Source organism: Triticum urartu, chromosome 2A (genome assembly GCF_056163025.1).
Source record: "Triticum urartu cultivar PI428250 chromosome 2A, HENAU_Tu73, whole genome shotgun sequence".
NCBI lineage: Eukaryota > Viridiplantae > Streptophyta > Magnoliopsida > Poales > Poaceae > Triticum > Triticum urartu.
This window is the reverse complement of record NC_141874.1, coordinates 736,771,228-736,843,316: the sequence shown is the minus strand read 5'-3', so window position 1 is coordinate 736,843,316 and position 72,089 is coordinate 736,771,228. Positions and strand designations below refer to the sequence as shown.

General features: G+C 43.5%; 1 protein-coding gene across 1 annotated transcript; it reads right to left on the bottom strand.

The window, feature by feature from the left end:
- Positions 1-35,753: 35,753 nt before the first annotated feature.
- On the bottom strand, positions 35,754-56,625 carry LOC147987421 (uncharacterized). Its single transcript, XM_087540336.1, has 3 exons — positions 56,363-56,625; positions 36,720-37,076; positions 35,754-35,784 (listed from the first exon to the last, which is right to left on the bottom strand). Exons 1-3 carry the CDS (start codon positions 56,623-56,625, stop codon positions 35,754-35,756), a joined length of 651 nt encoding a protein of 216 aa, XP_087396462.1.
- Positions 56,626-72,089: the final 15,464 nt, after the last annotated feature.

Sequence of the window (72,089 nt, the reverse complement as noted above, 5' to 3'; positions counted from 1 at the left end):
CAATGCCCGACCACTGCAGAATATACAGAGAAAATGAAAGATGTTCCCTATGTTTCAGCCATAGGCTCTATCATGTATGCAATGCGGTGTACCAGACCTGATGTGTGCCTTGCTATAAGTTTAGCAGGGAGGTACCAAAGTAATCCAGGAATGGATCACTGGACAGCGGTCAAGAACATCCTGAAATACCTGAAAAGGACTAAGGATATGTTTCTCGTATATGGAGGTGACAAAGAGCTCACCGTAAAAGGTTACGTTGATGCAAGCTTTGACACTGATCTGGACGATTCTAAATCGCAAACCGGATACGTGTTTACATTAAACGGTGGAGCTGTCAGTTGGTGCAGTTCTAAACAAAGCATCGTAGCGGGATCTACATGTGAAGCAGAGTACATAGCTGCTTCGGAAGCAGCGAACGAAGGAGTCTGGATGAAGGAGTTCATATCCGATCTAGGTGTCATACCTAGTGCATCGGGTCCAATGAAAATCTTTTGTGACAATACTGGTGCAATTGCCTTGGCAAAGGAATCCAGATTTCACAAGAGGACCAAGAACATCAAGAGACACTTCAATTCCATCCGGGATCTAGTCCAGGTGGGAGACATAGAGATTTGCAAGATACATACGGATCTGAATGTTGCAGACCCGTTGACTAAGCCTCTTCCACGAGCAAAACATGATCAGCACCAAGGCTCCATGGGTGTTAGAATCATTACTGTGTAATCTAGATTATTGACTCTAGTGCAAGTGGGAGACTGAAGGAAATATGCCCTAGAGGCAATAATAAAGTTATTATTTATTTCCTTATATCATGATAAATGTTTATTATTCATGCTAGAATTGTATTAACCGGAAACATAATACATGTGTGAATACATAGACAAACTTAGTGTCACTAGTATGCCTCTACTTGACTAGCTCGTTAATCAAAGATGGTTATGTTTCCTAACCATGAACAAGGTGTTGTTATTTCATTAACAAGGTCACATCATTAGTTGAATGATCTGATTGACATGACCCATTTCATTATCTTAGCACCCGGTCGTTTAGTATGTTGCTATTGCTTTCTTCATAACTTATACATGTTCCTATGACTATGAGATTATGCAACTCCCGTTTACCGGAGGAACACTTTGTGTGCTACCAAACATCACAACGTAACTGGGTGATTATAAAGGAGCTCTACCGGTGTCTCCAAAGGTAGATGTTGGGTTGGCGTATTTCGAGATTAGGATTTGTCACTCCGATTGTCGGAGAGGTATCTCTGGGCCCTCTCGGTAATGCACATCACATAAGCCATGCAAGCATTGCAGCCAATGAGTTAGTTGCGAGATGATGTATTACGGAACGAGTAAAGAGACTTGCCGGTAACGAGATTGAACTAGGTATTGGATACCGACGATCGAATCTTGGGCAAGTAACATACCGATGACAAAGGGAACAACGTATGTTGTTATGCGGTCTGACCGATAAAGATCTTCGTAGAATATGTAGGAGCCAATATGGGCATCCAGGTCCCGCTATTGGTTATTGACCGGAGATGTGGCTCAGTCATGTCTGCATTATTCTCGAACCGTAGGGTCCGCACGCTTAACGTTACGATGACAGTTATTATGAGTTTATGCATTTTTGATGTACCGAAGTTAGTTTGGAGTCCCGGATGTGATCACGGACATGACGAGGAGTCGCGAAATGGTCGAGACATAAAGATTGATATATTGGAAGCCTATGTTTGGATATCGGAAGTGTTCCAGGTGAAATCGGGATTCTACCGGAGTACCGGGAGGTTACCGGAACCCCCCGGGAGCCATATGGGCCTTAGTGGGCTTTAGTGTAAAGGAGAAAGGGGGAGCCCAAGGTGGGCCGCGCGCCTCCCCCCTCCCCTAGTCCTATTAGGACAAGGAGAGGTGGCCGGCCCCCTCTCTCTCTTGCCCCTCGGGGAATCCTATTCCAACTAGGATTGGGGGGGGGGGTCCTACTCCCGGTAGGAGTAGGATTCCTCCTGCGCCCTCCTCCTGGCCGGCCGCCCCCTCCCCCTTGGCTCCTTTATATACGGGGGCAGGGGGGCACCTGCCCTGCCACCATATTCCACCTTGATTATATTGTAGTAGTGCTTAGGGGAAGCCCTGCGACGGTAGTACATCAAGATCGTCCCCACGCCGTCGTGCTGACGGAACTCCTCCCCGACGCTTTGCTGGATCGGAGCCCGGGGATCGTCATCGAGCTGTACGTGTGCTAAGAACTCGGAGGTGCCAGAGTAACGGTGCTTGGATCGGTCGGATCGGGAAGACGTACGACTACTTCCTCTACGTTGTGTCAACGCTTCCGCAGTCGGTCTGCGTGGGTACGTAGACAACACTCTCCCCTCTCGTTGCTGTGCATCACCATGATCTTGCATGTGCATAGGAATTTTTTTGAAATTACTTTGTTCCCCAACAACAAGATGGTTTTTTATCATATTGCATGAATTTATCCCTCTACATCATGTCATGTTTCTTAAAGCGTTACTCTGTTTTCTTGAACTTAATACTCTAGATGCATGCTGGATAGCAGTCGATGAGTGGAGTAATAGTAGTAGATGCAGGCAGGAGTCGGTCTACTTGTCTCGGATGTGATGCCTATATACATGATGATACCTAGATACTCTCATAACTACGCTCAATTCTGTCAATTGCTCAACAGTGTCGTTCCTCCCTCCTGGGTTCGCTGTCGAGCCTGGCCCGGCGGACCGGGTGGTGCGCAGCGGGATGATCGTCGGCCCAATACCTTCACTCAGCCACGATTTCTAGGCCATCGCCGAAGCCAGTGAGTATGTCCCTCTGCATCGCCGTGCTACAGTTTGCAATGCAATCGTAGGTCAGCTTCAAGCCTCTTAGCTCTTTCCTACTGAAGTTAGTGACCATCCGCTTGGCATTGGGATTTTGGGGTTTGCGGATTCTTTCCTGCGTGACACTGCTGTCAATACACCCATTGAGCTTGAAGATGAGGATCTCCTTATCACTTTTGTTTCGCACAATGAGGCTCTGAATCGTCGCACCACTACATTTGGTCCAGAAGTTTGGTTAATGTTCTTTGGTTTTCCATATGATTATCAGACCGACTATTACATTACCAAGGCTCTGGGTGGTTACGGATCTCTTGTGTCCTGGTACAATCCAAGGCAGGACCGGCGCCAAATGCTGATAAAAGCCCGAGTCCTCCGTTTGCCTCTGATTCTGAAGAGTTTTGTTGTTTGGCAGCTTGGGGGGGCCAGAGACTGCTGGACAGTGCAAGTAACCATCCTTCGCAGCAATGACTGGAACGGTTTGCTTCCGGAAGTTCTACCTGCAGGTGAAGAACCGCCGCCGCCCGATGGCAACCCGCATCCCCAGTTTGGCCCTGAGCTCACTGCAGAACAATTGTATCAACAGCAGGTTCACAACTGGCTTGTGCAGAATGGTGCTCCTGCGGGCCCTGAAGATGCTGCTCACAATGACAACCATGTCGGTGCCAATGCTGCCTAGGGGCTTGGCCTCAGCCACCTGCCCCTCCTCTACCACCGCTGCCTCCGCATTTGGTCAACTACTAAGCATGGCTGGCAGCTCAAGGCCTTACAGTTCAAGATGGCTTCGTCCCTGACAACAATCTTACTGACAGCCCAACACAGGCCTGGAATGTCTCCTTTCCACTTCGGATGAAGGAAGCGGCTCTGATAATACTGATATGATCATTATGCCACAACAGCCTCTGTAGTCTCTGGATGCCCCGATGCCCACTGACTCCTTTTCTGTTTCTGTGGTTCTACATGATCATGGCATCCAATTTGGCCTCTCGGCCCAAGGTTCAGACCTCCTGTCCTTACTGATTGAAGACCCAATCCCCAGGCAGCGGCTCACCACATTCCTATTTGATGCTCTCAGGCCCATGATTGCCACTATTGGGCCCTGGCGTAATGCCTTTGGTATGAGAAATGCAAGTGCTGAAGTTTCAGTTTTGGTTTCTTCTGATCACACTGGAATTCACTTTGAGCAGATGCCTGCATCCTCTGTGGTCATTCAGGAACTGCAACCTGAAGCTACTATTACCTCTAATGCACTACCTGCTCTACTTTCTGATCAGCTTCAGCTGCCTGCATTTGAAGATATGGCACAGCCACCTGCAGATCATCAGTCTGCAGTTCCTGAGCACCTTCCTGACACACAACTGCCTGACATCGATCTGCCTGACACCCAAATGGTGGCTGCCTTTGAGGTCTCTGAACATCTGCCTGCCACTCAACTGCTGATAGAGACACACCCCCTGGATCCTGGTTCTTCCATTTCTCACCCGACAAAGCTCTCTCATGATGGCCTGGGGCTTGCCACTGTCAACATTGAGATACCTTCTGGACATTTAGTGACCCGTGGCCGTCGCTCCAAAACTGTTGTGACACCAATTTCCACTGTGGAAGTTCGACGCAGCACCCGAGCTAACAAGTACAACGGTTTCAAGGTCAACATGCCCACTGATACCTGCCCTACCACGTCCAAGGTTAAGCCAAGGATCGTACCTGTGGTGGATTCCTCTTCATCCATCAACCCAGAGCAGGTTTCTGAGGACATCCCTCCCCCAACTCCCATTGCTACGCTACAAGATGTAGGCATCAACAGGTGCGCCATCCCAGCTACAGAACTAACTGAAGAAGATCTCTTGGCGGGGCCATCTAATGTGCTGCCTGAAGAAGATCCAGAAGCTGCTCTTGATGCTCACGCTCCTGGAGGCAGTGGTAATCCTACCTCTGCTTAATCCACCTGCGTTTTTATGTCCCTTTTGCGCTCTTGGAATGTTCTTTCCTGGAATATTCGTGGTCTGAACTCTGAACCTAAGCAGTTAGCGCTTCATAATGCTATCCTTACCAGTAGTTGTGCGATCGTTTGTTTACAAGAAACAAAAAAAACCTTGTTTGATCTGGCTTTTATCAAAACCTGCTGTCCCCGACAATTTGATCGCTTTGCGTACGTGCCTTCTCGTGGCGCTTCTGGTGGTATTATTACGATTTGGAAGAGCTCAATGTTTACGGGCTCAGTTTTATTCTCAGATCACTTTGCGTTCGTTGTTAATCTCACCAGCACACAGTCTCAGCAAACTTGGACGCTAGCTAATATTTATGGGCCATGTACTGGGGATGATCGGGTGACGTACACAAACTGGTTGTATGATTTAGACATACCAGCTTCTCAGGACTGGCTTTTACTGGGTGATTTCAACTATATTCGTGCACCTGATAATCGTAATAAACCTGGCGGTAGTATTATTGACATGGTCACTTTCAATGATATTATCCGTGCGCAAAACCTTCTTGAACTTCCTGTCAAAGGCCGAGCATACACATGGAGTAATATGCAACTTGATCCCTTACTCGAGCAGTTAGATTGGTTTTTCACATCTCTACATTGGACCAATGTATACCCCAACACACTGGTTAAACCGCTTGGTAAGCCTGTCTCTGACCATATACCCTGCGTCATTTCAATCCAAACTTGCATACCACGCAGTAAGGTATTTAGATTTGAGTCGTACTGGCTACTTCACGCTGGATTCATGGAAGTTGTAAATGCCTCTTGGAGCAAACCAGTCAATTCGTCCAATGCAGCCACTGTGCTTTGTGCTAAATTTAAAAGGCTCCGACATGCTCTCAAGATCTGGAGCAAAAACAACTCTCGTTTGACGATCGCCATTGGCAACTGCAACCAAACTTTGGCTCATTTTGATGAACTGGAGAATAAAAGGCCCCTTACCGCCCCTGAAAACAACTTATGTAACATCCTCAAGAAACATATACTTTGACTTTTACAGTATCAGAAACTCTATTGGAAAAAGCGCTACACAATCCGCTGGATTAAATTCGGTGATGAGAACACGAAGTTCTTTCAGTCCGTGGCCACAGAGCGCTATCGTAATAATAACATCGCATGCTTTCTGGATAATGAGGGCAACCAGGTGGAGGATGACACCAGTAAAGAGGCTCTTCTTTTTCAAACATACAAAAATCGCCTGGGGTCTATGTCACCTGCAGAGATGAAATTTGACTTACCCTCGTTAATAAAACGCTCCAATAATCTTGATCACCTAACTGAACCTTTCACACATGAAGAGATCGATGTTGTGGTTAAAGAGATGCCTGCCGACCGAGCACCTGGCCCGGACGGGTTCAGTGGAGCGTTCCTTAAAGCTTGCTGGCCTTTGATCAAGTCTGATTTTTATGCCCTATGCTCTCAATTCCACGCTGGTGACCTTGATCTTTCAAGCATCAATGATGGCCTCATCACTCTGATCCCAAAGGTTCGCTCGCCAGAGACAGTTAACGATTACAGACCGATAACTTTACTTAACTGTTGCCTCAAGCTGCTCACCAAACTCTTGGCTAATCGATTACAAAAAATCATCTTGACCCTTGTCCACCGCAACCAATATGGGTTTCTTCAAGGCCGGACCATTCAAGATTGCCTCGCTTGGGCCTTCCAATATATCCATCAGTGCCATGCATCTAAACAGAAAATCGTACTACTCAAATTGGATTTTGAAAAAGCCTTTGACACCATTGGCCATGATCCTATGATCAACATCATGCGGCACATGGGATTTTCTGACAAGTGGCTCAACTGGATTCAGTGCATTTTTTCTATAGGTTGATCTTCTGTTCTGCTCAATGGTGTACCGGGCCGCCAATTTCATTGTAAGAGTGGGGTACGCCAGGGTGATCCTCTCTCCCCCCTGCTCTTCGTCCTTGCGGCTGATCTCCTTCAGGCTGCCATTAACAATGCGTTTAGACAGGGGAGAATCGAGATGCCTTTTCCTTGCCCTGGTCAATCTGAATATCCTGTCATCCAATACACCGACGATACCATATTGGCTCTCCCTGCCTGCCCACGTCAAGCTGGAATTATCAAGAAGATCCTTTCGGACTATGCATTGTCCATTGGCCTCAAGATCAACTTCAACAAGTCCACTCTTATCCCTATAAATCTTCATGATGCCTTGACTGCTGAGTTAGCTAACATCTTTGGCTGTTCGGTTGGCACCATGCCTTTTACATATCTCGGGCTCCCCATGGGTACCTCGAAACCTATGGTACAAGACCTCATGCCGCTTGTTTGTAGTGCCGAACGACGTCTCACTGCCACAATCTCCATGTTGTCATACGGGGGAAGCTTCCTGGCTCAATGCGACCGTAACATCCTTACTTATCCATGCCATGTGCACGCTGAAACTACACCCTCAAATACTTGAGATGTTGGATAAGATCCGTCGCCGCTGCCTCTAGAATAAGAAGACTGAACACAGGGACAAATGTAACTCGCTGGCCGCTTGGAGCATGGTCTGCAAACCAAAAATAAATGGAGGCCTGGGTGTGATTAATCCGAAACTACAGAACGAAGCTCTGCTAATGAAATTCTTGTACAAGTTCTATAACAAGAAAGATGTCCCTTGGGTGCATCTTCTCTGGGACACCTACTACACAGACAAAATCCCGCATGCCTCGGAATTGGTGGGCTCATTTTGGTGGCGCGATGTGCTTAAACTCACACCTCAATATCGCGGGGTCTCTTGTGTCCAGGTGGTCGACGGGACAACTACTCCCATATGGAAAGATCACTGGCTAGACAACACCTTGGACGTGTCGCACCCCCGGGCCATCTCCTTTGCCTTGCATGAAGATGCATCCATCAAGGATTTCTTGGAGAGCACGTCATTGCATGACCTTTTCCACCTGCCACTTTCTCCCGAAGCCTTATTGGAAGTTCGGGACATGCAGTCCTTGTCCACCCACATGCGCCCATCCACGACTACCACTGATGTATGGCACTATACCTGGGGGCAAACGGAGTTCAAAGCGGCTGATTACTACAGGTTTTGTTTTAGACTTGCCCCAAAGCACCCAACCTTCAGGTTGCTGTGGCAATCCAAAAGCACCATGAAAATCAAAGTTTTCGGCTGGCTGCTTCTTCTCGATCGTTTGAACACAAGGAACATGCTGAAACGTCGTCATTACAACATTGGTGAAGTCTTCGACTACCTTCTTTGTGGATAACATATTGAAGAAACCGTGGACCACATGATCTTTGCCTGACCCTTCAGTAAGGATTGTTGGGAGAAGCTTGGCATTGACTGTCCAGAGTTTGACTCCAGACTTGATCTGATCACACAAACCAATGAGTCTGAGCATAGACCTCTCTTCATGGAAATTTTTCTCACAGGAGCATGGAGTTTGTGGAAAGAACACAATAACAAACACTTCAGAGAGGTCAACCCCAGTACTGATTCCTGGTTGACATGTTTCAAGGGAGATTTTGGCCTCCTCCAACACAGGGTAAAGGAGGCGCAAAAAACATTTGTAACTGCTTTTTGTGACTCTCTAGCCTAACTCCCTCCTTGTACCTTCTAGACAGTAACCACTTTCTGTTCCTCCACGACCCCCCTCCCTGGGATGGGGGTGTGGTTGAACAACCTTGTAACACTACGGTAACTCACATGTAACCTTTCCAAAAGGTAGAAATATATACAACAACAGTAGGAGCCTCTCCTACTGTCTTCCCCCTCAAAAAAAAAATTCTCAACAGTAATTCGTTCACCCACCATAAAATACTTATGCTCTTGAGAGAAGCAACTAGTGAAACCTATGGCCCCCGGGTCTATCTTCATCATATTAATCTTCCATCACTTTATTATTACCTTTGCTTTTTTACTTTGCTTTTATTTTACTTTGCATCTTTATCACAAAATACCAAAAATATTATCTATCATATCTCACTCTCGTAAGTGACCGTGAAGGGATTGACAACCCCTTATCGCGTTGGTTGCGAGGAGTTATTTGCTTTGTGCAGGTATGAGGGACTCACGCGTAGCCTCCTACTGGATTGATACCTTGGTTCTCAAAAACTGAGGGAAATACTTACGCTACTTTGCTGCATCATCCTTTCCTCTTCAAGGAAATCCAATGCAGTGCTCAAGAGGTAGCACTACCCTACTGGAAAGACATAGAGGTCCGCTCTTCGATCCACATGATGCACGTGACAAAGAACCTTTGCGTGAACCTGCTACGCTTCTTGGGCATGTATGGGAAGACAAAAGATACAGCTAAGGCACGGGAGGACCTGCAACATTTGCACGAAAAAGACGACATGCCTCCAAAACAGTATGAAGGTCCTGCCAGCTACGCTCTTACCAAAGAAGCGAAGGAAATCTTCTTTGAATGCCTACTTAGTATGAAGGTCCCGACTGTCTTCTCGTCGAATATAAAGGGAATAGTAAATATGCTAGAGAAAAAGTTCTAGAACCTAAAGTCTCATGACTGCCATGTGATTATGACGCTACTGCTTCCGGTTACATTGAGGGGGCTTCTACCGGAAAACATCCGATTAGCCATTGTGAAGTTATGGGCATTCCTCAATGCAATCTCTCAGAAGGTGATCGATCCATAAATCATACCAAGGCTAAGGAGTGATGTGGTGCAATGTCTAGTCAGTTTCGAACTGGTGTTCCCACCATCCTTCTTCAATATCATGACGCACTACAACCTCTTGAGCACTGTGTTGGTTTTCCCCGAGGAGGAAGGTATGATGCAACAAAGTAGCGTAAGTATTTCCCTCAGTTTTTGAGAACCAAGGTATCAATCCAGTAGGAGGCTACGCGCGAGTCCCTCGTACCTACACAAAACAAATATATCCTCGCAACCAACGCGGATAGGGGTTGTCAATCCTTACATGGCCACTTACGAGAGTGAGATCTAATAGATATGATAAGATAATATTTTTGGTATTTTTGTGATAAAGATGCAAAGTAAAATAAAGGCAAAGTAAAGAGCAAAGGAAATAACTAAGTAGTAGGAGATTATTATGATAAAGATAGACCCGGGGGCCATAGGTTTCACTAGTGGCTTCTCTCGAGAGCATAAGTATTCTACGGTGGGTGAACAAATTACTGTTGAGCAATTGACAGAATTGAGCATAGTTATGAGAATATCTAGGTATGATCATGTATATAGGAATCACGTCCGAGACAAGTAGACCGACTCCTGCCTGCATCTACTACTATTACTCCACTCATCGACCGCTATCCAGCATGCATCTAGAGTATTAAGTTAAAAACAGAGTAACGCCTTAAGCAAGATGACATGATGTAGAGGGATAAACTCATGCAATATGATGAAAACCCCATCTTGTTATCCTCGATGGCAACAATACAATACGTGCCCTGCTGTCCCTACTGTCACTAGGAAAGGACACCGCAAGATTGAACCCAAAGCTAAGCACTTCTCTCATTGCAAGAAAGATCAATCTAGTAGGCCAAACCAAACTGATAATTCGAAGAGACTTGCAAAGATAACCAATCATACATAAAAGAATTCAGAGAAGATTCAAATATTGTTCATAGATAGACTTGATCATAAACCCACAATTCATCGGTCTCTACAAACACACCGCAAAAAGAAGATTACATCGAATAGTTCTCCACAAGAAAGGGGGAGAACATTGTATTGAGATCCAAAAAGAGAGAAGAAGCCATCTAGCTAATAACTATGGACCCGTAGGTCTGAGGTAAACTACTCACACTTCATCGGAGAGGCTATGGTGTTGATGTAGAAGCCCTCCGTAATCGATGCCCCCTCCGGCGGAGCTCCGGAACAGGCCCCAAGATGGGATCTCGTGGATACAGAAAGTTGCGGTGGTGGAATTAGGTTTTTTGCGCCCTATCTGATCGTTTGGGGATACATATGTATATATAGGAGGGAGGAGTATGTCGGTGGAGCAACAGAGGGCCCACGAGGGTGGAGGGCGCGCCTGGGGGGGGGGGGGGGGTAGGCGCGCCCCTACCTCGCGGCCTCCTCTTTTGTGTCTTGATGTAGGGTCCAAGTCTCCTGGGTCTTGTTCGTTGAGAAAATCACGTTCCCGAAGGTTTCATTCCATTTGGACTCCGTTTGATATTCCTTTTCTTCGAAACCCTAAAACAGGCAAAAAACAACAATTCTGGGCTGGGCCTCCGGTTAATAAGTTAGTCCCAAAAATAATGTAAAAGTGGATAATAAGGCCTAATAATGTCCAAAATAGTAGATAATATAGGATGGAGCAATCAAAAATTATAGATACGTTGGAGACGTATCAAGCATCCCCAAGCTTAATTCCCGCTCATCCTCGAGTAGGTAAATGATAAAAACAGAATTTTTGATGCGCAGTGCTACTTGGCATAATTTTAATATAATTCTTCTTAATTGTGGTATGAATATTCAGATCCGAAAGGTTCAAGACAAAAGTTCATATTGACATCAAAATAATAATACTTCAAGCATACTAACTAAGCAATTATGTCTTCTCAAAATAACATGGCCAAAGAAAGTTCATCCCTACAAAATCATATAGTTTAGTCATGCTCCATTTTCGTCACACAAGAATGCTCTCATCATGCACAACCCCGATGACAAGCCAAGCAATTGTTTCATACTTTAGTAATCTCAAACCTATAAACTTTCACGCAATATATGAGCGCGAGCCATGGACATAGCACTATGGGTGGAATAGAATATAATGAGGGGGTTATGTGGAGAAGACAAAAAAGGAGAAAGTCTCACATCAACGAGGCTAATCAATGGGCTATGGAGATGCCCACCGATTGATGTTAATGCAAGGAGTAGGGATTGCCATGCAACGGTTGCACTAGAGCTATAAATGTATGAAAGCTCAACAAAAGAAACTAAGTGGGTGTGCATCCAACTTGCTTGCTCACGAAGACCTAGGGCACTTGAGGAGGCCCATTGTTGGAATATACAAGCCAAGTTCTATAATGAAAATTTCCCACTAGTATATGGAAGTGACAAAACAAGAGACTCTCTATCATGAAGATTATGGTGCTACTTTGAAGCACAAGTGTGGCAAAGGATAGTAACATTGTCCCTTCTCTCTTTTTCTCTCATTTTTTGGGCCTTCTCTTTTTTATGGCCTTTCTCTTTTTTTATATAATTCCTCACTTGGGACAATGCTCTAGAAAATGATGATCATCACACTTCTATTTATTTACAACTCAATGATTATAACTCGATACTAGAACAAAAGATGAATCTATATGAATGCCTCCGGCGGTGTACCGGGATATGCAATGGACCAAGAGTGACATGTATGAGAGAATTATGAATGGTGGCTTTGCCACAAATACTATATCAACTACATGATCATGCTAAGCAATATGACAATAATGAATGTGTCATGATAAACGGAATGGTGGAAAGTTGCATGGATATATATCTCGGAATGGCTATGGAAATGCCATAATAGGTAGGTATCGTGGCTGTTTTGAGGAAGATATAAGGAGGTTTATGTGTGAAAGAGCGTATCATATCACGGGGTCTGGATGCACCAGCGAAGTTTGTGCCAACTCTCAATGTGAGAAAGGGCAATGCATGGTACCAAAGAGGCTAGCAAGGATGGAAGGGTGAGAGTGCATATAATCCATGGACTCAACATTAGTCATAAAGAACTCACATACTTATTGCAAAAATCTACAAGTCATCTAAAACCTCGGCAGTATGCGCATGCTCCTAGGGGGATAGATTGGTAGGAAAGACCATCGCTCGTCCCCGACCGCCACTCATAAGGAGGACAATCAAATAACACCTCATGTTTCAAATTTGTTACATAACGTTTACCATATGTGCATGCTACGGGACATGCAAACTTCAACACAAGCATTTCTCAATTTCACAACTACTCAACTAGCACGACTTTGATATTATTACCTCCATATCTCAGAACAATCATCAAGCATCAAACTTCTCTTAGTATTCAAAACACTCATAAGAAAATTTTACTAATCTTGAATACCTAGCATATTAGGATTTTAAGCAAATTACCATGCTATTTAAGACTCTCAAAATAATCTAAGTGAAGCATGAGAGATCAGTAGTTTCTATAAAACAAATCCACCACCGTGCTCTAAAAGATATAAGTGAAGTACTAGAGCAAAACTATATAACTCAAAAGATATAAGCGAAGCACATAGAGTATTCCAACAAATTCCAAATCATGTATGGCTCTCTCAAAAGGTGTGTACATCAAGGATGATTGTGGTGAACTAAAAAGTAAAGAATCAAATCATACAAGACGCTCCAAGCAAAACACATATCATGTGGCGAATAAAAATATAGCTCCAAGTAAAGTTACCGATAGAAGTAGACGGAAGAGGGCATGCCTTTCGGGGCATCCCCAAACTTTGGCTTTTAGGTGTCCTTAGATTATCTTGGGGGTGCCATGGGCATCCCCAAGCTTAGGCTCTTGCCACTCCTTGTTCCATAATCCATCAAATCTTTACCCAAAACTTGAAAACTTCACAACACAAAACTCAAAGTAGAAAATCTCGTGAGCTCCGTTAGCGAAAGAAAACAAAAGACCACTTCAAGGTACTGTAATGAACTAATTATTTATTTATATTGGTGGTATACCTACATTATTCCAACTTCTCTATGGTTTATAAACTATTTTACTAGCCATAGATTCATCAAAATAAGCAAACAACACACGAAAAACAGAATGTGTCAAAAACAGAACAGTCTTTAGTAATCTGTAGCTAGCGCAAGATATGGAACCCCAAAAATTCTAAAATAAATTTCTGGACGTGAGTAATTTATATATTAATCATCTTCAAAAATAATTAACTAAATATCACTTTCCAAATAAAAATGGCAGTAGTTCTCGTGAGCGCTAAAGTTTCTGTTTTTTACAGCAAGTGTAACAAGACATTCCCCAAGTCTTCCCAACGGTTCTACTTGGCACAAACACTAATTAAACACAAAAATACAACCGAAACAGAGGCTACATAAATTATTTATTACTAAACATGAGCAAAAAGCAAGTAATAACAACAAAATTGGGTTTCCTCCCAACAAGCGCTATCGTTTAACGCCCCTAGCTAGGCATAACAAGTAAGGATAGATCTAGGTATTGCCATCTTTGGTAGGCAATTCTTCGATGAGGCATCTACCATCTTTAGGAATTTATTTATTTTTATTTATTATCATTTGTAACAAATGGTTCCTTAATGATAGCAAAAAGATTGGGATGGACACTTATAGATTTGAGCTCCACAGTTTCCTTACTAGAGGATTCACCCTTATTCTTAGGAACATACATAAGCTTGGCAATTTTAGTGGGAGGACTTGGAGTGTTCTTTACGGAAGAAAAAGCGGTTCCCAAGTTGGTAATAATATCCTCAAGTTTATCAATTCTAGTGGAATCGTGATTTATTTTCTCATTATAACTATGGGTTCCTTCTCTTTAATGTTTTTCAAAGTGACTCCTACTTTAGATCCATATTGAGAGATTCGGTTGTGGATATTTTTATCCGAATTTTCAATTAACTCTACGGTAGCAACCTTATTTTCAATAATTTCAAGTCTTTGCATTATATGCTCCAAAGTTAATACAGTTCCATTAACCAAAAGAGGGGGTGAGCCAAACAAATCTATCATAGAATTATAAGAATCAAAAGTATGGATACCCAAGAAGTTCCCTCCAGTAATAGTATCAAGGGCATATCTGTGCCAAGTAGTAATTCCTACATAAAAATTGTGAAGAAGAACAGAAGTAGATTGGATCTATTTTGAGCATTGCAAATTCTATACCTAGCATCTTTTAGATTTTCTCCCTCCCTTTGCTTAAAATTTAGGATTTCACTTTCGGGAGACAACGGAGAAGATAAGGGACTAGCCATAACGACAAGCAAACGAACTAATGCACAAGCAAACAAAAAACAAGCGGGCAAAAAGAGAAAGAGATGGAGGATAGAGAGACAGAGGGCGAATAAAATGGCAAGGGTGAAGTGGGGGAGAGGAAAACGAGAAGAAAATGGCAAATAATGTAATGCGGGAGATAAGGGTATGTGATGAGTACTTGGTATGTTGACTTTTGCGTAGACCTCCCCGGCAATGGCGCCAGAAATGGCTCGTTGTCGGGAGTCAGATCTTGACTTGCGCGAACCTCCCCGGCAACGGCGCCAGAAATCCTTCTTGCTACCTCTTGAGCACTGCGTTGGTTTTCCCCGAAGAGGAAGGGATGATGCAGCAAAGTAGCGTAAGTATTTCCCTCAGATTTTGAGAACCAAGGTATCAATCCAGTAGGAGGCTACGCGCGAGTCCCTCGTACCTGCACAAAACAAATAACCACTTACGAGAGTGAGATCTGATAGATATGGTAAGATAATATTTTTGGTATTTTTGTGATAAAGATGCAAAGTAAAATAAAGGCAAAGTAAAGAGCAAAGGAAATAACTAAGTAGTAGGAGATTAATATGATAAAGATAGACCCGGGGGCCATAGGTTTCACTAGTGGCTTCCCTCGAGAGCATAAGTATTCTATGGTGGGTGAACAAATTACTGTTGAGCAATTGACAGAATTGAGCATAGTTATGAGAATATCTAGGTATGATCATGTATATAGGCATCACGTCCGAGACAAGTAGACCGACTCCTGCCTGCATCTACTACTATTACTCCACTCATCGACCGCTATCCAGCATGCATCTAGAGTATTAAGTTAAAAACAGAGTAACGCCTTAAGAAAGATGACATGATGTAGAGGGATAAACTCATGCAATATGATGAAAACCCCATCTTGTTATCCTCGATGGCAACAATACAATATGTGCCTTGCTGCCCCTACTATCACTAGGAAAGTGTTGGGGAACGTTGCAGAAAACAAAAAATTTCCTACTCGTTTCACCAAGATCCATCTAGGAGTTCATCTAGTAACGAGTCATCGGATGCATCTACATACCTTTGTAGATCGCGAGCGGAAGCGTCCAAAGAACGGGGATGATGTAGTCGAACACGACGTGATCCAAATCATCGATGACCAAGCGCCGAACGGACGGCACCTCCGCGTTCAACACACGTACGGGACGGGAGACGTCTCCTCCTTCTTGATCCAGCAAGGGGGAGGAGAGGTTGATGAAGATCCAGCAGCACGACGGCGTGGTGGTGGATGCAAGGCGTCACAGTAGCAGGGCTTCGCCTATACTACGAGGGAGAGACGTAACGGGGAGAGAGGGAGGTACCAAAGGTTGTGGTATGAAGTCCCTCCTCTCCCCCACTATATATAGGGGTGCTAGGGGGGGCGCCGGCCCTAGGAGATGGGATCTCCTAGGGGGGCGGCGGCCTAGGGTGGGGGGCTTGCCCCCCAAGCAAGGGGGCGCCCCCTTTAGGGTTTCCCCTCAACCCTAGCCGCATGGGCCCTAGGGGAGTGGCGCCCCAGCCCACTTTGGGCTGGGTCCCCTCCCACTTCAGCCCATGGGGCCCCCCGGGATAGGTGGCCCCACCCGGTGGACCCCCGGGACCCTTCCGGTGGTCCCGGTACAATACCGGTGACCCCGAAACTTGTCCCGATGGCCGAAACAACACTTCCGATATATAATTCTTTATCTCCGGACCATTCCGGAACTCCTCGTGACGTCCGGGATCTCATCCGGGACTCCGAACAACATTCGGGTTACTGCATATACATATCTTCACAACCCTAGCGTCACTGAACCTTAAGTGTGTAGACCCTACGGGTTCGGGAGACAAGCAGACATGACCGAGACGACTCTCCGGTCAATAACCAACAGCGGGATCTAGATACCCATGTTGGCTCCCACATGCTCCACGATGATCTCATCGGATGAACCATGATGTCGAGGATTCAATCAACCCCGTATGCAATTCCCTTTGTCAATCGATATGTTACTTGCCCGAGATTCGATCGTCGGTATCCCAATACCTCGTTCAATCTCGTTACCGGCAAGTCACTTTACTCGTACCGTAATGCATGATCCCGTGACCAGACACTTGGTCACTTTGAGCTCATTATGATGATGCATTACCGAGTGGGCCCAGTGATACCTCTCCGTCATACGGAGTGACAAATCCCAGTCTTGATCCATGTCAACCCAACAGACACTTTCGGAGATACCCGTAGTCTACCTTTATAGTCACCCAGTTACGTTGTGACGTTTGGTATACCCAAAGCACTCCTACGGTATCCGGGAGTTACATGATCTCATGGTCTAAGGAAAGGATACTTGACATTGGAAAACTCTAGCAAACGAACTACACGATCTTTATGCTATGTTTAGGATTGGGTCTTGTCCATCACATCATTCTCCTAATGATGTGATCTCGTTATCAATGACATCCAATGTCCATAGTTAGGAAATCATGACTATCTGTTGATCAACGAGCTAGTCAACTAGAGGCTTACTAGGGACATGTTGGTGTCTGTTATTCACACTTGTATTACGATTTCTGGATAACACAATTATAGCATGAATAAAGACAATTATCATGAACAAGGAAATATAATAATAATGCTTTTATTATTGCCTCTAGGGCATATTTCCAACAGTCTTCCACTTGCACTAGAGTTAATAATCTAGTTACATTGTGATGAATCAAACACCCATGGAATTCTGGTGTTGATCATGTTTTGCCCTAGGGAGAGGTTTAGTCAACGGATCTGCTACATTCAGGTCCGTATGTACTTTACAAATCTCTATGTCTCCATCTTGAACATTTTCACGAATGGAGTTGAAGCGACGCTTGATGTGCCTTGTCTTCTTGTGAAACCTGGGCTCCTTGGCAAGTGCAATAGCTCCAGTGTTGTCACAGAAAAGTTTGATTGGCCCCGACGCATTGGGTATGACTCCTAGGTCGGTGATGAACTCCTTCACCCATATTGCTTCATGTGCTGCCTCCGAGGCTGCCATGTACTCCGCTTCACATGTAGATCCCGCCACGACGCTCTTCTTGCAGCTGCACCAGCTCACTGCTCCACCATTCAATATATACACGTATCCGGTTTGTGACTTAGAGTCATCCAGATCTGTGTCGAAGCTAGCGTCGACGTAACCCTTTACGACGAGCTCTTCGTCACCTCCATAAACGAGAAACATTTCCTTAGTCCTTTACAGGTACTTCAGGATATTCTTGACCGCTGTCCAGTGTTCCTTGCCGGGATTACTTTGGTACCTTCCTACCAAACTTACGGCAAGGTTTACATCAGGTCTGGTACACAGCATGGCATACATAATAGAACCTATGGCTGAGGCATAGGGGATGACACTCATCTCTTCTATCTCTTCTGCCGTGGTCGGACATTGAGCTGAGCTCAATTTCATACCTTGTAACACAGCCAAGAACCCCTTCTTAGATTGATCCATATTGAACTTCTTCAATATCTTATCAAGGTATGTGCTTTGTGAAAGACCTATGAGGCGTCTCGATCTATCTCTATAGATTTTGATGCCTAATATATAAGCAGCTTCTCCAAGGTCCTTCATTGAAAAACTCTTATTCAAGTAGGCCTTGATGATGTCCAAGAGTTCTATATCATTTCCCATCAAAAGTATGTCATCTACATATAGTATGAGAAATGCTACAGAGCTCCCACTCACTTTCTTGTAAACACAGGCTTCTCCATAAGTCTGCGTAAACCCAAACGCTTTGATCATCTCATCAAAGCGAATGTTCCAACTCCGAGATGCTTGCACCAGCCCATAAATCGAGCGTTGGAGCTTGCACACCTTGTTAGCATTCTTAGGATCGACAAAACCTTCTAGCTGCATCATACACAATTCTTCCTTAAGGAAACCATTAAGGAATGCCGTTTTGACGTCCATTTGCCATATTTCATAATCATAAAACACGGCAATTGCTAACATGATTCGGACGGACTTCAGCTTCGCTACTGGTGAGAAAGTCTCATTGTAGTCAACCCCTTGAACTTGTTGATAACCCTTAGCGACAATCCGAGCTTTATAGATGGTCACATTACCATCCGCGTCTGTCTTCTTCTTAAAGATCCATTTATTTTCTATGGCTCGCCGTTTAACAGGCAAGTCAGTCAAAGTCCATACTTCGTTTTCATACATGGATCCTATCTCGGATTTCATGGCTTCTAGCCATTTGTCGGAATCCGGGCCCGCCATCGCTTCTTCATAGTTTGAAGGTTCACCATTGTCTAACAACATGATTTCCAAGACAGGGTTGCCGTACCAGTCTGGTGCGGAACGTGTCCTTGTGGACCTTCGAATTTCAGTAGGAGCTTGATCAGAAGTATCTTGATCATTATCATTAACTTCCTCTCTAGTCGGTGCTGGCACCTCAGGAACATTTTCTTGAGTTGCGCCATTTTCCGGTTCAAGAGGTAACACTTCATCAAGTTCTACTTTCCTCCCACTTACTTCTTTCGAGAGAAACTCTTTCTCTAGAAAGGACCCATTCTTGGCAACAAAGATCTTGCCTTCGGATCTGAGGTAGAAGGTATACCCAATAGTTTCTTTTGGGTATCCTATGAAGACGCATTTTTCCGACTTGGGTTCGAGCTTTTCAGGTTGAAGTTTCTTGACATAAGCATCGCATCCCCAAACTTTTAGAAACGACAGCTTAGGTTTCTTCCCAAACCATAATTCATACGGTGTCGTCTCAACGGATTTTGACGGAGCCCTATTTAAAGTGAATGCGGCAGTCTCTAAAGCATAGCCCCAAAAAGATAGCGGTAAATCGGTAAGAGACATCATAGATCGCACCATATCTAATAGAGTGCGATTACGACGTTCGGACACACCGTTACGCTGAGGTGTTCCAGGCGGCGTGAGTTGTGAAACTATTCCACATTTTCTTAAGTGTGTGCCAAATTCGTGACTCAAGTATTCTCCTCCACGATCTGATCGTAGAAACTTGATTTTCCTGTCATGTTGATTCTCAACCTCACTCTGAAATTCCTTGAACTTTTCAAAGGTTTCAGACTTGTGTTTCATTAAGTAGATATACCCATATCTACTCAAATCATCAGTGAGGGTGAGAACATAACGAAAGCCACCGCGAGCCTCAACACTCATTGGACCGCACACATCAGTATGTATGATTTCCAATAAGTTGGTTGCTCGCTCCATTGTTCCTGAGAACGGAGTCTTGGTCATCTTACCCATGAGGCATGGTTCGCACGTGTCAAATGATTCATAATCAAGAGACTCTAAAAGTCCATCTGCATGGAGCTTCTTCATGCGTTTGACACCTATGTGACCAAGGCGGCAGTGCCACAAGTATGTGGGACTATCATTATCAACTTTACATCTTTTGGTACTCACATTATGAACATGTGTAGCATTTCGTTCGAGATTCATAAAGAATAAACCATTCACCATAGGAGCATGACCATAAAACATATCTCTCATATAAATAGAACAACCATTATTCTCGGATTTAAATGAGTAGCCATCTCGAATTAAACGAGATCCCGATACAATGTTCATGCTCAAAGCTGGTACTAAATAACAATTATTAAGGTTTAAAACTAATCCCGAAGGTAAATGTAGAGGCAGCGTGCCGACGGCGATCACATTGACCTTGGAACAATTCCCGACGCGCATCGTCACCTCGTCCTTTGCCAGTTTCCACTTATTCCGCAGCCCCTGCTTTGAGTTACAAATGTGAGCAACTGCACCGGTATCAAATACCCAGGAGCTACTACGGACACTAGTAAGGTACACATCAATTACATGTATATCACATATACCTTTTGTTTTGCCGGCCTTCTTGTCTGCTAAGTATTTGGGGCAGTTCCGCTTCCAGTGACCGCTTCCCTTGCAATAAAAGCACTCAGTCTCGGGCTTTGGTCCATTCTTTGGTTTCTTCCCGGCAGTTTGCTTGCCGGGCGCGGCAACCTCCTTGCCGTCCTTCTTGAAGTTCTTTTTACCCTTGCCTTTCTTGAACTTAGTGGTTTTATTGACCATCAACACTTGATGTTCCTTCTTGACATCTACCTCTGCTGATTTCAGCATTGCAAATACCTCAGGAATGGTCTTTTGCATCCCCTGCATATTGAAGTTCATCACAAAGCTCTTGTAGCTTGGTGGAAGCGACTGGAGGATTCTTTCAATGACCGCATCATCCGGGAGATAAACTCCCAGCTGAGACAAGCGGTTATGTAACCCAGACATAGTGAGTATGTGCTCACTGACAGAACTATTTTCCTCCATCTTACAGCTGAAGAACTTATCGGAGACTTCATATCTCTCGATCCGGGCATGAGCTTGAAAAACCATTTTCAGCTCTTCGAACATCTCATATGCTCCATGTCTCTCAAAACGCTTTTGGAGCCCCGGCTCTAAGCTGTAAAGCATGCCGCACTGAAGAGGGAGTAGTCGTCAACACGTGTCTGCCAAGCGTTCATAACGTCTTGGTTCTGTGGGACGGGAGCTTCACCTAGCGGTGTTTGTAGGACATAATCTTTCTTGGCAGCTATGAGGATGATCCTCAGGTTCCGGACCCAGTTCGTATAGTTGCTGCCATCGTCTTTCAGCTTGGTTTTCTCTAGGAACGCGTTGAAGTTGAGGACTACATGGGCCATTTGATCTACAAGACATATTGTAAAATATTTTAGACTAAGTTCATGATAATTAAGTTCATCTAATCAAATTATACAATGAACTCCCACTTAGATAGACATCCCTCCAGTCATCTAAGTATAACATGATCCGAGTTTACTAGGCCGTGTCTGATCATCACGTGAGACGGTCTAGTGAACATCGGTGAACATCTTCATGTTGATCGTATCTTCTATACGACTCATGCTCGACCTTTCGGTCTTCTATGTTCCGAGGCCATGTATGTACATGCTAGGCTCGTCAAGTCAACCTAAGTGTTTGCATGTGTAAATTTGTCTTACACCCGTTGTATGTGAACGTCTGAATAAAACACCCGATCATCACGTGGTGTTTTGAAACAGCGAACTGTCGCAACGGTGCACAGATAGGGGGAACACTTCTTGAAATTAATATGAGGGATCATCTTATTTACTACCGTCGTTCTAAGTAAACAAGATGCAAAACATGATAAACATCACATGCAATCAAATAATAAACGTGACATGATATGGCCAATATCACATAGCTCCTTTGATCTCCATCTTGGGGCTCCATGATCATCTTGTCACCGGCTTGACACCATGATCTCCATCATCATGATCTCCATCATCGTGTCTCCATGAAGTTGCTCGCCAACTATTACTTCTACTACTATGGCTAACGCGTTTAGCAATAAAGTAAAGTAATTTACATGGCGTTTCTCAATGACACGCAGGTCATACGAAAAATAAAGACAACTCCTATGGCTCCTGCCGGTTGTCATACTCATCGACATGCAAGTCGTGATTCCTATTACAATAGCATGAACATCTCATACATCACATATAGATCATTCATCATTCATCACAACTTTGGCCATATCATATCACAAACCACTTGCTGCAAAAACAAGTTAGACGTCCTCTAATTGTTGTTGCAAGTTTTACGTGGCTGAATTAGGGTTCTAGCAAGAACGTTTTCTTACCTACGTGAAAGCCACAACGTGATTTGTCAACTTCTATTTACCCTTCATAAGGACCCTGTTCATCGAATCCGCTCCAACTAAAGTAGGAGAGACAGACACCCGCCAGCCACCTTATGCAACTAGTGCATGTTAGTCGGTGGAACCGGTCTCACGTAAGCGTACGTGTAAGGTTGGTCCGGGCCGCTTCATCCCACAATACCGCTGAAGAAAGAAAAGACTAGTAGCGGCAAGAAAGTTGACAAATCTACGCCCACAACAAATTGTGTTCTACTTGCGCAAGAAGAACTACGCATAGACCTAGCTCATGATGCCACTGTTGGGGAACGTTGCAGAAAACAAAAAATTTCCTACTCGTTTCACAAAGATCCATCTAGGATTTCATCTAGTAACGAGTCATCGGATGCATCTACATACCTTTGTAGATCGCAAGCAGAAGCGTTCAAAGAACGGGGATGATGTAGTCGAACACGACGTGATCCAAATCACCGATGACCAAGCGTCGAACGGACGGCACCTCTGCGTTCAACACACGTACGGGACGGGAGACGTCTCCTCCTTCTTGATCCAGCAAGGGGGAGGAGAGGTTGATGAAGATCCAGCAGCACGACGGCGTGGTGGTGGATGCAGGGCGTCACAGTAGCAGGGCTTCGCCTATACTACGAGGGAGAGACGTAACGGGGAGAGAGGGAGGCACCAAAGGCTGTGGCATGAAGTCCCTCCTCTCCCCCACTATATATAGGGGTGCTAGGGGGGGCGCCGGCCCTAGGAGATGGGATCTCCTAGGGGGGGGCGGCGGCCTAGGGTGGGGGGCTTGCCCCCCAAGCAAGGGGGCGCCCCCTTTAGGGTTTCCCCTCAACCCTAGCCGCATGGGCCCTAGGGGAGTGGCGCCCCAGCCCACTTTGGGCTGGGTCCCCTCCCACTTCAGCCCATGGGCCCCCCCCGGGATAGGTGGCCCCACCCGGTGGACCCCCGGGACCCTTCCGGTGGTCCCGGTACAATACCGGTGACCCCGAAACTTGTCCCGATGGCCGAAACAGCACTTCCTATATATAATTCTTTATCTCCGGACCATTCCGGAACTCCTCGTGACGTCCGGGATCTCATCCGGGACTCCGAACAACATTCGGGTTACTGCATATACATATCTTCACAACCCTAGCGTCACCGAACCTTAAGTGTGTAGACCCTACGGGTTCGGGAGACAAGCAGGCATGACCGAGACGACCTCTCCGGTCAATAACCAACAGCGGGATCTGGATACCCATGTTGGCTCCCACATGCTCCACGATGATCTCATCGGATGAACCACGATGTCGAGGATTCAATCAACCCCGTATGCAATTCCCTTTGTCAATCGATATGTTACTTGCCCGAGATTCGATCGTCGGTATCCCAATACCTCATTCAATCTCGTTACCGGCAAGTCACTTTACTCGTACCGTAATGCATGATCCCGTGACCAGACACTTGGTCACTTTGAGCTCATTATGATGATGCATTACCGAGTGGGCCCAGTGATACCTCTCCGTCATACGGAGTGACAAATCCCAGTCTTGATCCATGTCAACCCAACAGACACTTTCGGAGATACCCGTAGTCTACCTTTATAGTCACCCAGTTACGTTGTGACGTTTGGTATACCCAAAGCACTCCTACGGTATCCGGGAGTTACATGATCTCATGGTCTAAGGAAAGGATACTTGACATTGGAAAACTCTAGCAAACGAACTACACGATCTTTATGCTATGTTTAGGATTGGGTCTTGTCCATCACATCATTCTCCTAATGATGTGATCTCGTTATCAATGACATCCAATGTCCATAGTTAGGAAATCATGACTATCTGTTGATCAACGAGCTAGTCAACTAGAGGCTTACTAGGGACATGTTGGTGTCTGTTATTCACACTTGTATTACGATTTCCGGACAACACAATTATAGCATGAATAAAGACAATTATCATGAACAAGGAAATATAATAATAATGCTTTTATTATTGCCTCTAGGGCATATTTCCAACAGAAAGGACACCGCAAGATTGAAGCCAAAGCTAAGCACTTCTCCCATTGCAAGAAAGATCAATCTAGTAGGCCAAACCAAACTGATAATTTGAAGAGACTTGCAAAGATAACCAATCATACATAAAATAATTCAGAGAAGATTCCGATACTGTTCATAGATAGACTTGATGATAAACCCACAATTCATCGATCTCAACAAACACACCGCAAAAAGAAGATTACATCGAATAGTTCTCCACAAGAGAGGGGGAGAACATTGTATTGAGATCCAAAAAGAGAGAAGAAGCCATCTAGCTAATAACTATGGACCCGTAGGTCTGAGGTAAAATGCTCACACTTCATCGGAGAGGCTATGGTGTTGATGTAGAATCCCTCCGTGAGCGATGCTCCCTCCGGCGGAGCTCCGGAACAGGCCCCAAGATGGGATCTCATGGATACAGAAAGTTGCGACGGTGGAATTATGTTTTTGGCTCCCTATCTGATCGTTTGGGGGTACGTAGGTACATATAGGAGGGAGGAGTACGTCGGTGGAGCAACAGGGGACCCAGGAGGGTGGAGGGCGCGCCTGGGGGGGGGTAGGCGCGCCCCCTACCTCGTGGCCTCCTCTTTTGTGTCTTGACGTAGGTTCCAAGTCTCCTGGGTCTTGTTCGTTGAGAAAATCACGTTCTCGAAGGTTTCATTCCGTTTGGACTCCGTTTTGATATTCCTTTTCTTCGAAACCCTAAAACAGGCAAAAAACAGCAATTCTGGGCTGTGCCTCTGGTTAATAGGTTAGTCCCAAAAATAATATAAAAGTGGATAATAAAGCCCAATAATGTCCAAAACAGTAGATAATATAGCATGGAGCAATCAAAAATTATAGATACGTTGGAGACGTATCACGCACGTCCTAGTTCATCTAGTTGACGAGATTGTCATTCTGGGTCCCGTATTTCTACACAATATGTACCCCTTTGAGAGGTTCATGGGAGTCCTAAAGAAATATGTCGGTAACCGCGCTAGGCCAGAAGGAAGCATCTCCATGGGCCGTCAAACAGAGGATGTCATTGGGTTTTGTGTTGACTTCATTCCTGGCCTTAAGAAGATAGGTCTCCCTAAATCGCGGTATGAGGGAGACTGACTGGAAAAGGCACGCTTGGAGGGGACTCAATAATATGCAGGGACGAATATTCTTGGTCCCAAGCACACCACATAGTTCTATAGAACTCTACCTTGGTGACCCCATATGTCGATGAACACAAGAATGGTCTGTGCTCCAAACACTCGGAGCAGTGCGACGACTGGATTACATGTGAACACATCAGGAGTTTCGGCAGTTGTTTGGAAACACATCTCATAGGTGACAACACTGTTTGTGATGAGCTTTACTCGTTTTCCAGGGGACCATCTTCGACTGTATTGACTTACAAAGGATACGAGATAAATGGGAATACATTTTACACAATCGCCCAAGATCAAAAGAGCACCAACCAAAACAGCGGTGTTTGCTTTGATGCAGCAACCGAGAGGGGAAAGGACACATATTATGGTTACATAGTGGACATATGGGAACTTGACTACGGACATGATTTTAAGGTCCCTTTGATTAAGTGCAAATGGGTCAATCTATCAGGAGGTGGGGTACAGGTAGACCCACAGTACAGAATGACAACAGTGGATCTGAACAATCTTGGGTACACTGATGAACCGTTCGTCCTATCCAATGATGTGGCACAGGTTATCTATGTGAAGGACATGTCTACCAAACCGAGAAAAAGAAAAAATAAGGAAGTGAATACATCATACGATGAGCCAAAGCGCCACATAGTTATTTCAGGAAAAAGGGACATCGTGGGAGTGGAGGGCAAGTCAGACATGTCCGAAGATTATGAAAAGTTCCATGAAATTCCTCCCTTCAAAGTCAAGGTTGACCCAAGCATACTGATAAATGATGAAGATTATCCATGGTTACGGCGCAATAAGGAAAGGACACAAGCGAAGAAAAACTGAAGACTTCCTCTCCACAACTATTATGATGATACCATGCCAACTTTCAACCTTTTCGTAGTTCATTTGAAATCCCATTGTAACAGACGAGTTTCCATATGAAATCCTGATACTTCGAAAGAGATTGTCCGTTTTGTACACGAAGTGCATCCAGTTTTTGCCGTAACCCTCTCAACTTTTTTGCACATGCTATGTGGGTGAAATGATGATACCATGCCAACTTTCAACCTTTTCAGAGTTCATTTGAAATGTTTTTCAATTCCAGGGTCTTATAGCTCAAAATAATCAGTAAATGCATGAAAAATAACAAATGAAGTTAGAAAGGGTTGAAAATTGATGATGTGGCTTTGAATGGTGCATTTTGAACACACAGAAAAATTCAGGAGTTCAAATAAGTTTTAAAAAATGAAATCCCTTTGTAACAGACGAGTTTCCGTATGTAATCCTCATACTTCGAAAGAGATTGTCCGTTTTGTACACGAAGTGCATCCAGTTTTTGCCGTAACCCTTTCAACTTTCTTGCACATGCTATTTGGATGAAATGATGATACCATGCCAACTTTCAACCTTTTCAGAGTTCATTTGAAATGCTTTTTCAATTTTAGTGTCTTATAGCTCAAAATAATCAGTAAATGCATGAAAAATAACAAATGAAGTCAGAAAGGGTTGAAAATTGATGATGTGGCTTTGAATGGTGCATTTTGAACACACAAAATGTCAGGAGTTCAAATAAGTTTTAAAAAATGAAATCCCTTTGTAACGGACGAGTTTCCGTATGTAATCCTCATACTTCGAAAAAGATTGTCCGTTTTGTACACGAAGTGCATCCAGTTTTTGCCGTAACCCTCTCAACTTTTTTGCACATGCTATGTGGATGAAATGATGATACCATGCCAACTTTCAACCTTTTCAGAGTTAATTTGAAATGCTTTTCAATTTTAGGGTCTTATAGCTCAAAATAATCAGTAAATGCATGAAAAATAACAAATGAAGTCAGAAAGGGTTGAAAATTGATGATGTGGCTTTGAATGGTGCATTTTTAACACACAAAAAGTCAGGAGTTTAAATAAGTTTTAAAAAATGAAATCCCTTTATAACAGACGAGTTTCCGTATGAAATCCTGATACTTCGAAAGAGATTATCTGTTTTGTACACGAAGTGCATCTAGTTTTTGTTGTAACCCTCTCAACTTTCTTGCACATGCTATGTGGATGAAATGATGATACCATGCCAACTTTCAACCTTTTCGGAGTTCATTTGAAATGCTTTTCAATTTTAGGGTCTTATAGCTCAAAATAATCAGTAAATGCATGAAAAATAACAAATGAAGTTAGAAAGGGTTGAAAATTAATGATGTGGCTTTGAATGGTGCATTTTGAACACACAAAAAGTCAAGAGTTCAAATAAGTTTAAAAAAATGAAATCCCTTTGTAACAGACGATTTTCCGTATGAAATCCTGACACTTCGAAAGAGATTGTCCGTTTTGTACACGAAGTGCATCCAATTTTTGCCGTAACCCTCTCAACTTTCTTGCACATGCTATGTGGATAAAATGATGATACCATGCCAACTTTCAACCTTTTCAGAGTTCATTTGAAAATGCTTTTCAATTTTAGGGTCTGATAGCTCAAAATAATCAGTAAATGCATGAATAATGGTGCATGAAAAATAACAAAAAAAAATTAAATATGTAATTAGAAACAAAATAATATAAACTTTAATAAAATATATAAGTAGAAATAAAATAAAATAAACTTTAATAAAATATATAAGTAGAAAGAAAATAAAATAAACTTCAAAACATTATAAGCAACCTTTAGTATTGTTGAAACTAAAATTATATAAAATTGATGCAACTAAAATTATCGAAATATTTTCTGTTCAAAATCATTAAAAGCAAAAAGAATTTTCATAAAGAATTTTTTGTTAGAAACTTTAATATCAAAAAGAATTATCATAAAGTAAAATAAATAAGTAATTAGAAACAAAATAAAATAAAATAAATAAGTTTTTTTGTAAGTAGAAACAAAACAAAATAAATAAAGCAAAAAAGAAAAAAACAAACAAAAAATAAAAAATATGCCACCTACTGGGCCACCACGACCTGAATACGACTAGAAACCCATCGATGGGCCAGGATTCAGGCCCGTAGAAGGCCCAGTAGGCCCATCAGGCATAGCAGTGACAATTAGGCCCGTAAGCCTGCATCGGAGAGGAACTCGAGAGGGGTGCGACAGTGGGGCTTATAAACCACTTCCCGCCCCCCTCAACTAGCGAGGTGGGACTAAACTTTCGACGCGGGCGCAGCAGCACAAGGCCTTTGGTCTCGGTTGGTGGCACCAACCGAGACTAAAGGGGCGCATTGATACCGGTTCATGGCACCAACCGGTACCAATGCCTCCCCTTTAGTCCCGGTTGGTGCCACCAACCGGGACCAAAGGCCGTCCCGGTTGGTGGCACCAACCGGGACTAAAGGTCGCATTGGTACCGGTTCGTGCAACGAACCGGGACCAATGCTTCGTCTATATAACTAGCACTTGTGAATTTTTTTCATTCAGTTCATCTTTCCCGCTTGACGACGCCGCCAGGCTGCCCCTCTGCGCCTCGCCGTCGCCGTTGTCGCCCTACCTCCGACGCCGTCCCGCGTCGCCCGACGCCGTCGCGCGCCGCCCAGACGCTGTCGCCGCCCCACGCCCCCTGCCTCCTCGTCGCTCGTCGCTGCGCCCCTCACCGTCGCCGTCGCGGCCCCATGCCTCCTCGTTGCCCATCGCCGCGCCACTCACCCTCGTCGTCGCCGCGCCCCTCACCATCACCCCCGTGCCCTGCCTCCTCGTTGATCGCCGCCCCCTTGCGCAGTGAGCTCATATATATGAATTTTCCTAATTTAGATGTGTAGTTTAGATGTGTAGTTAATTGAGTTGTTGTAATTTAGATGTGTAGTTCATTTAGATGTCTAGTTAATTTTCCTAATTTTTTCTATTCATAGATTTTCTTGGTGATATTATTGTTGAATATGCAAATGTTTGTGTGTTCATATATATGCAAAGAATATGTCAATTTTTTTCATAGAATTTTTATGATTTTTTTCTGTTGTAATTTTGTTCATAGAATTTTTATGATTTTTTTTCTGTTGTAATTTTATTCGTAGAATAAGAAAAGAAAGTGTTTAATAGAATTAGTTAGAAAAATAATAGAACTAGTTAAACTAGTTTATTTTTAGTAAGTACTACTTTATTCTATTTATAGTAAGTGCTTAGTAGTTGAACTAGTTGATTTAATAAAACTAGTTTATTTTACTATAGAAGTAGTTTATTTTTAGCAAGAAAATTAATAAAACTAGTTTATTTTTTTAGGTAAAGCAATTATTCCCGCATCGATGTCGACGATGCCAATCCCGCATCCTCGTCGTCGACTCGACGGAGGAGGCCGGCTTGATCAGAGGGTCCATGTCCGGGACTGGGCTCTGTCGGGCTGGTTTTGGGAGGTGCTACCTTCCGGGGGGCGTAGGTTGGTGAGGAGCCAGCCCGTCATTAACCCGATCCTTGTTTGGTGTCGGTCGCATGGGCCAGTGACGGTGCTGAGACTTCCGGACACCGCGGAGGTGGTACGTCACCGTGTCAGCGAGGAGGACGAGCACGTCCGCCGCTACATGGTTGCGTTGGAGGACAGGTTCGACAATACCTGGCAGGTTCTTCAGGGATCTCACTGGAGCTATGATACTGTGATGGTTCCTTCTCTTTGGGTGTCCACCGCCCGCACCGATACCCGTCGGGCGCTACGGTTCTAGCTGTACTAGCGATGCTATATGTATGATAGTATTCGAGGTGTATTAGTGATAATATTCGACGATGTACAGACGCATGGAGATGATGTAGTTTTGCTTATAATTTAATGCATCCTAATTTGAATACTACTTTATTTTGTGATTTGATTTTGCTTATTGAATGCTCAAATTGGAAAACTACTCCTACTTTAAATGCTAAAATTGGAGAGCATTATGCAAGGCATATGCATATGATTAGTTGATAGCTTATAGGGTTTTTGTTTTCGCTGAAATCTAGGAGCCCCCTCCATCATCCCCACCGTCGTCCCCGTCTCCGACCCCCTCCGACCTCGAGGTGAGACCAGCCACTAACCGGTTTTAGAAAGATAATTAAACGATATTTCGGGTTGACTTTAAGTCTGTCGGGTGTTCATCATATACGAGAGGACGAAGAATCTCAACTGTTGTCGTGGGGGTAGCTTCTCCTTCGTTCCCGTGTGCTAGACAATTTGGTGTGCTATACAATTTGGTGTAATGCACCCGGGAACGAAAGGAGGGGCTACCATCACCGACGGTCGCAAATATCAGAGAGGAATCAGTGAAGGAGAGTTCCACTATATATATACCTCATCTGTACTCCTGGGAGTATGTACTCCCATCCCCAATATACCTCATATATGCATTGATTATACCTCTTTATCATTCTCAATATACTTCATTAAATATTCTAAGATACCCCAATACGAGTTTTCTTGAAAAAATATCATTTGCGACGTACTTTTTGTAGTATACCTTTTTCATGTACAAACACATCAATATATACGTAAACATTTAAAAATATATAGACTCACATGAATTTTATCATGAAACTCATTTTGGGGTATGTAGTAATTATTAATGAAGTATATTAAAAATAATAAAGAGGTATAAAAGATTCATCTATATGGTACATGAGGAGCGGGAGTACATACTCCTATATAAAGAAGTATAAAAGATTCATCTATATGGTGTATACATTCATCTATATATATAGAGGACGAAGAATCCCGACTGTTGTCGTGGGGGTCGCTTCTCCTTCATTCCCGTGTGCTAGACATTTTGGTGTAATGCACTCGGGGATGAAAGGAGGAGCGGCCATCACCAAGGGTCGAATGTATACACCACGTGAGATGAGAGTTTTCAAGAAAAGACTCGACAGACCGATAGTCAACCCGTGATGAATAATAATGATCAAACTTAGGTTTTTTAGTACATATATTTAATTGTAGACGTTTAATATTTGAATTATGAACATAGGAAATGTCGTACTCGGACGACGAAAGTCTACCGGGGGAGTGCGACTGGTGCCACGACGACCGAGGTCTGTGCGATAGGCCTCACATGGACGAAGGTCGGCGCTTCAGCATTAAGCTGGAGGAGACCTTCGATGTTGAAACGGTACGCAATGACGACAAGTGTTATTTTTCGTAATTAAGCACGACTTCAACTATTTCAACGTGTAATTTTCATCTTTTACAATTCGACTAGCTTATCCCATGACATGCAAGACACTACGTCTTGGAGAGGATGGGTTTCGAAGACCATGAAAGCATGGAAACAAAGAAAATTCACCTAAGGACCCATCATGATATGGATTTTGAAGTAAATCTGTATAATTCTGAGAGCATAACCCATTTTGGTTGCAAAAATTGGGAAGCATTTTACAAGATGTATGATTTTGATGAGGGTATGCTTGTCACCATGGATCTTGGTGATCCTGACATCGAGCAAGACAATATGGATATTTGGGTCCTTGTTGATACGCCTCCAGTTTTACCGCTATGTGAGTTTCTCAAACATAGTTATTACCTAATTTATATTGTTCATTTCAAAATAGTTGACAACTTATTTCCATTGACAGCTTATTTTGATTGTTCAAACAATGTGCGGAACATGGTAGACAGAACCTACTACACCGATGGCTCTGAGTTAACTTATAAGGAAAAAACTCATCTGGTCGGATTTTGTACTAATCTTGAGAATTACAATATCTATTGTAAAACTCCTCCACATTATGGTCAATACGTGTCACTAGTGCACATGTTGAACTACGGTAACTACTATGGAGATACCCTGATAAGATTTTTACTATTATGACATCCATGCATCTTTTGCATACTTCTAAAACTAGTACATCATTGCTAACTATGAAGTTATTACTATGTTTTATAACAAATAATCCCAGAGGATCGTGTGCCTCATCTGATGTATCAGAGTGGTCGCCTTGATGTTTCGAACATACTTCCAGGTCATCCTACGAATCTCAACTGTCCATACCGGATTTCTAAAAGAAGTGGCGACATGAAAATCAAAGAATGGAAAAAAATGTATGGACAGTCGTAAGGAGGTTCTTGGAAGCAAAAGGAAGTGAAGCGCAAGAATTGGAGACAGGATGATCTCCATTCTTCATAATGGAGAGTCAGGGTCTATATTTTTTATGCTATATTACCTTAAAGAGGGTGGTTAGTTCCTACCTAATACTGATGATCATGTGCCTAGAACAATTAAGTAGGGTTGGTTCTATGACTATGAAGATGATGATCGTATGACTTGTTATTAATAACGAGTAGAAGTTGTATGATGATGATTAGTAGAATTTATTATTATGATGATGCATGATGCGGGCATGAAGAGTTATTATATATCCGTGGGTGAAATGAACATGGATTGGAATGAAGTGAAGGCAACAAGCATGTGGTGCATGTCGAAAGTAGTACTAATCCAAATTTGATCAAGTTAGGATTAATATTGCTTTCGACATGCACCACATATTGCCTTCACTTTAATCTAAGCCATGTTTAGGCATAGCAGTAGCGTTGGTAAACCAAGCACGGAAATAACCGAGGACATTTCTCTCTATTAACTAGCTTACATACCCTCAATTACCCCCTAAACCCTCCCCCCTTTAAAAAAAACAAAAATCCCAGCCCCTGAAAATGCTGACGTGTGGATGCCTTTTGGTCCTGGTTGGTGTCATAAACCGGGATCAAAGGCCCTCCTGCCTGGGTGGCTGCAGCGGCCACGTGGAAGCCCATCTGTCGTAAGAACCGGGACTAAAGGCCTAGGGCATTAGTAACGACCTTTTAGTCCCGGTTCCTAAACCAGGACAAAGGTCATTACGAACCGGGACAATAGACCATTTTTCTACTAGTGTACTCAGATAAGGGAGAATTCGGTACAGCCTCCCTCGACACAATGAGCACAAGTCCACCCTTGCCACTTTGCGAGGGTTTTAGTTTGTAATCTGTTCTCATCAAACCAATTACAAGAAGAAGAATTATCGAGAGAGTGGGCATGAACAATATCGCGATTTGAAAGGGAGAAAGTTCAAAAAAATTCAAATTTTTTTATGGTGCAAGATGCTCCTGTGCGGGAACTCTGTGCACAATTTTGTGAAGTTTCGACATTCAAGGAGCACGTGACAAAAAAGACAAATTTCGGATGTCTGAGAAACTTTTGAAAATCGCATTGTTCACGTCTGATTTTGTCTTTTTTGCCACGAGCTCCTCAAATCTCCAATTTCACAAAATTTTGCACGGAGTTTACACACAGAAGCACCTTGCACCACAAATTTTTTTTTGGAATTTTTTGAACCTTTTGTTTTCTTTTTAAATCGCGGTATTGTCCAGCGGGCTCATCTGAGCCCGGGCTCTCGGTTGAATTATCGAATTATCGCAGGCAAATTTAGCCAAGATGGGCTACTCCATTCGCTTCGCGGAAACAATGTATAGACTGAACATCACCAATCAGACCAGCCATGATGAAGCAATTTGCAAAGATTGCCGAGGCCTCACTTCATAATCTACCTTGTCCCGAGCAAGTCTGTCTCTGTCTGGCTTCTGTGAAAATCCAAATTATTGGCTAGTAGCAGACCATGATACATTGCCAACGCTTCAGCAGTATGCGCATCAAGAGTTTGGGCTAGTGTATTGCATGTAGCTTCAAGAGACACCCGATGAGAATCTTTGCTGACAACCACTATCGCTCCTCTACCCTCCTCTGCATGAAAACACGCATCTATACTGACCTTTACTAGACCATCAGTGGTTTGCTCCACTTAACACATGAACGATCAGCTGCTTTTTTTTAGAAGCCTGCGTTCTTTGGAAATTCAGACATATAGCACCAACAGCCAGCACGCTTCTAGTAACCGGAGTGTGCTGGTCACGGTGTGTTCGTTACCTTCTCAGCCACCATAGGTACCAACATGTGACAGCAATACCTTCCTTGCATCGGACACTGGTTAATTTTGGTATTGGATCATCTGGCAGTCTGAGTAAATGCTCAAGAACCACAGTGCCTGATCTGTCCTCTTGCATTGCTTCAGAGATGTCACTTGATGGACCAAGTAAGTGTCATATCTTCACTGCCCGCTCACAGCCAAATAACAGGTGTCTGGCATCTTCAGGGCCATGTGTACATACTGGGCATTGACCAATACTTCCATTTAAATACTAAATCTGGCCAAAGTCTCACACACTTACAAACGGGTCCCACATTAACACGTATTCAGCTAGGAAACGTTTGGTTGGTCGCATTAGCCTCAGACCCGCGCGGGAAGAAAAAGGCATGTTTGGTCGAAATCACTAATTAAGGAGTACTCGTTGCAAAGAACACTCCACTTTTCCAGGTCGCCACAAGTGGCGCACATGCAGCGCGCCACTTGTCGCAACATGGGAGTTTTCCTTTTTTTCGTAGATCTGTTTATTCAAAATGTTTTATCTCTTAAACTGTGCGTTCAAATCTCGAACGCGTGACTCTCACGAATAAAAAAAAACAGAAAACGTGTTTTGTTTTTCCTTTTCAGAGAGGCACGGTCGTGACTCTCGTGAAAGCACAACCGTGACTCTCACGAAAGAAAAAAAAAGAAAACGCGTTTTTTTTCGTTTCTGAGAGGCACGACCGTGACTCTCGCTAAAGCACAACCGTGCCTCTCGCGGAAGAAAAACCGTGACTTTCACGAAAGAAAAAAAAAGAAAATGTGTTTTTTCGCGAAAAAAAAAATTCGAAATTTTTTTTGATCGAAAAGCTAAGAAAGACCGGGAGAAAACCAAAACGTCGAAAAAACCCAGAAAAAAACTCTTTAAAAAGCCGAAAACGCGTGCTGAAAAATAAAAAAAAAACAAAATCCGAAGGAAGCGTCCAGAGCGCGACACGTGACGAATGGCTCAGAGCGCACCAAGTGGCGCTGATCGTTGCGAGGCTCCCGAAGGAGCGCTCGTTAACTAGTTGCTCCCACGTTTGGTTACTCGCATTCACTATTGGGCCTGCATAGCATATTAGCACAAAGATTAAAGCATCTCCTGATGCTCTGTACCTTGACTGCGACTATGTCGGGTTCTTCATGCTCGAAACGATCGCTAGGGCACGTATTTCGGTGAGGCTCTCGTCTCACATGCTTGTAAGGTCTCTGAATTTTGGTATAGTTCCGTATCTGTTTTCTTTACTGATTGATTGTTGATCAGCGTTTATATTGGTGCTTCACCTGATGAGACAGACCTTCGGCTGGTGGAGAAGAGCTGGTTATGCCAAAGTGCAATTTGCTGAAAACACAAATGATTTCCATCACCTCTTGATCACGGAAGTACGTTGAAACTCCTTGTATATCTGTCCATCCATTGTTCTGTCAAAATGGACTCTATTTAACTGCTACATATCATGTTTTACTGAACTAGATGAAAATAAGTGCATATAGAATGTTGTGTAAACTGAAAACTAAGCGTGTCAGTTCTCTATGAGTGTTTTCTATTTGAGGAAGTCTATGAACGAAATTGACATGGAAGCAGAATGCAAAAGTGTCCGTCATACAATCAGGACATAAAAACAAATCACACAGATAATGTGACCAGTTGATGTGTCCGTCATACAATCAGGACATAAAAACAAATCACACAGATAATGTGACCAGTTGATGTACTATCCAATGCTTAAGCAACCAACAGAATTCAGTATACAACTTCACATAAAAAGGAAAGAAATACACTAGTATAAAAAACGCTCTTATATTATGGAACGGAGAGAGTAGTTCCAAATACAATGATGAAACATGACGCCGGTCTCTTATCTGTCGGGTGACTCTGTTTGATGCCTCTAGGAAGTTTCATCCTTGAAATAGCTCTCCCAACATCTTCTTGAAAACCTCAGGACTGCTGCTTTCGCGGCCAATGTGTTTCTCTAGCTCTGGATGCTCTCGCAGGTAGTCTCCGTAACCTGAAATGACTCTCTCGGCGATAGCTCTCCGCAGCACATCTCTGAGCCGAGGGTCCGGAACCTTTCAGAACTTCTGAGCCCGGTAAGTTTTTTGAAATGCCGACTCGAATTTGGCTAGTGAAGAGGTGTTGATCCAACAGTGGATTGGTCCAGGAAATCTCGATTTGGGTATGCAGGATAGGACATGTCCCCAAGAAACATCAAGGTAGCTATCCATGAACTTCTTACATTCAGGTGCAAGTTTAAGTTCAGACCATTGCTCAAGATAAAGCGATACTGATGGCTTAGAAACCTGTGCTACGAAATGGGAATTGTTGAGCAGGAACATGTACCTCAGGCTCGGATCCGAGCATAGCTCTGATTTTCTCTGAAGCAGATCCTCCAGATACTCCATTGTGTCATCTACCGGGTCACGAAGGTTTACGGTGTTGTTGCTCGGTGCACAGTTGTGCATCGACGCACATGCTTCCCTCATGGATGTGATGTAATCTACCATCAACCGACTGTTTCTGTGAACCCCGCCTCCTCCTCGAAGAATCTCAATAGCCCATGTGTCGTCCTCCTCCATGGGTGCCCTCACCTCCTCCACCAAGCTTGATAGGACCTCATATAGCATGTCTCCTTGTCTCTCCAGCGAGCCGCCTATCTCACTGAATATGCTTTGGGCTTCCGGAGAGATCACGACCGGATTACGATGCATTGGAGACACAAGCAAGGTTTTGGTTACCGAATGAGGTAATTTTACCGAGGGGGACTGATAAATGTGGTTACCACGGTTACCGAGAAATACCGACAAATACCGAGAATATTTCGAGCGAATTTTATAGTTGAATTTTGAATTCAAATAAGAAAATGAACGAATATTCAAACCAGAGACCTCTCAAAACAGGAACTAGGTTGCTACCAACATGCCATAACCAACTTTCATTGCATTAATTAGACCCTACATACCTTACTGTAAATCGAGTGTTTAAATTCAAAAATTTCAAAAAAAAGGTATTTTTTGCTCGGTATGACGATTTACCGAGGGGCACGGAAATACGTGATAACCATGGGAAATCTTGAAATTTCGACTGGTAACCAAAACCTTGGACACAAGTATACATGTTTAGTACGGCCTGTAAATTCTGCACCCTAAGAACAGGGGCGATAACGTCGACGAAAACGAGCATCTTGACAGTGCTCGCTTTGACAAACCGTGCGACGGCCAGCATCTGGTGAGCGGTGATGACCATAGCTTGGATACTGAAGGCAGTTACGGTCAGAGCTCGAATCCACCCACTACTAGGGAAAATGCTACTAGTATTGTTTGTTTTATAGCTAGTAGTAGCGCTTGTACAAGCACTACAGCTAACTGGTAGCAGTAGTGCAGGAAAGCAAGCGCTACTGCTATACCTAGTTGTAGTAACGCTTTGTAGGGGAAAGCGGTACTGATAATAGTAAGTAGCAATAGCGTTTTTTTTAAAACGCGGCTGCTAAGTTTTCATATATTTTTGAAAATGCAACTTACTGTTGTCGTAGGTTTTATATACAGTACTTACATCATATGATTTTATGACCATGATTAGTTATTATATAACAGTGGGTGAGATGAATGTGGATTAGATTCAAGTGAAGGCAACATGTGGTGCACATCGAAAGTACTACTAATTCAAATTTGAATCTAATCCATGTTCATTTCACCCACTGATATATATAATAACTTATCATGCTCATATAACAACTTAGCGTCACACATCATCGATCATAATAATAAATAACTCATCGTTGATATCATAATAACAAGTCCTACTCGATCATCATCACCATACAACTTCTACTCGTTATCATAATAACAAGTCATACTCATCATCATCATAGTCATCTAACCAACCCTACTTAATTGTTCTTAGCACATGATCATGAATATTAGTTAGGACCTAAATACCATCTCTAAGGTAAAAGAGTATAAAACAAGTTAGCCTCTGACTCTTTATTATCCTGTCTCCAATGCTTGCGCTTCGCACAATGTTGATTCCAAGTAGCTCCCTACGATTGACCATACATTTTTTCCAATCTTTGATTGTCATGTCTTTATCGGTTTTAGAAATCCGGTATGAACAACAGTGATGCGTAGGATGACCCGGCCGTAAGCTCATAACATCAAGGCGGCCTTCCGGAAACATCAGATGAGGCACACAATCCTTCGGAATTTTGTGTTGAAAAACATTGTAATAACTTCGTAGTTAGCAATGTAGTTAAGTTTTAGAAGAATTTATGCAAAATATGCACGGATGTTGTAATAGTAAAACAATCTTACCATGACATCTTCATAGATGTTACCGTAGTTCAACACGTGCACCAGTGGCATGTATTGACCATAATGTGTAGGACTTTGATAATAGATATTGTAATTCTCAAGATCGGTAATAAATGAGATCAGATGATTTTTCTCCTGATAAGTTAATTCTGAGCCATCGGTGTAGTAGGTTCTGTCTATCATCTTTCGCACATTCTTTAAAAAATGAAAATAAGCTATCAATGAAAATAAGTTGTCAATTATTTTGCAATAAACAATATAAATTACTTAATAACTGTGTTTGAGAAACTCACATAGCGGTAGAATTGGAAGCGTATCAACAAGGACCCAAATGTCCATATTGTCTTCAGCGATGTCAGGATCACCAAGATCAATGGTGACAAACATGCCCTCATGAAAATCAGGTCTTGCAAAGTGCTTCCCAATTCGGGCAACCAAAATGGGATACACTTTCAGAATTGTATAGATTTACATCAAAATCCATACCATGATGGGTCCTTAGGTGAATTATTTTTATTTCCATACTTTCATGATCTTCAAAATCCATCATCTCCAAGACATAGGGTCTTGCATGGCATGGGATAAGCTAGTCGAATTGTAAAATAAAAAATTACACATTGAAGTAGCAGTAGTCGTGCTTAATTACGTAAAAAACACTTGTCGTCGTTGCGTACCGTTTCAACATTGAAGGTCTCCTGGGGCTTAATGCTGAAGCGTTAACCTTCTACCAGGTGAGGCCTGTCGCACAGAGCCCGGTCGTCGCCGCACCAGTCGCACTCCGCCGGGGGACTTTCGACGTCCGACGACGACATTTCCTAGGTTCATAATTCAAAGATTAAACTTGTACAATTAAATATATGTACTACAAAAACTAAATTATATCATTATTATTCATCATGGGTTGACTATCGGTCTGTCAAGTCTTTTCTTGAAAACCCTCAGCTCACGTGGTGTATACATTCGACCGTTGGTGATGGTCGCTCCTCCCTTCGTCCCCGAGTGCACTACACCAAAATGCGTAGCATGCGGGAACGAAGGAGAAGCGACCCCCATGACAACAGTCGGGATTCTTCGTCCTCTCATATATGATGGAGGCTCTCCCTCACTGATTCCTCTCTAACATTTGCGACAGTCGGTGATGGTCGTTAATCCTCCTTCCCCTAGTGCATAACAAAGGTCTAGCACAAGGAGAAGGAGAAACAACCCCCACAACAACAGTCGGGATTCTTCGTCCTCTCTCATTTATGGTGGATACACTCCCTCACTGATTTTTCGACCGTCGGTGATGGTCGTTATTCCTCCTTCTCTAGTGCATAACAAAGGTCTAGCACAAGGAGAAGAAAGAAAAACGACCCCATGACAATAGTCGGGATTCTTCTTCTCTCATATATGGTGCAGTATTTCTCCCTCACACATTCGTTGACTGTCATGTATGGAGCCTCGACAGACTTAAAGTCAGCCTGAAATGTCGTTTAATTATCTTTCTAGAAAATCCAGGCCACTCGATATTTCCTACATATTCTAGCACAAGTCATGCCAAAATTCACGAAAAAATCCGACATGACCTTTGCTAAAAAAGGACATATCGAGCGCCTGAAATTTGCCAGAACGGAAATTAATCAACACTCTGGCAAAACATAGGCCACTCGGATGTGTTACCTGCAAACATGGCCAACCACTTGGGCAAGCACTTATCCTATTTGAGCAACACAAGATATACATGTTTATATCTACATCATATGAGCATTCAAACTTGATGGTCATTTGAAAGTGCAACTATCCCTGGGTGGTTTTGGTAATGACTAACAACATATAGCTCATTGAGCTAATGCTATCTCAAGATAAATATCTCAGGAAAGCTCAATGATTGGCATGGCATGGATTAGAAATGTGGACCCCTCAAAATGCTAAGGAGACATGTTGGCTCAAGCTCAAGACTCTACATTTTCTATTTTAGTGATCCAAGATCACATTGAGTCCATAGGAAAAGCCAATACTATTAAAGGGGGTGAGGTGTTGCGCGACTTGCTTGCTCAAAGTGCTTAGTGATATGCTCCAAAACCCTCAACCACTTTCTCATATCCACATATGTCCCAAACCAAAAGTCAAACTCGGCCCTACCAAAACTTTCTATCCGATGCCACCGAGTTCTATTGACATAGCCATTGCCACAAACCCTAGTCACTTCGGTCTCACCGATAGGGATCTCGGTCTCACCGAGATGGGATTGCAAACTCTCTGTTTTTCTTCGTAACGTTTCGGTCTAACCGAGATGAGCGATCGGTCCCACCGAGTTTGCAATGCAAACTCTCTGTTTCCCCTTTGTAACATTTCGGTCCAACCAAAATGAGCGAATCGGTCCCACCGAGTTTGCCTGACCAACTCTCTGTTTGCTTATTACCAAAATCGGTCCCACCGAGTTTGTGTAATCAGTCTCACCGATATTACGTTATGCCCTAACCCTAATGAAATCGGTCCCACCGAGTTGACATGTCGGTCCCACCGAAAATCCTAACGTTCACATTTTAAACTGAATCGGTCTGACCTAGTTTTCTGATTCGGTCCCACCGAGTTTGGATAATTGTGTGTAACGGTTAGATTTTGTGTGTAGGCTATATATACCCCTCCACCCACTCTTCATTCGTGGAGAGAGCCATCAGAACATGCCTACACTTCCATCATATATTTTCTGAGAGAGAACCACCTACACTTGTTTTGAGGTCAAGATATTCCACCCCCAGTTGCTTTCCACTCAAATCATCTTTCCACCAAATCCAATTCTATGAGAGAGAGTTGAGTGTTGGGTAGATTATCATTTGAAGCACAAGAGCAAGGAGTTCATCATCAACACACCGTCTATTACCCTTTGGAGAGTGGTGTCTCCTAGATTGGTTAGGTGTTACTTGGGAGCCTCCGTCAAGATTATGGAGTTGAACCAAGGGGTTTGTACGGGCAAGGAGATCGCCTACTTCGTGAAGATCTACCCTAGTGAGGCAAGTCCTTCGTGGGCGATGGCCATGGTGGGATAGACAAGGTTGCTTCTTCGTGGACCCTTCATGGGTGGAGCCCTCCGTGGACTCGCGCAACCGTTACCCTTTGTGGATTGAAATCTCCATCAACGTGGATGTACGATAGCACCACCTATCGGAACCACGCCAAAAATCTCCGTGTCTACATTGTGTTTGCTCCCTCAAACTCCTCCCTTTACCTTCATGTGCAATTGTTTACTTTCCGCTGCTATACTCTTAGAATTGCATGTGTAGGTAGATTACTTGACTTGTGCTAAGTTGTTAAAATCTGCCAAGACTTAAAATTGGGAAAAGGCTAGATTTTTATTAGGTCAAGTAGTCTAATCACCCCCCTTTAGACATACTTTCGATCCTACATCATTGCATTTCAATGGTCGAAAATATGAACAAAAACATTTCAAAATATCTTATAGGACTCATATTGACATGGAGATTTGGCTGGTCTCACCTCGAGGTCGGAGGGGGTCGATGACGGGGACAACGGCGGGGATGATGGAGGGGCTCCTCGTTTTCTACAGAAAACAAAATATAAACAAAAACCCTATAAAATATCAACTAATCAAATGCATACGCCTTGCATAGTGCTCTCTAATTTGAGCATTCAAAATAGGAGTAGTTCTCCAATTTGAGCATTCAATAAGCAAAACTAAATCATAAAATAAATTAGTATTCAAATTAGGATGCATTCAATAAGCAAAACTAAATCATCTCTTGAATCCATACATCGTCAAATATTATCACTAATACAGCTACAACCCTAGCGAATGACGTGTATCGGCGCGGGCGGTGGACACCCAAAGAGAAGGAACCATCACAGGATCATAGCTCCAGTGAGATCCTTGAAGAACCTGCCAGGTATTGTCGAACTTGCCCTCCAACGCAACCATGTAGCGATGGACGTGCTCGTCCTCCTCGCTGACACGGTGACGTACCACCTCCGTGGGGGACGAAAGCCTCCGCACCGTCAGTGGCCCACGCGACCGCCACCAAAGAAAGTTCGGGTCAACGACGGGCTGGCTCGTCACCAAGCTGCGCCCCCCGAAAGGTAGCACCTCTCAGTACCAGCCCGACGCAGCCCAGTCCCGGACATGGCCCCTCTGATCAAGCAGGCCTCCACCGTCGAGTCGACGACGAGGATGCGGGATAGGCATCGCCGACGTCGATGCGGGAATAATTGCTTTAATTAAAAAAATAACAACAAATGTGACATCTTAAAAATATGACATGTCCACTTCAAAACGAATCAACCTAAAATTATGTTAAATACACCTAAAACACCTAAATTCTATTAACTACACCTAATTAAAAACCTACATGTTGAACATGGTTCTATCATAACTCAGGTTCATACTATATTATTCTAAAATTAAACACCTAAAATACCTAAATTATTTTAACTACACCTAATTAAAAACCTACATTTTGAACATGGTTCAATCATAACTAGCTAGGGATCATATATAGTACATTATTCTAAGATTAAACACCTAAGATCATAACCTACTACATTATTCTAAGATTTGACCTACATTTTTCAATTGGCTAGGGTTCAAAATAAACTAGGGAGGAGGTGTTGGGGAACGTAGTATTTCAAAAAAATTCCTACAATCACGCAAGATCTATCTAGGAGAAGCATAGCAACCAGCGGGGAGAGTGTGTCCATGTACCCTCGTAGACCGAAAGCGGAAGCGTTTAGTAATGCGGTTAATGTAGTCGAACGTCTTTGCGATCCAACCGATCAAGTACCGAACGCACGGCACTGATACGTCTCCAACGTATCTATATTACTTTGTTCTCATACATGGATCCCATCTCAGATTTCATGGCCTCAAGCCATTTCGCGGAATCTAGGCTCGTCATTGCTTCCTCATAGTTTGTAGGTTTGTCATGGTCTAGTAACATGACTTCCAGAAAGGATTAATGTACCACTCTGGTGCGGACCATACTCTGGTTGATCTACGAGGTTCGGTAGTAACTTGATCTTAAGTTTCATGATCATCATTATTAGCTTCCTTACTAATTGTGTAGGAATCGCTGGAACTGATTTCTATGATGAACTACTTTTCAGTTCGGGAAAAGGTACAATTACCTCATCAAGTTCTACATTCCTCCCACTCACTTCTTTCGAGAGAAACTTCTTCTCTAGAAAGGATCCATTTTTAGCAACGAATATCTTGCCTTCAGATCTATGATAGAAAGTGTACCCAACAGTTTCCTTTGGGTATCCTATGAAGACGCATTTCTCTGATTTGGGTTCGAGCTTATCAGGTCGAAACTTTTTCACATAAGCATCACAACCCCAAACTTTAAGTAACGACAACTTTAGGTTTCTTGCTAAACCACAGTTCATATGGTGTCGTCTCAACGGATTTAGATGTTGCCCTGTTTAGCGTGAATGCAGTTGTCTCTAATGCATAATCCCAAAACAATAGTGGTAAATCGGTAAGAGACATCATAGATCGCACCATATCTAATAAAGTATAGTTACGACGTTCGGACACACCATGATGTTGTGGTGTTCCAGGTGGCGTGAGCTGCGAAACTGTTCCACATTGTTTCAAATGAAGACCAAACTCATAACTCCAATATTCACCTCCACGATCAGATCGTAGAAAGTTTATTTTCTTGTTACAATGATTTTTCACTTCACTCTGAAATTCTTTGAACTTTTCAAATGTTTTAGACTTATGTTTCATTAAGAAGTGTACCCATATCTGCTCAAATCATTTGTGAAGGTCAGAAAATAACGATACCCGCCGTGAGTCTCAACACTCATTGGACCGCATACATCAGTATGTATTATTTCCAATAAGTTAGTTGCTTGCTCCATTGTTCTGGAGAATGGAGTATTAGTCATATTGCCCATGAGCCATGGTTCGGAAGCATCAAGTGATTCATAATTAAGTGTTTCCAAAAGCCCATCAGCATGGAGTTTCTTCATGCGCTTTACATCAATATGACCTAAACGGCAGTGCCACAAATATCTTGAACTATCATTATCAACTTTGCATCTTTTGGCATCAATATTGTGAATATGTGTATCATTACGATCGAGATTCAATAAACCATTTATATTAAGTGTATGACCATAGAATGTTTTATTCATGTAAACAGAACAATAATTATTCTTTGACTTAAATGAATAACCGTATTGCAATAAACATGATCCAATCATATTCATGCTCAACGCAAGTACCAAATAACATTTATTTTGATCCAACACTAATCTCGAAGGTAGAGGGAGTGTGCGATGGTGATCTTATCAACCTTGGAATCATTTCCAACACACATCGTCACTTCGACCATAACTAGTCTGTGTTCATTCTGCAACTCATGTTTTAGTTACTACTCTTAGCAACTAAACCAGTATCAAATACTGAGGGGTTGCTATAAACACTAGTAAAGTACACATCAATAACATGTATATCAAATACACTTTTGTTCACTTTTCCATCCTTCTTATCCGCCAAGTATCTAAGGCAGTTCCACTTCCAGTGACCATTTTCTTTGTAGTAGAAGCACTCAGTCCCAGGCATGGGTCTGGCTTTGGGCTTCTTCATGGGAGCAGCAACTTGCTTGCTATTCTTATTTAAAGTTCCTCTTTCTTTCCCTTTACCCTTTTCTTGAAACTAGTGGTCTTGTTAACCATCAACACTTGATGTTATTTCTTGATTTCTACCTTCGCCGATTTCAACATCGCGAAAAGATTGGGAATTACTTCCGTCATCCCTTGCATTTTATAGTTCATCACTAAGTTCTAGTAACTTGGTGATAGTGACTAGAGAACTTTGTAAATTATTATCTTATCTGGAAGATTAACTCCCACTTGATTCAAGGAATTGCAGTACCCAGACAATCTGAGCACATGCTCACTGGTTGAGCTATTCTCCTCCATCTTGTAGGAAAAAGTACTGTCAGAGGTCTCATACCTCTCGACACGGGCATGCATATGAAATACCAATTTCAACTCTTAGAACATCTTATATGCTCCGTGGCTTTCAAAAGTTTGTTGGAATCCCGGTTGTAAGCCGTAAAGCATGGTGCACTAAACTATTAAGTAGTCATCATACCGAGCTTTGTCAAACGTTCATAACGTGTGCATCTGCTCCTGCAATAGGTCTGTCACTTAGCGGTGCATCAAGGACATAATTCTTTTGTGCATCAATGAGTATAATCCTCAGATCACGGAACAAGTCCGCATCATTGCTACTATCGTCTTTCAACTGATTTTCTCTAGGAACATATCAAAAATAAACTGGAAGCTACATCGCAAGCTATTAATCTACAACATAAATACGCAAATACTATCAGGCCTAAGTTCATGATAAATTAAAGTTCAAATAATCATATTACTTAAGAACTCCCACTTAGATAGACATCCCTATAATCATCTAAGTGATCACGTGATCCATATCAACTAAACCATGTCCGATCATCACGTGAGATGGAGTAGTTTTCAATTGTGCACATCACTATGTTGATCATATCTACTATATGATTCACGCTCGACCTTTCGGTCTCAGTGTTCCGAGGCCATATCTGCATATGCTAGGCTTGTCAAGTTTAACCCGAGTATTCCGCGTGTGCAAAAATGGCTTTCACCCGTTGTATGTGAACGTAGAGCTTATCACACCCGATCATCACATGGTGTCTCGGCACAATGAACTTTAGCAACGGTGCATACTCAGGGAGAACACTTATACCTTGAAATTTAGTGAGAGATCATCTTATAATGCTACCGCCGTACTAAGAAAAATAAGATGCATAAAGGATAAACATCACATGCAATCAATATAAGTGATATGATATGGCCAACATCGTCTTGTGCCTTTGATCTCCATCTCCAAAGCACCGTCATGATCACCATCGTCACCGGCTTGACACCTTGATCTCCATCGTAGCATCGTTGTCGTCTCGCCAAATATTGCTTCTACGACTATCGCTACCGCTTAGTGATAAAGTAAAGCAATTACATGGCGATTGCATTTCATACAATAAAGTGACAACCATATGGCTCCTGCTAGTTGCCAATAACTGTTACAAAACATGATCATCTCATACAACAATTTATATATCATCATGTCTTGACCATATCACATCACAACATGCCCTGCAAAAACAAGTTAGACGTCCTCTACTTTGTTGTTGCAAGTTTTACGTGGCTGCTACGAGCTTAGCAAGAACCATTCTTACCTATGCATCAAAACCACAATGATTTTTCATCAAGTGTGTTGTTTCAACCTTCAACAAGGACAGGGCGTAGTCATACTCGATTCAACTAAAGTTGGAGAAATAGCCACCCACTAGCCAGCTGTGTGCGAAGCACGGTGGTAGAACCAGTCTCATGAACGCGGTCATGTAATGTCGGTCTGGGCTGCTTCATCCAACAATACTGCTGAATCAAAGTATGACATGCTGGTAAGCAGCATGAATATTATCGCCCACAACTCTTTGTGTTCTACTCGTGCATATAACATCTACGCATAGACATGGCTCTGATGCCACTGTTGGGGAACGTAGTATTTCAAAAAAATTCCTACGATCACGCAAGATCTGTCTAGGAGAAGCATAGCAACGAGAAGGGAGAGTGTGTCCACATACCCTCGTAGACAGAAAGTGGAAGCGTTTAGTAACGCGGTTGATGTAGTCGAACGTCTTCGCGATCCAACCGATCAAGTACCGAACGCACGTCACCTCCGTGATATGCACACGTTCAGCTCGGTGACGTCCGTCGAATTCTAGATCCAGCTGAGGCCAAGGGAGAGTTTCACCAACACGACGGCGTGGTGACGGTGATGATGAAGTTACCGACGCAGGGCTTCGCCTAAGCACTACGACAATATGACCGAGGTGGTAAACTGTGGAGGGGGGCACCGCACACGGCTAAGAGATCAACTTGTGTGTCTATGGGGTGCCCCTCCCCCGTATATAAAGGAGGGGGGGCGGCCGGCCCCAAGGGGCGCGCCCAAGGGTAGGAGTAGGATTCCCTCCCTTTCCTAGTCCAACAAGGAGGGGAAGGAAGGAGGAAGGGGAGAGAAGGAAGGAGGGGGCGCCGCCCCCACCCCTTGTCCAATTCGGACTGGGCGGGGGGGGGGGCGCCACCTCCTGGCCGGCCCTCTCTCCTCTAAGGCCCATGGTGGCCCAGTAACTTCTCGGGGGGAGGGTTCTAGTAACCCTCCGGCACTCCGGTTTTATCTGATACTATCCAGAACACTTCCGGTGTCCGAATAACATGGTCCAATATATCAATCTTTATGTGTCAACCATTTCGAGAATCCCCGTCATGTCCGTGATCACATCCGGGACTCTGAACAACCTTAGGTACATCAAATCACATAACTCATAATACATATCATCATCGAACTTAAGCGTGCGGACCCTACGGGTTCGAGAACTATGTAGACATGACCGTGACACTCCGGTCAATAACTAATAGCGGAACCTGGATTCTCATATTGGTTCCTACATATTCTACGAAGATCTGTATCGGTCAAACCGCATAAGAACATACGTTGTTCCCTTTGTCATTGGTATGTTACTTGCCCGAGATTCGATCATCGGTATCATCATACCTAGTTCAATCTCGTTACCGGAAAGTCTCTTTACTCGTTTTGTAATGCATCATTCCGTAACTAACTTATTAGTTACACTGCTTGCAAGGCTTATAGTGATGTGCATTACCCAGAGGGCCCAAAGATACCTCTCTGACAATCGGAGTGACAAATCCTAATCTCGATCTATTCCAACTCAATAAACACCATCGGAGACACCTGTAGAGCATCTTTATAATCACCCAGTTAGGTTGTGACGTTTGATAGCACACTAAGTGTTCCTCCGGTATTCGGGAGTTGCATAATCTCATAGTCATAGGAACATGTATAAGTCATGAAGAAAGCAATAGCAATAAACTAAATGATCATAGTGCTAAGCTAACGGATGGGTCTTGTCCATCACATAATTCTCTAATGATGTGATCCCATTCATCAAATGACAGCAGATGTCTATGGCTAGGAAACTTAACCATCTTTGATTAACGAGCTAGTCAAGTAGAGGCACACTAGGGACTCTCTATTTGTCTATGTATACACACATGTACTAAGTTTCCGGTTAATACAATTCTAGCATGAATAATAAACATTTATCATGATATAAGAAAATATAAATAACAACTTTATTATTTCCTCTGGGGCATATTTCCTTCAGGAGGAGAAAGGAGGGAGGAGGAGTACCTCTCGGTGGAGGACGGCCCGTGCAGGGGGGGGGGGCGGCGGGGGAGGAGGGCCGATGCGGGAGGGCGGCCGGCGGGAGAGGAGGCCGGCGTGACAAAGGGTGGCCGGCGGGGAAGGAGGGCCGGCACGGGGGACGGCGGCAGGTACCTTGGGGGCGACAAGAGCGATGACGCGCGGTGGAGGCGAGTGAGAGTGTGAGGGGGAGAGTGAGGACGCGCGCGTGCCGCAGTGTGGATAAGGTGTCTGTAATAGTAGCGCTAGTCGGAAGAGGTATGTATACTGGTCGGAAGGTGCACATACAATAGCAGTAGCGCTTTCTGTATACGAGCGCTACTAGTATGCCTGGCCTGCCGACAACGGTCTGGCAATTATAGTAGTAGCGTGTTTTATAACTACTGCGCTACTGGTAAGTGTACTAGTACAAATGCCCATGTGTTGCACCGGGCAAAAAAAAATTGTACCAGTGTTCATTTCTTATATCCAATTCCAAAAAACAAACATTGGAAGTAAGGTTACACTCTTATTGTTGTTGGGAGCATGAAGTGTGGAAACCAGCCTAACTACCTTCGTCTGTTGGAAGAGTAGTGGTGCATGAAATAGACTGTCAATTGGTTTTATCTTTTGCTTTTCCGGAAAACATGAATATTTCTTTACTTTTTAAGAAACTGAACATTTTTTACTTTTTAATTAGAATTGGAACATGTTTTGAACCGAACATTTTATGAACACATACAGTTTTTTTACTGATTTTGTGAATATGAATATTTTTTTGAAACCAAGAACAATTATAAACACTCATTATCTTTTAAAAAACTGACACTCAGTGGCAGTAACTAAAAAATGATTGTTGGTGTCCGGACCATGGAGAATAGAGTTAAGATATTCTATCGGGTGGAGATGAGTGGTGTATTTACTTTTAGTGGGACATATAGATGTTGGCATGTTCTATACTATAAGAGAGTTTAATAACTAATCTATTTCTTTTTGGAAATTTCAAAACATTTGAATGCAAACAGACTTATACTATGTTGAATTTTTATATTTGTGAGTCTACGTTTGTACTGTGGTTTTCAAAAGAAGGTCTCCTTTAACCTTTGTATGCAACAATTTAATATGTCGTGTGTTGCACCAGAAGGAAAAAAAAAATCACCACATGTTGTTAGTGATTCATTCATGTTGCCACTTTCCATGTTCACCACCATCGTCAAAGATGATACAATTTTTGGTGTCCACAGTTGAAAAAAGTTGATGAATCCACATCCATGTCCCTCGACGTTGCATCAATCAGCATCACACTATCACCAGATGGGAGAGTAGTGGTGCATTGAAGTGGATTGTTTATATACACAGTTATGTGTTAATATTCATAAGCGAAAAGGGTTTTTCTATGCTGTTTTTTTAGAAAATGTTGGTTAAATATCATGATGCATAATAATATGAAAATGTACAAATTATTGTTGTAGATATGACGATACCATTACAAAAAAGATTGTAGATGAGTCAATTATTCAAGTATTGGCCCATTACGGAGCAAACGATCTCTCGGCAGTAAAAACTACGCATCACGTGCTCAAGATCACCATAGTTATGTTTTTTAAGCTAGGCCCAAAAAATTGAAAATAGCATGTCAACAAAATAAGATCAGAAAAGGACAAAGCATATTTTTTTCGTGACAAATATATAAAAGTAAGCTACATTCTATAGGATTGGTTCATCAATCTTCTGTCACACATCGTCACATCCCATGATGACTTGGGGTTTACACATGAGCAATCAGTAGTTTTCAAGTTCTCTACACATGTACTGGATAGCATTTTGGTCAGCTGGAGATAATAAGAATAGAATGTCAAAACTTCAAAGGAAAATATTCAAAGAAAATATATAATTATAATGAGCTCTTAAAACATCTTCCATGCAATTTTTTAAATTGTTTCTCACATAAACTTACCAGGCCAATCACGTCCTTCGTTCATGTTTCGAACAGCTGTGTTTTAAACCGCCCCCAAATTGGAGGAACATAAGGTCCTAGGTATTGCCAAATCTGCAACTAAAAAGTACTCTGATGTCGTACAAATATTTAAGAAACTAATAATCATGCAAGGAAGACCTTGTTGTTCTTCAGCCAATGGCAAAGCTGGTGACTTCACTGCTCATTGCTGAGCGAGTGAGTGTGCAACCAAGTTTAGGCATTCTGAAGTTTTCAAAGTTACCATGGTAAAAAAGAAAGAGCACCAACCAACATTTATTCACGAAACAACGAAATTAAATGATTCAGGACACATGTGAGTGCAACTGCTCTGAAAATGAGTGTCTTCACTATTTCAAGTAGGAAGCTGGCAAGTAGGTGAGATTCTTCTCCTCTGCTGAATCCATATAAAATTCAGTGCCCATCATTTATTCAATACAGTATAACAACACACCACCTTATTAGGGTGAGCATCACCACGTTGAACTAAACTGAACCAAAATCAAATCGAAGCCTTTTTCTACATGGCTATGGAGGGATTATCATATAGAGATACATAACATAAATCGCCCATAGAGCTGCTCAAGAGGCGGCGGTGGCATACGTACCGTGGTGTCGAGCTGCTGCGTGCAGACCGTGGAGTTGAGCTGTTGTGTGTGCGCGAGGATTTGATCGGCTGGGCGACCACGACATCGTCAAGATGAAAAAAATAACAGGCCCCTAACCAAGAAACATTGGTCATATGATGAAATCAATTAGCAGCAATCAACCACGAAAAGAAAATGGGTCAAATGGTACCTGCGGTTGGATGAGAGGGGAAAAGGAAAATCCAAGCAACAGCAGGAGCTAGAGCGGAGACCAAGGCCGCGCTTGGTATGGTTGTAATTCGATACAAGTGTATTTAACTTCCGGGTGTAACTTACCGGTCTAGAGCTTTTTTCAGCTGGAAACCAAAACGACCGGCGGAGACCTGTATATTTTACAAGCGTATTCAGATGGAAAACGAGAAACCAAACAGGGCCCAAACTTATATCTAATCCGACCAAACTGGATCACTATTTGTTCATCAGCGGCATCTACACATGGACAGGAAAAAAGATCAAGACTTTGATGCCTATGGGTTCTTAAAACTCTCAGGATCAATTGAATGGAGTACTAAATTAACTGAATTAATGGTTGTGCAGGATTAATCAATTAACACTCACCTGGATTGGATGGATGGATGTACCAAAATCATTAATCTATGCCAAACAGAGAAAGGTCCTTTATAAAAAGCCTGGAATTACTGAAAAAGTCTGTCAATGCTAGTAAACATGAAACTTCAACAACGTTGGTGTATGCATTGGTAATGCAAGCATTCATTCATATTAGCTAGAGGTACCTTCCAATAGCCGGGCTACTGAAAAAAATACATCCCCTCTCACCATGTACATGAGCATGCTTCCTCAAGGCAGCCACATCAACAAAGGTCTTGCCACAGTTGTCATAGTTGCAGAATAAAAGGATCTATGTGGCCGGTTCGACCTTGTGCGGCTGCGTCTCCAGCTCCTGCTCCTGCTCTTCTTTTCATTTTCCTTGAGGTTCCAGTACACATCCTATTTGAGCTCTTAAACAATTGAACCACAAAATTAGTTTTGTATGGTAGGAGTTGAATTAAGGTTTCATATACGAATTTAGAATTTGTACTCAGAAGTGGACATACAGTATCCCCGCAAAAAAAAATCCACATGTATAGTACATAGTTTGGAAAAAAATTACGAGAGTGGTTTTTTAGAACCCGGGTGCCTAGGCACCCTCTTATCCCTACCATCCATCCAGAATCTGGTGCTTAGAGATTTGTACCATGCACTGTAGCATCAGAATTCATTAGCAGGCCTAGTGCTTCACTAAGCGCGAGAGTATTGACAGATTTCAAACGATCCAGGGCCTAGTCTAGCGCTGTTCGGCCTAGCCTGATTCCACCTACGGAAAAAGATGAATAGTTGTTAGGAGTTGACATGTGTCTTTACTGTTCTTGACCCGCACTATTCATCTGGCTGGAATCTTTCTTTTCGGAGAACGCAGGCTGGTGTGATCTAAACACGACGAAGGAAGGAGAGAAGGTACTCTCTCCGGTCCTTTTTAGTTTGTATATATGATTTATTTAAAGTCAAGCCTCATAAAATTTGATCAACTTTATAGAAAAAAAACATTAATATTCACAACGTGAAATCAATACCAGCAGATGCGCTATGACTTAAAATTTCATATTGTATAATTTAACATGATAGATATTGATATTTTTTCATATAAATATGGTTAAACTTTACGAAGTTTGACTTCAGACAATTCTTATATGCAGAGTAAAAAGTACCAGAGGGGTTAGAAACTTGATATATAAACTGAAGCTGATGTGAAAGCAGTAGGGTCCCGCGTTGATTTGACCGTACTAAGGGACACGATGCAGGATATAATCTAGAGAGAATTCCTTATTTGACCCTTTCTTAAAGTTTGGTTCCTTATTTGGCCCAAGTAAAAATTTCTTCCCTATTTGACAACAAAAGTAACTTTTGTTCCTTATACGACACTTTCGTCCAATTTAGACACTAACGGTGTTAAGTGTGAGGTGAAAAGACCATGTTGTCCCTGTAATATTTTTGTACCCTGATCATCATCAATACAAAGAAGAGGTTGCTACACATCAACGCTACAAACCAAGGCAGGGTACGCACTCAGGCATGCAAAGGAAGGACAGGGCATGCACGCATGCACATAGCACCCAACAAAGCCAGCACTCAGGCATTTACACAAACAGTTGCTGGGCACGGCGAGGAAAGTCACGACGACATCTCTTCCGATTTCCAGATTGCAGCACGCAAGAGAGAAGGGGATCAACATTAGTCACTACCCCCGTTTGTGCAGCCGCCGGCGCCCCAGGAAGTCACACGCCGGCCATACGCACGAACAAGCAAGCACGTCACCAGCCTTGCGAGCAAGCCACATGCACACGTTCGGCCAACCTTAGCAAGCCAAAGCCCTTACCTGAGGGAGCGTGCATGCAACACCAGGCTAGCAGCACCGCTGGCTGCGCTGGTCGGTCTCTCCGCCGGGCGCTCTGGCCGGCCCCGCCGCTGCATCATGGCTCCACCGTCCCGCCACCCAGCGTTGTATCTGGCTATGTCCGACTACCGCAGGCGCATCTTTATCGCGACTGCCACGAACCGCAGGCGATACCAACGCCGTCCGCGACTCATGTAGACGCGCCATGTCCGGGTGGACGCCCGAGGCTGAGCCCGCCTCAGCGTCGTGGAACATATCCACTCTGCAGCCGCACTCACGAATGATGAACTAACCAAAATATTGGAGCATACATCCCTAAAACATGGATAAACTGATTTCCTTCTTCTTTTTACTACAGTCAGGATAGTCACACAATACACTAGGGGCAAAACGGTCTTTTCACCTTACGCTTAACACCTTTAGTGTCTAAAATGCACAAAAGTGTCATATAGGGAATGAAAATTACTTTAGGTGTCAAATAGAGAAGGAAATTTTATTTTGGGCCAAATAAGGAACCAAAATTTAAGAAAGGGCCAAATAAGAAATTCTCTCTATAATCTACATGAGATACACTGCATGCTCTGCCCATGTCTTGTCCTTTCACCAGTACACCGCATGCACAAAAAAAGATAGACAATTGCATGGCCTGACCTCCGTGCCAGGGCAACAGCGGTGCTGTCCGTGACATGCAGCCAGACCTACTCTGTGTGCTACAGCCTAGGACCAGCCCTGTTTTAGTCTGAAAATCCCATGCTTAATTAAAATCACAATGCAAGTGGTCTGCTGCTCTCTGCACCTCAGCACGAATCTTTGAAACAGTGGACGCACAGGATAAGGGGGTGCCTAGACACCCGGGTGCCATGACACCTTTACGAAAAGTTACTCAACGATATCTGTGAAGCAGAAACGTAAAACCAAAATTAAGATTAATAATAAACACTGTTCAAGATATCTTCCGATATTCCGATAAATTGGCCGATTTATCGCTTATCGTGGTCTGACCGATGAGATAAATCGGCCGATAAATCAACCGATATGTCGATAAATCGGTCGACATGCCGATAAACTGACCGATTTACCCCTTATCGCAGGTTGACCGATAAGTTCCCGATAAGCGATATCTCCGACATTGATAATAAACTATGAAACATTCTCATTCACCACAGAACACTACATAGCTGAAACTGGTGTTCACTTCCTCGACCACGTACCTGGCGCACATCACCTCCCCTTCCTGCTCGAAAAAGCACATCATAGAAGATTAGGATGTTTTATTTGAAGACTACATAAAATTTCTCTGTACCAGCCAAGTGCTTCTCAGATGCCATCTTAGATTGGTTCACAGGACAGAAACAAAAGCAAGGGTGTAATTGGTCCCTGCTGTCATGAAGATCCTGCAACACAAAACAAATAGCAGTCACTTCTGCACTAATCCAGACCAAAACAAATCAAGAGAACTATTAATTTTTCTGAAAAAAGATCAAGAGAACTATCCTAATCCTCACACATGAACATCCTAATCCTCACACATGAACATGGACGCACATCACACATCCAGCCGCGCACATCATGCCATGCCAGAGGAGAGAGGGGGCAGGAGATGAATGCTCTTTGAAGTGACCTGCCTTCTTTCTCTCCTTCTATTCCTTCTTCCTCTCCTTCTATTCCTTCTCTACAGAGAGCGGCCGTCCAACCTTCATGGCAGCCGTCGGTTGAACCCCGCAGGTCGCCGCCCACGGAGCCGCTCGTCGCCGCAGCCCCTGCGGAATCGCTAGATCCACCCGCCTCTGCTCCATTCCCGGTGCCGGCCCTCGCGAGCTCCTCCCATCGTCCTCCTGCATCGACCCGAGCCGCCATGGATGGCCGCTGTGTCCGCGTTGATTGTGGGCGAGCGAGCGCGTCCGACGCTTATGGCCCCGCCTCAGCGCCTCCCCTCCTGCTCCTCCTCTCGGCGGGGCAGTGTGCCGCCCGCGCCCTTTATGTGCTCGCCGCTGTCTTCCTGCTCCCGGTCCGATCAGAGCGGGCAGAAGCGATACATGCTTTATTAGTAGTTAAAGATTAAAGATAAAGATAAAAATAAAGATATAATAGCAGCGCTTTTTACGGTCAAGCGCTACTGATAATTAGTAGCAGCGGTGTCTTTTAAAAAGCGCTACTAGTAAGCTTCGGTGTATAAGGTTTTTCTGATAGTGACCGCTCAATTTGAGCCATGGCGCTGGCCGGAGCCATGCCGACGACTTGTCTTGGAGCTGAAGCTGCTGACATAAGCCATGCTCGTTGTGGATTTGAAGAACCCAGTCCACGTCAAGCTCAAAGAACCAATTCTCCATAGACCATAGCACGGTCCGGGCCACCGCATCCAAATGCTGGTGCGGGAGATGCGAGTACATGGAACGCTTGGATAATACAGTGTGTGTAACCGTCCCTAACCATTTGGCGAGCGACCATGGCGAGCTCGTGGCCGTGGGCGCGGAAATCCGTTGCGACGGCGGACGGCGAATGGGAGGAGCTGCCAGAGTTGCTATAGGAAACCGAAGCACCGTAGTCGCCGGAGCAGCTGGATCCGCTTTGACCGGACTGAGAGTGGGAGGAGAGAGTGGATCTTATCTGTGCTTCGGTCACTGCGACGGTCCGGATCCAGTCGCGGTAGAGGCCGCACGGCGGGCAGGCCGCCATGGATGCTACTTTGTGGATGGACGGCCTTGGTCGAGCTCGGTGAGATTGGCAGGGGAGGGAGATGAGAAGTGTGGAACGGGCAGCTGAGGGGTGCCGTTCTAAACGCTCCACTGGGACGGCTGTCGTGTTGAATAAGTGAGCAATTTTTTTCCTTAATTTTAATCCAGAAAAGCGTAGATAAAACATAGCAGCCGTAATATAGATGACACTGAAATCAAGTTTCCAAACTGTCTGCAAATGTCTAGGTCATCTAACACTATACATCAAACTTCCGTTCCGCTAGGCGATCCAGACGTCCTATATCACATAAACCTGAAGCAAAGCCAGAAAGTTTTGCGAGCGTCGAGACCTCTACCATGTAATCCAACACCGTCGGCCCTCACAGACCCCCTCTCTCCTCCTCCTTCCCCTATCAGTGAAATGATATGCACATTGTGTATTAAAAAAAACTCTCTCTCTCTCTCTCTCTCTCTCTCGTTTTGCTTCAACTGACACTTCGCTTTCTACGCCGCATTGGTGTTGGTCTAGAGCGGACGTGACTGGTCACTACCGCATGCCGACCAAACGGCACAACATTTATCCTAGTGCGGTGGTAGAGAAAGCTGCTTCGCCCCGCCACTCGTGTCGCATGTGCTCGCTCTCTGCTCCGTGTTAATGCCAGCTTAGAGTGGATGTGACTTGTACAAGCAGTAGTACTCCATGATCAGTTGCGAAAACTAAACTAGCTCATCTGGTTTCTTGTTTGGTCAAATGCAAACTAAACTAGCTGAAAATACACATCCAGGAGCAAATTCACCAAGATTTATGCATTACTCCTTATATTTCATAAAATTTGGTCAATTTTCAACTCAACCTGCTATTCACTGCACACAAACTAGATCAACCAGTACTGGATTTGGTCAACCAGCAACAAGAAAAGGTAAAAACAAGGCACAGAAGAGTGAATTCGCTTTTGCAAAATAACTTTACTGATCAATGTGAGTCTCTAATCAGCTTGAGAAGAAGAGAAGAGAGAGCAATAGATCACAAGTGCACCTTGTTGATAAGATTATCCTTCTTGAGGATGCAGAGCAAGACCCGGTCCACCACCGACATGTCGAGGACCCACATGAAGATCTTCACCAGAAGCCTGGCGACCCGAGGACATGGCCGCCAGAATTCAGAATTCGGAATTCAGCAGCAACAAGGGAAGAGGATGAGTAATACCATGAGTGGGCAAAACTGGTGGCGGGGCGGTTAAGGGTCGAACATTTGACATTGGGTCAGATATAGAGCTCGCCACTACCGGGGCAAGACTCGTCGTCGTCCTCCTCATCCACAGGGGAAGCCCCAAGAGTGAGTCGTTGGTGCTCCTGCCCTCCGACGACACAGAGATGCGCGTCTGGCGGCGGAGGCGGAGCAGGGTTCTTGGGAATGGGAGGGTGATACATCCATTTTGCATCATTATTTCTTACTGTAATTTATCCTATTTCAGTGTTATATTTCATATTATGGTGCAATTCTAATGCCTTTTCTCTCTTAAAATGTAAGCTATATCAAGAAAGGGGGATCAACGGCAGCTGAAATTCTAGATGGAAAAAGCAACAGAAGAGATAGCAATTCTCCGGAGCTCAAAACGAAGTATGGATTTTTGGAGAATTATTCTAGAATAGATGAAGAATATTGGAGCAAAGAAGTATCAGAAGGGGCCACCAGCTAGCCACAAGGAAAAGTTGTGTGACCTACCCCCTGGTCGCGCTCCTGCCCTTGTGGGCATCTGGTGGCTCATCTCCCGACGTGCTTTGGCCATAAAATCACATTTACCCTAAAAATTCACTGAAAAGTTTATGGACTTTCCTCCGTTGTCTAGGAGGTGGAACTTGGGCAGAGAACGTTTACTCTTTGGCGGAGCAATTCAGTCGAGGAAACTTTCCTTTGGGGGGTACGTAGGGGGGATCAAACCGTTCATCATCCCCAACGCTCCCATCATCGTGGGAATCATCATCTTCATCAACATCTTCACCCGCACGGTCTCATATATAAACCCTACTTCTTCTCTTGTGCTACATCTTTGTATCTAACCTTAGATTGGTACATGGGTGTATTGTTGGTTACACTTTGTAGTTGAACCTAGTTGATTTATACCCACTGATCATTTTATTTTTTACCTTTCCTTTTTCTTTTCTCCTTGACCTTTTCATTTTAAATTCGGGAACTTTCTTGATTTCATGTATTTATTTAACTCCATGAATTTTTATAATCTGCGATTATTTTGGTATTCAATCCTTTTTTAAATTAATGAATATTTTCCAAATTCATTAACATTTTTCAAATTCATCTAAATTTCCAAATTATTGAATTTTTCTAAAATTCATGATTATTTTGTAATTCATGAACCTTTCTCATATTTCATGAACACTTTTAAATCCATAAATATTTTATGAATTTGTGTACATTTTTAAAATTTGCTAAACAATTTAAATTTTGCAAAAATTTCTGTATTTCATGAACTGTTTTATTTCAAATTCAAGAAAACTATTTTCAATGTCATCAGCATTATTTTAATTTAAGAGAAATTTTGGATTTGCCAAAAAATCAAGTCATGAATAATTCGAAGTTCGTTAAATTATGTAAAAATGGTGAATATTTTTGTAAATACAGAAAAAATTAAAAATCATTGAATATTTTTTAGTTTTACCAAAATTTTGAAAATTAACAGAAAAAAGTTGATCAGGTTTCTTTTCTGAAACAATTGAGCAATAGTAGTAGAAAAAGCGAATGAAACTAAAGCGGCGTAGAACTATTGATGGAACGAGCACACGAGCGAGGAAACTGGACCGCGGCCTGCGCTCACCTAAGCGATAGTTTTAGCGCTGAAGGCAAGGTAAACGCGCGGCGACTATTTATCGCATTAAGCGAGACAAGTAACAAGTTGGTTGAAGCTTTTTTTCCCTATACAGGCGCCCAAGTTCCTTTCGTGGCAAGAACTAGGGGCGCATCCTACTTGAGGCTACTTGAGCGATTTTCTTTGGGATTCTTTTCCTTTTTATGTTTTATTTGTTTCTTTTTTTCATTTTTCATTCATTTTTGCATTTAGTTTTTTAGTTTTTATTTCCTTTTTCTTTTGTTTAGTTTTTTTTTTCTATTTTCGGTTTTCTTTGTTCCTTTTTTATTGTTCTACATTAATTGTATATGTCAACAACATTTTTTTAATAAAACTACTTCCGGAAAAGTAGGATCGCATAGGCAATCAAGGGAGGCGACGAGGGTTCCCTTGCGCGCCGCCGGTGACGCCGCCGGTTCCCTCTCTCTCCGTCGGCCGCTCCGGCGACGGGAGAGAGGGGGATCCTCAGGTATGTTGGCTAGGTGGGTATGTGGTAGGGTTAGGGTTGAAGGAGACGCTGCCGAGGCCGTTGCGGTGGTGTCTCGTCGGAATAAGTTTCTCCGGGCTCCGTTTACGGTCAGGCGAGGCTTTTGCCTTCGTCTAGGAGCCAGCGGGGTTGGGGATCCCGGATCTCGTCGAGGTCACGGGCTATGGTGGCTGGAGATCCATCGACACTGGTCGTTTGGGTCCTCACATGGGCGATGGATGCAGGGAGACGAAGACCCTTCTTCTTCCTTGTTGGTATGATTTGCTGTTGCTGTTCTTCTCCTTCCTCTGCGCGATGCTGGTGACAGATCCTGCTTTGTCCGGGCGGATGGCCCGGCCGCGGTGCTGGACCGGTTGGATGACTCGAGTTCTCTTCCTTCCGGAAGGGACACTTTTCGCGATACTCAAAGCCAAAGATGGCGACGGCTCTTGCAGGTGTGTTGGATTGATGTCCATGCCCTCTCAGCGCTGGTGTCAAGAAAGGAGGAAGCAGCATGGCGACAATTGTACTGTGGTCGAAGATGATGACCTGCTTGCGACTGGTTGCAGATCCTTCTGTTGCAGGGGTCTTCTCTCAAGACTCTGGGATAATGACACAGGGCTCCGGAGATCTTCTTGTGTTATGGTTGTCTTAGGATACTCTAGATGTTCATGGTCCTTTGTGTTTACGTTTCAGTGTGCTTATAAGGGTCAACTTCTTTGTACTGATTCATGATATGAATGAAAAATTCTCAAAAAAAAAACAACGTTTTTTTAATACATGTCTAACACTTTTCCGAACAAATCATACTTTTTTTGTAATACATGGTCAATATTGTTTCTATACACAGTTTTAACATTTTTCATGTACAGGATTACATTTTTTAATACATGATCAATATTTATTCTATACATTTTTTATACATGATCAATATTCATGTATACATTTTCTAACAAGTTTTAAATGATTGATTAATATTTTTCAGATAAAAAGATTAACATGTTTTCAACATATGGTTAACATTTTTTCTTTACACATTTAACATTTTTCAAATGCCTTATAAACATTTTTCAAACACGTGTTCAATATTTTTCTCAAATGCTTGATTAACATTTGATATACATGATAAAAAATTCATTATTTATTTGATATACATGGTAAAAAATTCTATACACATTTAACATTTTCCAAATGCTTGACTAACATTTTTCAAATACTTGTTCATTATTTTTTCGAAATGCTTGATTTACATTTTTGTACACGTTCAACATTGTCGGAAGGCTTGTTCAACATTTTTCAAATACTTTATCAACATTTTATTAATAATTATTAAACATTTTCAAATAGTCGTTCAACATTTTTAAATGTTTTTTGTCGAGTGTTATTTATAATATATATATTTCACTATTTTAAAATATAAAAAGAGTAAAAAAATAAAGCTGAAAACTAAAACATAAAACAGGAAAGAAAACAGAAATAGAGCATGTGATTGGCCCAGAAGCGATGCCCGCGAGTTAGAGCATCTCCAACAGACGCCCTATATTAGCGTCGCGCCCAAAAAATCGCAAGTTTAGCGCGCGCGGAGTTAAAAATAACACTCCAAGAAACGCTGCATAATAGAGCATGCTGTAAAAAGTGTTCAGCGTGCCAGAAGAAACTGGACTGGAAGCTGTATATTTGGGGCGTGCGCTCCGGCGCGCTGAACTTCCCACGCGCGCTGAAAAGTGTCACGGGCGGCGGGGCGCGGGGCGCGGCCACGGCCACGACGGCGGCGTGGGCGGGGAGAAGCGCCGCCACGGCGGGGCGGCGCGGCCACGGCCACGGGCGGCGGCGGGCAGGGGAGGAGCGCGGGCGGCACCACGGCGGGGCGGCGGGGCCACGGCCACGAGCGGCGGCGGGCAGGGGAGTAGCGCGGGGGCGGCGCCACGACGGGGCGACCAGGGGAGAAGCAGGCCACAACGACGCGAGCAGGGGAGAGTGCGGCCACGGCGGGGCGGGCGCTGGCGCGGCCAGGGCGGGGCGAGCGCGGGCGCGGCCATGGCCGGGCGGGCGCTGGCGTGGACACGGCGGGGCGGGCTCGGGCGTGGCCACGGCGGGGCGAGCAGGTGAGGAGCGCGGCCACAGCGGGGCGGGCGCTGGCGTTACCGTCTCGGGCGCGGCCACGGCGGGGCGGGCACGGGCACGAGCGGCGGCGGGCAGGGGAGTAGCGAGGGGGCGGCGCCACGGCGGGGCGACCAGAGGAGAAGCAGGCCACAACGGCACGAGCAGGTGAGGAGCGCGGTCACGGCGGGGCGGGCGCTGGCGTTGGCGGCTCGGGCGCGGCCACGGCGGGGCGGGCACGGGCGTGGCCATGGCGGGGCGGGTTTGGGTGTGGCTACGGCGGGGCGAGCAAGTGAGGAGCGCGGCCACGGCCATGGCCACAGGCGGCGGGGCGCAGGTGCGGCCACGGCTACGACGGCGAGCAGGCCACGGGTGGCGGCGCGTGGCCATGACCATGGCGGCGAGCATGCCATGGACGGCGAGTTGGGTATGAGCGCATGTGGTAATTTTAGGCATCTGTTGGAGATGTAGTTGGGCGGTATATTTTTGAGCGTCTCTTGGAGATGCTTGGTCATCCGATGCGCTAAAACGCTATTTTGACGCTCTAAATTTTTTTTAGCACGAGTAAGGCGTCTGTTGGAGATGCTCTTAGCTCGACCTTTCAGCGGAGCTCGATCCGTTCACGCGTGGACCACTGTTTCATCGGCGGCTGGCAGCGGAGAAAATTATGATGGAAGCTCATTGAAATTATCGTCACATCATCAAAAATCAGCTAGAGAAATTATCGTCACTTCTCATAGTTTTCTCCGCTGCCATTCTCTTGGACCTCGACAAAAGTAGGAGAATGGCGATCCACCTGTCAAGCGCAAGGTTTTGGTTACCGAATGAGGTAATTTTACCGAGGGGGACTGATAAATGTGGTTACCACGGTTACCGAGAAATACCGACAAATACCGAGAATATTTCGAGCGAATTTTATAGTTGAATTTTGAATTCAAATAAAAAAATGAACGAATATTCAAACCAGAGACCTCTCAAAACAGGAACTAGGTTGCTACCAACATGCCATAACCAACTTTCATTGCATTAATTAGACCCTACATACCTTACTGTAAATCGAGTGTTTAAATTCAAAAATTTCAAAAAAAGGTATTTTTTGCTCGGTATGACGATTTACCCAGGGACACGGAAATACGTGGTAACCATGGGAAATCTTGAAATTTCGACTGGTAACCAAAACCTTGGTCAAGCGTGATCAGTGGTCTCAGAGAGCTATTTCAAGGTAGCAGCACGGCGGGGCAGCTTGCAGCCGTGCCGGAGGAGAGCACGGCGGGGCTGCTTGCATCCTTGCCGGAGGAGAGCACCACTGACTTCACTGCTCCCGACCCGCCGCGCCCTTCCTACCGCGAGTGGATCCGGAGCATCGACGTGCCCGAATGCCACACATGGCTGGCTGTCTTCTCCCACTCCCACTCCCAGTCCGGTCATAGCGGATCCAGTAACTCAGGTTCCAATCACATGTCCAACCACTCCGGCTGCTACTCCGCGTCAGACGGCGCCCAGGAGCTCACGATGGTCGCTCGCCAAATGGTCAGCGACGGTTACGCCCAGCGCACGGTGACTGCATTCGACATGGCATCTCGCGCCCCAACATCTGGATACGGCAGCGGTCCCGACCATGCTCTGGACAGGCTTCTGAAGAGTTGGTTCTTCCAGCTTGACGTGGACTGGGTTCTCGAAATCTGCAATCACAGGTCAGTCTTATGCCCCCACAAGGGCCGCAACTTCGTCAAGAGCTGGATTCGAGCTGTCATGGTAATTGTAGCGAGTATCAAAGAGCTGCTCGCCATTGCCCACGAGACGTGCTCGGTCGCACGGTTTGGCAATGCGAGCATCTCAGCAATGCTCGCCTTTGTTGATGCCATCGTCCAAGTTTACAAGCCGGGGAATCCACTGGCCGTGCTAGATATGTACATCTGCATCTCCAATGCGTCACGTGACGTGCTTACGGTGCATGCGATCTCTTCGGAAGCTAAAAGCATATTCAGTGAGATTGCCAACTCATTTGACAGGGAAGGAAACAGGTTAATCGAGTCCATATTCGGCACGATAATGCAGATGCATCAAACACTCATGAAGGACGATGAAGAATGGGCTGTCCACATTCGGCGAGGAGGAGGCGAGGTTCAAATGAACATTCGATTTTTGGTGAGTTACATATTATTGTTGAGGAAAGCCAAGGCTTCGACAGAGAACTGCGCACCGAGCCACAACACCGAAAAGCTGCGTGACCTGATACATGACACGACCGATTATCTGAAGGATCTGCTTCTGAATAAATCGGAGCTGTGCTCAGATCCAAGCCTCAGGTACATGTTCTTGCTCAACAATTCCTATTTCATAGCACAGATGTTGGAGCCATTGCCATTGTTAAATCTTGAGCTGCAGTTTGGGCACCACCGTGAGCTTAAACTTACACCTGAATGTGAGAAGCACATGGATAACTATATGGATGCTTCCTGGGGTCATGTGCTGTCCTACATACCGAGATCGAAATTACCTGGGCTGCTCCAACGCTGGATGAGGAACAACACCTCTGCACGCACTCCACTGGGTGAATTCAAGTCAGCGTTTTATAAAACGTACCGGGCTCAGAAGTTCTGGAAGGTTCCAGATCCTCAACTCAGAGACGCGTTGCGGAAAACTATTGCTGAGAGAGTTGTTTCAGGCTACCGCGTCTACTTGAAGGAGCATCCGGAGCTAGAGGAATACGCCTGTCACGGAGACAGTAGTCCCGACGAATTGGAGCAGATGTTAGCACAGCTATTTGAAGGATGAAAACCGCTTCAGCAACGTGGCCTGGAATCGTACAGAGTCACCAAACATATACTAAGAGACGAGAATCATCATTCGTTATTGTAGTTTTATATGATTTTTCATCTTTTTTGCTTTCGAAGTGAAGTTCTATTTTGAGTCGGCTTATTGCTTAAGCGCCAGATATTTCATCTAGTGGCCAGCATCTGCCAGTGTCTTTTGATATGATTTTGTAGCTCCCTGCCAAAATACTGGTAATAAAGGAAAAAAAAGAACTATGTATTTGAGGAAACAATGGTGGGAAGATATATATAATAGGATCATACTTCCATGATTAATATGCCAAATTCAGAGACCTGCATGCTACCGCAAGCATGCAACACTGAGCGATGGTCTTCGCTTCCGGCGCGAAGAACCTGGCGTAATAGCGGTCACGGTATATAATATATATGGACGCGGCTAGGGAGTAGCCGGGTGCTCCCTAGTATTCCCTGGCAGCCGGCCATAAAAGGAAGGTTTTGGTCCCCCTGACGAAAAAGGAAATCCACCTGTCCGCACTGTATCACGCGAAATGCATGCCCACCCTCCCGCAACCCAACTCCCCCTGGTCCCCCCGTCACGTGACTCCCAGCCGTTCCCTTCTCCTAAGCAAACCAGCCCCAAATCCCCATCTTCTTCTCTCCCAAGCCTCGTTCCCAGATCTACAGACCTCGGCTCACCCTGCAATGGCGACATAGGAGGGATGTCAGTCAAAGGAAATTGACAAAAACTGAAAGAAAATACAAAGCAAGGACGCACAGGGAGATCAGGTTTGTCCAACTCTTCCATATAATTTGCCTGGGATTTGCCAAAGTACCTACTCTTGTTCCTGTTGATTCTTCCTGCAATTTTTGGATTATTTTGTTCAGGTTTGTACAAAAAGACTGTATATACTCATCTAAATTGTGCTACAACTCTTTTTTATGAGAGCTAGTCAAAAAAATAGATCTTTGTGTGGTTATTTTTATCCCAAAAATTACTAGGATTTAGGATCTTGTGTGAGCAAATTCTGTTGATTTTGAGAGCAAATTGTGATGTTATTTCAAGCAATGAAAAACTGTGATTGAGAAACAGGGCTATGATAGCTTTGTCTGCAACATTAGTGAAACCCCTTGTTCTGAGCAACTACATTACTTACTTTAGGCAAAAGCTATGTTCCTTGTAAGCAAATGCTAATGGTTTTTAAGGCCAAAAAGAACTCTGTTGGTTTCAAGAAGATAAACTGTACGTATTGTTGATCCAAATCTTCTATGAGCAAATTCTGTTGATTTTGAGAGCAAATTGTGATGTTATTTCAAACAATGAAAAACTGTGATTGAGAAACAGGGCTAGGATAGCTTTGTCTGCAGCATTAGTGAAACCTCTTGTACTGAGCAACTACATTACTTACTTTAGACAAAAGCTACGTTCCTTGTAAGCAAATGCTATGGTTTTTAAGGCAAAAAAGAACTATGTTGGTTTCAAGAAGATAAACTGTAGGTATTGTTGATCTACTGTGCTTATTTTTGCACTTATGTTTATCCCAAGAATTCCTAGAATTTATAAACAGATGTTTAAGCAAATTCTGTTGATTTTGAGAGCAAATTGTGATGTTATTTCAAGTAACGAAAACCTGTGATTGACAAAACAGAGTCAGGATAGCTTTGTTTCATGAAACCTTTTATGTGGTCTCCAACATTAGTGAAACCCCCCGGTCCTGAGCAACTACCTGGCTTACTTTAGGCAAAAGCTATGTTCCTTTTAAGCAAATCCTATGGTTTTTAAGGCAAAAACGAACTCTGCTGGTCTCAAGAGTATAATCTGTAACTACAGTTGATCTACTATGGTTATTTTTATCCCAACAATTTCTAGAATTTATAAACACATCTTTAAGAAAAATTCTGTTGATTTTGAGAGCGAATTGTGATATTATTTCAAGCAATGAAAAAACTGTGATTGACAAAACAGAGTTAGGATAGCTTTGTTTCATGAAGCCTTTTATGTGGTCTCCAACATTAGTGAAACCCCCTGGTCCTGAGCAACTATCTTACTTATTCTAGGCAAAATCTATGTTCCTTTTAAGCAAATCCTATGGTTTTTAAGGCAAAAAAGTACTCTGTTGGTTTCAAGGAGATAAACTGCTGATAATGTCATCGGCTAAAAAGTTGCTGGGGGGAGATACTAAAACCCTTCTTATTGGGATTCTTATTTCAAGCAACTACTGTTGGTTATCTGAAGCAACTAACATGATAATTAAAAAAAAGAACTAACATGATTGTTGTCAACTACTATACTTAAAGCAATACTGTTTTCAGCATCTACTGAATATCCTAAGCAACTTATACGAGATACCGCATATTACTACAACAAGAAAAAAATGAATGAAATAAAAGTGCCCAGTAGTGAATATTACCTTCAAGGTAAAACGGTTGAACACTGTTTCCTTCTTTAAAACATGGACATGTTATGAATAGTAGGATGCTCCAGTTGCATTCTGAAAAAGTATGTTAGTTTGGAATGACCATACTAACTGCCTAATAATGATTCTCCAAAGAAGGATCATATAGAAACAGAAAGACAATAGGAAAAATAGCAAATGAAAACGATCTTGTGCATAAAAGATAAATGTTCTGTTCCTCCCAAAACAAAGCAACTCAAAACTTATTTGAACACAAAGAGTGCATCACCCTTGGCTACTCCTAAAAAATTGAACATATAACAATCTACTCTCTATATCAGTCTTGTTGACACAAGTTTCGCAAAAGCTAAAAAGATGCACTTTGATGAAGAAATAATCTTCTCCATGCGCCTTGCTTCACCAAAACCTTGATTCACATGGTGAACTGTTGCTCTCCTGTGAACATTAGAAAACAAAAGAAATTACATGACGGAAAAAGATACATATGTTGTAAGAAACTACTGTTGATATATTATGCCAAGATAAATGAAAACATGTGTAGAGAAAGAAGCAACTTGTGTTTGGTTTTTCATGCATGTATGCTTACTGTATTTTCTAGCAACGCTCTGGTAAAAAAACAAAATCACATCAAGCTGAATGTTGTCTCTTATTAATTTTCTTGCCTACACTCTGTGTTTTGGATGCTGACTTGATTCACCTGACTTGCTTCGTCAACTTGGTGTGTGCAGGGTGGAGATGATTGACCTAAATGAGTTGCCAGCAGAAATTGACCCTCAAATGCCAAATCCTGACAGCAGTAATCTTGGAGAATATGTATTCTGCACACAGCACAGCAACCCCCGTGGTGGTGCTCAGTATCCTAATCCTATGCTTACACAAAATGTTGCAACACCTGTGACGGGCATAGTGGACAGAGCTGAGCACTCCACTAACGCTGGGGGACAGCAAGAGGTGCAACTGTCCCTGGAGAAGAAGCAACGGATAAAGATGCACACACCCTTGATGTCACAGCGACTGCAGATGAAACTGGAGGCACTATTGGAAATGGTTTGGCAGGCTTGGAATGTGAAAACGATGATGAAGCTTGGTCACAGCCTAAGGAGCCATATGTTGGAATGAGGTTTGACATTGTGGAGGGTGCCAAAAAACACTACAACGCATATGCTTTGCAACTTGGGTTTTCTGTCAAGAAGAACACTTCAAGGAAGTCTGTTAAAACTACTGAGCTGATAAAGCAGCAATTTGTGTGCAATAAGTTTCACAAACCTAAAGTTGATGATGGAGGAGCAGAAACAATTCCTGCCCTAGACAAGATTGCAGAACAAGGTGAAGATATTGATGAAGAGGATGAAATTGTCTTTCTTGATGATGAAAGCAAACTAAAAAAGAAAACCAAGAAGCGGAAGCGGGATACAATAGTGCAAACAGGTTGTAGAGCCAAGATGGTGGTGAAGTTATTAGATAGCCATTGGGAGGTCATTTACTTTGTTGCTGAGCACAACCACCCGTTGGTTGACAAACCATCTTTGACTAAGTACCTGAGATGACACCAAGGGATACCACCAGAAGAAAGGGCTTTCCTCACACATCTGCATAATTGCAACTTGACAACAGGTTTGGTTCCTCTCCTAAACTATGACTAGAAAAAATCATGAGCTATCCTTTGGCTTCATGTGTTAGTTGGTCATACCTTATGCAAGTACTTTTTGTTTTCTCTTGATTGTGGAAAATTAACTTTGTTCCAAAGACTGACCTTGGTTTGAGATGCTCACACCCCACCTTGTGTTATTATTAACACCAAAAAAGATGGGAAAAATTAGGTTTGTTCCATGATTTGCCTTTGTATGCTCTGTAAGTTGCTCAAACCCAACAAACCTGCTTTCCTGTATTGTTTTTGAAACCCTTAAAATGGTGGAAATCTGTTTTCTTCCTACAATTCCCTTGGTTTCTGTGTGAGTTGCTTGCACCCTACTTGTATGCATTATTATTTAAAGCCTGAAAAATGATGGAAATTTGTTTGTTTTTTTCGTGCACTTCACCTGTCTTGTTGCGTGAGTTGCTCATACCCTACCCAACTACTTGCCTGGTTTATTATTAAAAAAGCTGGATTTTGGTTTCCTCCTAGACTTGCCTTGTACTGCTATGTAAGTTGCTCAGACCCTGACCAAGTGTTGCCTGTAGTACACTTCCAGGTCCCTTGGTTTCAGTGTGTTAGTTATTCATACCTTAGGTGGAAAAAAGTCTATACTTCACTTCGAGACTCCATTTAAACTTGTATGCCTTTAGTTGCTTGCAAACGATGTATTAGTTTGTTGAAGATCTTGTGGTGCTATCTGCTACCTCTTGAGCACTGCGTTGGTTTTCCCTTGAAGAGGAAAGGGTGATGTAGTAAAGCAGCGTAAGTATTTCCCTCAGTTTTTGAGAACCAAGGTATCAATCTAGTAGGAGGCCACGCACGAGTCCCTCGCACCTACACAAACAAATAAATCCTCGCAACCAACGCGATAAGGGGTTGTCAATCCCTACACGGTCACTTACGAGAGTGAGATCTGATAGATATGATGAGATAATATTTTTGGTATTTTTATGATAAATACGCAAAGTAAAATAGAAGGCAATAAAAATAACTAAGTGTTGGAAGATTAATATGATGGAAAATAGACCCGGGGGCCATAGGTTTCACTAGTGGCTTCTCTCGAGAGCATAAGTACTATGGTGGGTGAACAAATTACTGTTGAGCAATTGATAGAATTGAGCATAGTTATGAGAATATCTAGGTATGATCATGTATATAGGCATCACGTCCAAGACAAGTAGACCGACTCCTGCCTGCATCTACTACTATTACTCCAAACATCGACCGCTATCCAGCATGCATCTAGAGTATTAAGTTCATAAGAACAGAGTAACGGCTTAAGTAAGATGACATGATGCAGAGGGATAAACTCGTGCAATATGATATAAACCCCATCTTGTTATCCTCGATGGCAACAATACAATACGTGCCTTGCTGCCCCTACTGTCACTGGGAAAGGACACCGCAAGATTGAACCCAAAGCTAAGCACTTCTCCCATTGCAAGAAAGATCAATCTAGTAGGCCAAACCAAACTGATAATTCGAAGGGACTTGCAAAGATAACCAATCATACATAAAAGAATTCAGAGGAGATTCAAATATTGTTCATAGATAAACTTGATCATAAACCCACAATTCATCGGTCTCAACAAACACACCGCAAAAGAAGATTACATCGAATAGATCTCCATGAGAGAGGGGGAGAACATTGTATTGAGATCCAAAAAGAGAGAAGAAGCCATCTAGCTAATAACTATGGACCCGAAGGTCTGAGGTAAACTACACACACACATCATCGGAGAGGCTATGGTGTTGATGTAGAAGCCCTCCGTGATCGATGCCCCCTCCAGTGGAGCTCCGGAACAGGCCCCAAGATGGGATCTCACGGGTACAGAAGGTTGTGGCGGTGGAATTAGGTTTTTGGCTCCGTATATGGTAGTTTGGGGGTACGTAGGTATATATAGGAGGAAGAAGTATGTCGGTGGAGCAACGTGGGGCCCACGAGGGTGGAGGGCGCGCCTGGGGGGGGGGGTAGGCGCACCCCCTACCTCGTGCCCTCCTAGTTGATGTCTTGACGTAGGGTCCAAGTCCTCTGGATCACGTTCGTTCCGAAAATCACGTTCCCGAAGGTTTCGTTCCATTTGGACTCCGTTTGATATTCTTTTTCTGCAAAACTCTGAAATAGGCAAAAAACAACAATTCTGGGCTGGGCCTCCGGTTAGTAGGTTAGTCCCAAAAATAATATAAAAGTGTATAATAAAGCCCAATAATGTCCAAAATAGAATATAATATAGCATGGAACAATAAAAAATTATAGATACGTTGGAGACGTATCACTATCCAACTACCTCTACATACAAATGCACTAAACTAACTAGCCACTACGTTTTTGCTTGCAGGTCGTATGATGCACATCATGTCAGATTACTATGGGACAGAGCTGATTGTTCCTTATGGTACTAAACATATTTCAAACTTCAAGTCAGAATTGAACAAGCATGCCACGAAAGAAGGTGATATGATTGAGACTGTTGCCTACTTTAAAGACCAGCAAAAAGATGATCCAGATTTCTTTTACAAGATAAAGTATGATGAGGAGGACAGTGTGGAGAATATTTTCCGGGTTGACGGTGCAGCAAGGAAGGCTTATGCAGAGGCGTACCACGACTGTATCTCATTTGACACCACGTACATGACTAACATGTATAACATGCCCTTTGCACCATTCATTGGAATTAATCGGCATGGATAATCATTCATGTTGGGATGCGGGTTTGTGAGGCATGAATTGGCAACAAGCTTTGATTGGTTGTTTGGGACCTTTCTTGAAGCAATGTATGGTCTAGCACCTACTAACATCATAACTGACCAAGACATCGCGATGGCACAGTCAATTAAAAGGATGTTCTCAACAAGTGTCCGTCGTTGTTGCCATTAGCATATAATGAAAAAGGCTCAAGAATAGCTTGGTGCCTTGTTGGGTCGAAACCCTGGATTGTCGAAAGATTTCAACAAGTGTATTGACTTCAGCTTGACGCCGGAGGAGTTCGAGGCCGCATGGGCTGCTCTGATGTTGAAGTATGAGGTTATGACTAACACACACTTTGAGACCCTATATAAATACCGGGAAACATGGGTTCCTTGCTACTTCAAACACCAATTCTTCCCATTCCTGCAGTCAACCCAACGCAGTGAGGGTTTCAACGCTGTCCTTAAGCGATATGTGAACCCACACAATTCCATCCTCAACTTCGTCAAGCAATATTCA

Excerpts from the sequence above, each read along its gene's own strand:
- LOC147987421 (XM_087540336.1), bottom strand. The coding sequence starts at position 56,625 with ATGGCGGCCTGCCCGCCGTGCGGCCTCTACCGCGACTGGATCCGGACC. Across the intron at positions 37,077-56,362 it reads ATGGTTAGGGACGGTTACAC|TCCGGTCGTGATCTCTCCGG; the intron begins ACACTGTATTAT and ends AATGCATCGTAA. Across the intron at positions 35,785-36,719 it reads TGCTCGGATCCGAGCCTGAG|ATATACAAGGAGTTTCAACG; the intron begins GTACATGTTCCT and ends ATGGATGGACAG.